Source organism: Cannabis sativa, chromosome 3, assembly GCF_029168945.1.
Source record: "Cannabis sativa cultivar Pink pepper isolate KNU-18-1 chromosome 3, ASM2916894v1, whole genome shotgun sequence".
Lineage (NCBI taxonomy): Eukaryota > Viridiplantae > Streptophyta > Magnoliopsida > Rosales > Cannabaceae > Cannabis > Cannabis sativa.
In genome coordinates this window covers 2,039,440-2,095,723 of record NC_083603.1, presented here as the reverse complement: position 1 = coordinate 2,095,723, position 56,284 = coordinate 2,039,440, and the positions used below count along the sequence as shown (strand labels likewise).

Genomic DNA, 56,284 nt, shown 5'->3' with positions numbered 1-56,284 from the left:
AGATTCGAAAAAATTTAACACGCTGAAAACATAATTTAAACATGTGAAATAAATTATTTGGATATCTTATTTTTTATTGTTCTGAATTTTTTAAAATTTTACTAAACGTCTTAATCAATAATTATATAACGCACATGATCATAATAAAAAAATTATACTAAAATATTCTTCCAATCAAAATTGATAGAATTTTTGTATAATATGTAATATTAATTTTGAAGACCAATTAATATGATTCCATACAAAGAGAGTGTACGTTAAAATTTTCACATGCTCTCTTTATTATAATGCTATATAGTTCATGCGTGTGTACTTCTATTTCGTACCACTTCTTCTACGTGTCACTCTTTCTCAAATTAATATATATAATAATTATTTTTATATAACTTCTTTTTCTTGATATTTTTATATATACAATTAATTAATAATAATGAAGAAAAACTTTGTAGTAGTGCTCTACCTATTATATATATATGTATATTATGAATATTTTATAAGGGTTCAAAAGTGATTGGGAGAGGAAGCTATAACTTTAGCTATATGCTCATAAATATTATTATTATTATAAATAAAACCATTAATATATAATTAAGTGTTTGTTGGTAAGATTTTATGTGTGTATAGTACTATATATATCATCCTCTTCTAATCGATATCTCTAAATCTGTGTAAGTAATAAGTTGGTAGAATAAAGAGAACTAAGCTCATCTCCACTTTTCATTCACCGGAGGATCATAATATATATATCCACAACTATATAACCTGGTATGTTTCTATAAATATATATATATATATATATATATGAAAGTTTTTTTTGGTATATAATTAACTTTTTTATATTTAGATGTATTTGTATAGTATATATGTTTATATATACGTAGCACATGATCAAATGCATGCATGCATGCATATTATATTATATATATATATAATAGGTATATATCGAGGAAATATTTTTAATTATTAAGCTATATATATACAGAGTCTAGCTCCTAATAATAAGTTTTGATAATTAATGATATTCATAAACTACTAATTATATTAATTAATAATAAAATAATTAACTTAATTATTATATATTTGCATATGGTATATGTTAATTGCGTATAATTAACTATGTACAATTTGAGTATATATTTATCTAACATTAATTATTTTATTTTATGTATACATATATATATATATAGTTGAATATCGTAATTGATATGAACATTTCTTATCATTACGTTAATTATAATTAGTATTATAACTTAATTACCTGAATATTCATGTATGTAAATATGTAAATGATGAAAAATATTTTGTGGTGCATGATTGATCAGATTCAAATAAAGCTTTAATTTGTTATTAGTCCAAAGTGATTTAAATTACACTAAATTATGTCTTTAATTTTATTTTTTTTATTTTTAATTTTTTGTGGTGAGTGATGACAACATTTCCACTAACAAAATAATAAGTGCATGGAGTAGTACCATACTATACGGTCTTAATTATGATTAAATTTATAATAAATATTTCCAATTAACCTTATTAACAAAACATAATTATATTACAACAATTTTGTCTCATCCGTACATCCATGTACAACCACTCCTTTAAATATATATATATATTTATATATTTATATATTATACATGCAATTTAAGTTTTAATATCAATAAATACAATCCAAAAATAAACCTACCTATTCCACACACGTAATCTCTCTTTTTGTCTTGTATATACTTTATAGTATGTGTACATATATATATAAGTAATTAATTGTGCTTTAATTTTTATTTCAGTGCATTCCATCTCATCATATTATTTTTCAATCAAAATTTATATAATAAAAAAATATAATATATATAGAGTAATTTGTGGTATAAATAGTGAAGTTTAATTTTTAAATTATATAATTTTAGAATTTTTATAGATACCTATTAAGTATTAAGTAAATTGCTACGTGATAATTCTTAACTGATTTAAGTCATTAAATTATTATTTTTTTTAAAAAAAATTAATTTAAATATACCAATAAGAAATTGGCACGTGAATAATGAGTTAACATATTTAATGGTAAGGTACCTACAGAGTTTAAAAATATAACTTATATTATTACCGTTAAAAATTAAATTTAAGTACGTATTTATTTGTAATTGAAAATTTAACTTAATTATCTATGCTGCAAATTAAAACTTAATTAAAGTTATTCCACCTACCTATTTATATGTATTATCTCTAATTAAAATTAATTAAAGTTATTAACAAATATAATTATTAATTAATAAGAACTCATTACTAAGTTTGTTTTTGTTTTTATTATTGCGTGAATGATCTCGAATTTAATTAAATATAACAAAACTTAAACATTAGTTTTATTTTTCAATTACTCTATTATCAGAATGTAGTGTAGAAATATTTATATTATATATATTATTAATTATTTCAATTTAAAAAAAGTCAGAAATATTATTTATAATATAGGCTATATAGGTGGTGTAAAAAGTAGTACCTGGGAAAGGTTAATCTCTATATATATAATTAGTTTATTAATAATTCAATCTTAACATTTGTATAATTAATTAATTTTAAGGACTACTTGATTTTTACCCTACCCTAGCTACTATATATTATAATGTATATAATAAACTTATATATATATCATACATATAATTATCCAAAAAAAAACAAAAAACTCATGTACCAAGTAGATCTTTTAATTAATTTTTGTTTGGTTATTCGCGGATCAATAATTATAATCATGTATAATTTTAATCACCTAAAACAAATTATATTGAACTTCACTCATAATGATGAACATGTCATTATTTTTGTAAACTTCCACTAATGTTTATATTATGTGTTTATAATTACTTTCTATATATTGATGATATATTAATTAATATTGCATAATTGCATTAGTTATATAGTTTATAGCAACCAAATCTTGATGAAGACACACAAACTTATAAGAACCTTGTTTTTAGACCGACTCTCAAATTTAATTAATGGGCAATAGGAATAAATTATTTTTGAACCCTTATCTTATAAAATATAATATTTAAAAAAACTAATAAAAATTATATAATTTTAAAAGAGAAAAAAAAATTAAACTCTTAGAGAGTTGATGGGCTTTAATATAAGCCTATCCCGCATGTACCTAAGATTCAGCCTGCTTCTTTTCAAGGAAGCTCTATATATAAAGAGGCCACATAAGCTAAATGGGATTATTTCACGATACACAAAAACAATAAAAAAAATTATAAAAATACAGTTTCATAAAATTTTAAATATTTTTATAATTTATTTACAGAAAATACGGTATTTTATGTTATATTCTTGTTAATTTTTTGTTATCTGTATGTTATTTTTCATTGTTGTTTTGATGTTCTTTAGATATTATTTTCATGTTACTTTTATATAGTTTTCTTGTTGTTTTCGTGTTGTTTCTATGAAAAACTGTAAAAATATATATAAAAAAAAATCTTTAAACGTAAAACTATAATTCTTTTTTTTAAAAAAATAATGTTTTATGTAATTATCTCAAATTAAATTCTATATATATAAATATTTATATATATATATACATATACAATATAAAAATGTAAATGAAGTTATCAGGGGATTGAGGAACCAAGGGAGGTTCATGCAATATCTAACTTCTATGACATATATATAAATATATATAACTATTAATAATATAATGTATATATGTGTTTGGCCAGACCATGATTACTAATAGGTTTTTGTAACCATGCATAAAAATTTAAGCATGATCATAAATAATACAGCCATTTGTTGCCAAATCTCTTATGATGACTTATATATCATTACTACACTCATCACATTTATATTATATATTAAACACTGATTTTATTCCTACTTTGACCAACTTCTCACACATATATATATTAGGACTTAAAAGTCTTATTCTAGATAATTTTATAAGATGTAATTCAACCATATAAAAGTGGCCACTTTAAAAAAAAAAAAAAAAAAAATTATAGTTAAAATTAAATACACATTATTGTATGTGATGATCTCTAACATTGTGTAGTTAAATGTGCTAAATTTAAAATATATATATAAATAGTGTTGCATCAAATTTAACAAATCAATAAATATAAATTTTTTGTATCACATATTGATCGCTTTAATACAAATTTTGTGATTATAATAATGTTATTAATTATTTTTAAATATTTAAATTATTAATGATCGTTAATAATACTGTACTTTTTATATTAATTAATTTACATCTTAAAATATTATTGTGCATTATACCAAATATTTTCAATTTTATAAAATAAATCAGCATTTCAAGGCATGATATTGGTAATAGTTTCCAAGTACGAAGTTTCATCATCATTGATCTCTAATGGGTCGGCCATTTTTTGTTTAGTTAATTAAATAACATAACTGAGGAAGGTTTTACTCTCACAAACAAAACCTTCACAATTAATATTATTAATAATAAATAATATTTGAACATGGTGATGAAAAATAATAACATTATACATATAGTATATATACTTTATATATCTCTGGTTCTGTTATTACTAATATTATTTTTATATACTATATATATAGTACTACTCTCTTTGCAGTCTTACTAATAAGCTTCACATAATTATGGCTGAGAATAATGGAGATAATAACAATTCCCATACCATACCAAAAAAGATTACTACTTCTACTAAGTGGAATTTTAATTTGCCTATTGGTGTTTTCTTCAAAGATGCAAGGTAATTAATAATAATGCAAATAATTACTCAAAGTTTCAATCTTTATCAATTAAAGTTTCAATCTTTATTATATCTCTTAATCAAAGTTTCAATCTTTATGTTTAATTAGGCATGTTTTCAAGTGGGATTCACTTGGAAAAGAAATACTAGGGATGGCTTTGCCTGCAGCCTTAGCTGTAGCAGCCGATCCCATTGCATCTCTAATCGACACAGCCTTCATTGGCCATATCGGTAAGAGATGTCTACTATAACTAGTTATTTCGATTTTCTACTAACAGAATAATCTATTCATATCGGTCTAAACAGGATAGGACTTAATTAGTATTTTTCGTGTTTTATTAGGACCGGTGGAGCTGGCTGCAGCCGGTGTATCGATCGCCTTGTTTAATCAAGCTTCGAGGATTACCATTTTTCCATTGGTTAGCATAACAACCTCATTTGTTGCTGAGGAAGATACTGTTGCAAACATGAAATTGAAAGCTGCTAATCATGTTAATGATGACATGGAAAAAGGTGTTCCAACCAAACTAGAACAACATAAAGAAAATGATGATGATGATGATGATGATGATTCAGAAACAGAGAATAATAATAATGATAATAATGGTATAGAATATAGTATTGCTCTTTCTTTTTTCTAGTTTTGAATTAACTGTTATGGTAGTTAAGTTAGTTGTATGAAATTGCAGTTGTGTCAAAGTTGGACAAAATTACCAAAGTAAAAAAAGGGAAAAGACAGATTGCTTCAGCATCAACAGCTCTGATATTTGGGATAATATTAGGACTTGTTCAAGCAATTTTTCTTATGTTTGGAGCAAGAACACTATTGGGTGTAATGGGAGTCAAACATGTAAGTGTCTGTGTGTGTATTAATTTTTTTTTTTCCCTTAATAAAAATCCAATCTTTAAGCACAAATTAGTTACTGTCTTTTTGATTAATTTTATGTAGGATTCTCCTATGTTAGGACCAGCAGAGAAGTACTTAGTAACAAGATCATTTGGTGCACCAGCTGTTCTTTTGACTTTGGCTATGCAGGGTATCTTTAGAGGGTTTAAGGATACAACTACTCCATTATATGTCATATGTATATATCTCTTTTGACCTTTTTTTCTTCTTATTCTGGTTTTTTAGTTAATATACTAAGATGGGTTACTAAAAAGTTATGATTTTTATTTCATTTTGATGATGTTGACAGTGTTGGGATATTCATTGAATGTTGCACTTGATCCACTTCTTATCTTTGTTTGTCATTTGGGAATTAGAGGTGCAGCCATTGCTCATGTTCTTTCTCAGTAAGTCAAAGTCATCTTTCTTGAATTCATTTTCTCATTTGTTCCTAAAAATATCATCATATCAAAAAATGTTAATTATTGGGCCCTTAAGGATATGTTGAGTTTTTTTGGGCTTCTGGACGGAGTGGGCCCTAGATACATGCCTAGCCGTTATCATATAATGATTTTTGAATGATCATATTTTTTAGGTACTTGATGGCTTTGGTACTATTCTTGATTTTGATGAGAAAAGTTAACCTTTTACCTCCAAGTCTTAAGGATTTGCAATTCGGTCGGTTTCTTAAAAATGGTAACCGAAAAACGCCTTTTTCCCCATCCCTAATGAACAATCATCACCTTGAATTGCCCTTGATTATTAGTACTCACTCAAATTTGGTTGGAATGTATAAACAATAGGTGGTTTCTTGTTAGCAAGAGTAATAGCTGTGACATTTTGTGTCACCTTAGCTGCATCTTTGGCTGCAAGGCTTGGCGCGACACCTATGGCTGCATTCCAAACTTGCTTACAAGTTTGGTTGACATCTTCTCTTCTTGCCGATGGTTTGGCCGTCTCCATTCAGGTAAACATTACTTTTTTGATACATGGAGTTCTAACTCAAAACCAATTGACATCAAACGAAATAGTCTGTAGTCTTATAAATGTATAAGTTTTCCAACTTTGATCAAATTGTAGTTTGATAGGAGGCCTAATTGAAGGTCTCACCATTTCTTTAACTACTTAAACAAACACTTTTTATATTCGATGTAACACTCTTATATGTCACTTCAAGATGGTGACTCGAAATCTCAAATTGCTTTTAAAACATATTCAGCTCAAAACTAATACACTTAAAACATTTTTTTTTAATTTTATATTAGTACTACTAATTATATCACACATTTTTTGTTTTCAACATCTTTTCACTACTATTCTTTATATTCTATAGGCCATTCTAGCTTGTGCATTTGCGGAAAAAGACTACCAGAAAGCCACAGCAGCAGCGAACCGTGTACTGCAGGTACTACTACTACTCAAACTCGGTTTTATTAGAGTAAGGCGAGTGGGGCTGTAACCCATTTGGCACGAAATTTTCTTCCAAAAAAAATTTAACATTTGCCCAATACCCAAAATGAGTTAGTTAACACAATTATTATGATGATGATGATGATATTAAAAGAGTTGTTTGTTATTGCAGATGAGTTTTGTTCTAGGTGTGGGACTCACATTCCTTGTTGGAATTGGTTTGTACTTTGGAGCAGGAATTTTCACTAGAGATGTTAATGTTTTGCACCTCATAAGAATTGGACTTCCGGTATATACATATATATATATATACACATATACATACAAATATATATATGTTGAAGTTGAATCTAATACAAAATATTTTGGTAATGAAAAGTGTCATTTTGTAATTTTGTGTTGTATGTATACAGTTTGTTGCAGCCACTCAGCCCCTAAATTCATTGTCATTTGTGTTTGATGGTGTCAACTTTGGTGCCTCTGACTTTGCATACTCTGCATATTCCTTGGTAATTCCATCTCCAAATTTAGCCTATAATTTTTATAATTGTGTTCCAATATATTTTGTTAGATTAATTTACAAAAAAAAATTAACAAGATTATTTAATAATAAGATGCTGAATAAATTAATATAAATAATATTAATTAGTGATAAAATAGTATATATTTGGTAGACATTTTGCATGGACATTTGAGTAGTAAAATTTATAATATTGAACTATTTTTATATGAGTAATAAGAGGAATTATTTTATATATTATTTTTTAATTTTTTTTTCACAAATTTATGGTTTGGGTTGTTCTGGTAATTGCTCCGGTAATTTTTACGTAGGTTGTTATGTGGATTTTGGTTACGATTTAAGTTGCTATGTTAATTGCTATGTGCGTTTCTATGTAGATTTTTGTAAAAATATAAAAAAAAAAAAAAAAAAAATTGAAGTATAAAAATAAAAAACAATTCCAAGTAATTATATGTGCACACACAAATTAAAACAAACTTGACATATACTTTTATACTATTATTAGCTAATAAATTTATACTATTATTAGCTAATAAATTTTAAAGATTTTGGACATTTTTCATAGTAGAATAAGAATTGTACTAAGAGCTAATGAAATAGTTCTATTTATTTTGATTAGGCATTGGTGGCAGTAGCAAGTATTACAGCCTTATTTACTTTGTCAAAAAGCCATGGTTTTGTTGGAATTTGGATTGCCCTAACCATCTACATGGGACTACGAATGTTCGCCGGAATTTGGAGGTACGTACCTAAGAGTGTGTTCCACATCGGATGACAAAAAAGTCGACATAAAAATATTATAAGATTATGAGTTACTTCACTTATGAGTGAAAAATAATAGAATTTCGTTACTTTTGCAGGATGGGAACTGGGACTGGACCTTGGCGTTTTCTTAGAGTACCATTTGCAGCATAAATATATAGCTTTACATGTAACTATAATTATCTAAATATTATCCATTTGTGTCACACTCAATATTGGAGACTTTTGTTATCTTGTATGAGTTTTGTGTAGTTTATTTTTACCATTTTTGTTTTGAGTTTTGTGTAGTTCATGTTTGTAATGTAATTTTCTTCATATATCTTTCTTCTTGAGGGAAATGTTTTGAGGAGTTACTATATATATAATATAAGTATCTATATATATATATGTATATTTTCTTGTTTATGTGTATCTTAATTCTTAGTAATAAAAATCAATGAAAAAGAAAGGCACATTGAAATGTTGATTGTATCTGTATCGCATTCTTATCTAATCTATTATATATTATTCGTTAAATTTTACCATTTGATCCGATCCAATTAATTTTGGATTAGATCGGTTCTATCCACTAGATATATTTTATGTATATATTGTATTGATTCAGAATTATTTAATATTTTGAATTGGATCAGATTTATTCAATATTTTTGATTTAATATTTATTAAATTAGATCCATCCAATCAGTAAACTTTTAATCTTAATTTTCATATATATATATATTAACTATATTAACATAAAATTTAATTATTCTCTCAAACTAAATGAAAATACAAACATTCGTCCCAATTGAATATTCAAAAATAACATCTAATCCAATTCGATTTTATTAGATATCCAATATTTGATGGTCAGTTGTAATTTAATCAATCGGTTATAATTAAATTGAATCGTCTTATATACACCCATTTGGAACAACCATCTTATAAAAATTGTGAAATTCCGTATTTTAATATTCCTAGTTTAATTATTTAATTAAATGATTAATTAAATGCGGAATAATGAAACTGGTACCGAAAACAGTTTTTCCCTAGTTACAGAATACAACTCTGTAACTCCAGAGAAACTTAGAAAAATAAACAGTGCATAAAAGTTAAAACACATAAGATTTTTGTACGTGGTTTCAATAATCCTTTCAGATTGTTACTAGTCCACGTGACCACGCCCAGAGATAAGATTCATTAGATCGGTATCAAAAATATAAAGTAATTAACTTATGCATAAATAGACTCCCTCTTATTGTATGCCGCAAGCTTGATGTATTCCACCTACTAACCGAATCTTGATAAAACTCCAAGAGCTCGAAATCCCTTCGATCACCTTGAAGAGTGCTTGAATCCTCCCGATTCAAGACTTAAAGACTATCTCCCAAAAGCCTATACAACCATCTCCCACAGGTTGTGTGCTTGTATCATCCCGATGCAAGACTTCAAAAGTAATCTCCCGAAAACTTGTAAAAACCCTTCTCTCGAAGGTGTGCTTGTATCCTCCCGATGCAAGACTTCAAAAGCAATCTCTCGAAAGCTTGTAAATACCTTCTCCCGAAGGTTGCACTGATGTTCTTCTTAGATATAGACCTAAATACAGACTCAAGACAATACAACTGCAAATAAACAGAGTACGAGTCGAACAGCTCTTCTCCACATAACAAAGACACTCTTTCCTTAAGATATGAAAGTGAATGAAAGAGATACAAAACTTAGCTGCTATAAGGTGTATTTATAATCAATATACACCTTATTGACAGCTTACACACGGTCTGAACAAGACCCCAGCCCACTAGAAACTTCCCTAAAATAATTCTTCAATCAGTCCAGAAATTTCTGTTTCTGTACCTATAGAATCGTGGGCAGTAACTACAACTTTCCTTTTATAGAAAAGGAAAGTTTAGCTCCAGTTTTCTCTTCAAGAAATTTGATCTAAGAAAATGGGAAACTCACAGAAGATCAAAATATACAGCTGGTTAGATAAGAATAAATGTGTAATCAAAACTTACTAGACAATTTTCCTTCCAAGTTTAGATACACACAAATAAGGAAACCAAACCCAAATATACAATAAATAATAAAATATTTTAGTCAATTAAATATGCCAAAAATGAAATTAACAAAATTAGATTGTAATTGTTTCTAGTGTGGCATTACACAATGTAAACAAAAAAAAAAATTAAAACGATAAGATGCATGAACGAAATAGTAAATTAAAAGTTTAAAAAAGATTATTATAGTAAATTAAAGTGTGATATTTTTGTGAATGATTATCAGATAATAAAATAGTAATATAGATTTTTTTCTAAAATATATATATATACCTTTTTAGTTTTAAATTATATTAAAATATATTTTTATCTCTTCAATTTAAATAAAATAAAATATCTCTGAATATGACATGAGAAGATGCGATATTTAGTTAAAAAAAAAAATCAACTTTAATTTTAAGATCGATAGTTTTATTTATTTACTATCTTTTTTTTCGTGAGATTTTTATTAGTAAATTTGAATAATAAGCCATTTAAAAAAAGATATTAAGTGAGTTATTAATTTAAACGTACATATTCCTATTATAATTAGAAGAGGCAACATCCACAAAATCTATATAAATAAATCTCAAATCTCTCATCTTTCATAAATAACTCTTTATAAAATTTTGAATTGAGTCAAGAACTTATTAGTTGCTTCTCATATCAATAAAGAATTTCAACAATATTAACAACAATGTCGATCGAAGAACAGGCATGTAGCTACGCTATTATGGCACTTCATGACGACGGAATCCCTATCACTGCTGAGAAGATTGCGACCTTAGTGAAAGCCGCCAACGTGAAAGTTGAATCTTATTGGTTTGGCTTATTTGCTAAGCTTGCGGAAAAACGCAACATTGATGACCTCATTATGAGTGTTGGTGTTGGTGGTGGCACTGGTGTTCCTGTCACAACTAATAATGTCGATAGTACATCGAATGTTGTTGCTCCCGCTCTTGCTAAGGATAATAAGAAGGAAGAAGAAATAAAGGAAGAGAGTGATGATGAAATTTGTTTTAGTTTGTTTGATGATTAGGAGCTTCATAGTGTTATGGAGTACTTAATTATTTTTAGTTTTTTTTGGGTTATTAGTGTTTTTTTTTTGTTTTCATATCATTGATTTTTTATTAGTTGGTGTTGAGGGAATTGTTTAGTTTTTTTTTGTTGATTTAAACATCTTTTATTAGTTTATGAAGATTTTCACATCAACTTTTTTTATTAGTTTATGAAGATTTGCACATCAACTTTAGTATATGAATTTTTTGTAGTTAATTTTGGTTAGTGGTACTTATAGTTATATGAATAAATCATAATTAGATATTGTTTGAGATAAACTAAAATTTATTATTTTTGTTGACCAAATTTTATAACTTATAAGTATTTGTGGCAAATTACTATTGGTTGTGTTAAGTACTATTTTGTGATTGAAGCCATATTTGGAGTGAAACACCTTAGAGCACTCACAACAAGTGAGGTATAATAGCTAAAAGGTAAAATAAAATAGCTAAGAGTTTAAAATTGAGCTCCATCAAATGCTTTAAACTCTTAGCTATTATACATATTTTCAAACTCCAAGAAACTCTTCTCTACATATAACTCAATGAATAGTGAAGAGGTAAACATATTTTATATTTTTTCTTTCTATTTTATGTTTATTTAATTAATTTTTTATTATTTTTTTTATTCATTTGTGTATTGTGTTTTTATTTTTATTAATAAAATATATGTGAAGATATAATATTTAAATGATATAGAAAAAAATATAAAGAAGCTGATGTATGGTGTAATGTAAATGTGTGAAGTAAAATAGAAAAAGTGAAGTTTTAGTGAGGTATTTTAAAGAATAGAATAGAGAAGCTGTTGAGAGTGCTCTTATAGTTTTTAATTTGTTAATCTCTTAAAACAATATTTGAGTAAAACTTTTTATATTTTTGATTTTGTGACAACCCTAATCAAAATTTTGTGGGGATGGTATTCAGTTACAATTTAGTAATGCTTTAATATTTGGATTCAATTTGAAACAAACATTACAAAAAAAAAATGGCTCATCAAAATCCAAGAACTTATGACAAATATAGCACTAATTTTAAATAACAAAGCATGACTAGTACTTTAAAACTTGTTACTTTTTTTTATTTTTTATTAGGGTTATAAAAGAATAAAATAATAAATAAAACTTCAAATTTTTAATTAATTCACAACAAGCTCAGTTGAAGTGTAAAATTTAACAATATCATAATCAAAATTAATGCATATCAATGTTAATGTGCGAAAATATATAATACTATATTTAAAATTTACCATACTTTATTTGTTTCTCAACTTGCGACCTGTGGATATGTTTCACGCTCCCCTCCGATTGATTGGATCAAACTTAATTATGATGACAAAGTGGTGCTGAAGCATATGTGTATTACTATTGTGGCTAGGTATCATCAAGGTTCGGTGTGTTGGGTGACAACATCAAGATGGGAGATTGATAACTATGTGAGTCACTGTCAAAGCAATTTTTCTACTTATGTGGGATGTATTTTATCTAATATGAATTAATTGTGTAATTTTATGGCACATAATATGACTAAATGAACTTTCACCCACAATAAGTTCAGTTGTTTGGATGTTGCGAAAATACTGCCTAACTTATTTCGTAATGACCATAAATTCCAACTTTGCTTTATTTATAAACACACCTTTATCTCCAAAAAAAAAAAAATGTCATATTCTTACCTGCTGACTAATGTTATTTTCTTATGTAATGTCATTAATATTAGTATTGTTGTTTGCAACAAAACGTTGTTGTTTGCATTATTTAAAGTGGAGAGAAAGTGTAGTAATATATGATGTGACCAATCTAGCCAACACACTAACTAGTTCAAAGACTTGGAAAGTTACTATACTTGTCTTTATTTGGTAAAATAGTTAAATCATACATTACTATTATATTAACTATCATCATGATTTTACCCTTTAATACTCGTGCAAAGTAAAGGGCTCTCTAGGCCAGTTTCAACTTGCAATTCTTATCAACAAATAGCAAAATGATATAACTCTGCAATAAGATTTGGTAATTAAATAAATATTATATTTGATGTGATTTTATTATAAAAACAAAGCAAAATCTTAAACCTTTTATGTAACAAAAATTTGGAAAGCATAAAAGTTCACAAATCAAAATTTGAAAATAGTCAAACTTTGATGGGTAAAATTGTTGATTATTTAACATGTCTAACATAAATTTCATAAATTAAAAATATTTAACATCCCTAATAATTTGGAAGAAATAATCTTTTTTCATTTTTATTAGTGACAAAATACCTATTTATTCTTTAGACCCCATTAAAAATAATCTCAATCTCAATTCTCAAGAGTCAAGAAGACTATTATTACAATAATATATTTAAGTGCAGTAAATCAAGGGATATGGAATCACATCATATGATAGTGACCTGTATTGAACATTAAATTACCAATATGACATTATTAATTATTATATTAAAATATTAATGATGGATGCTTTAAGACAAACAACCATTAAAACACTTTAAAAGGAAGTAACCTAAATGGTCAAGTTCAAGGTCTACTCCACCGACCTATCAAAGATTGATAGGCCCCACAAACTGGACATATCATATATATATTCATATAAATATATATATCATATCATATCATATGAATAATTAAAGTCTCTCATTTCACTCACTCACCCACCCACCCACCAACTTTATGGGATGAGTGGTTAGCACTTGGCACCACAAAACATGCACATTCATTCCCATTTTATTTTTTTTAATAATAAAGATTGGGAAAGAATCCAATCCATGTATGATAATTAATTATACAGATAAGATAGCACAACAACCTATTCATATAAATCATAATAATAATAATAATGGTATTGATATTAATAAGAAGAATAACTTTGAACTTGGAAATGAATCTAAAAATGGGGGGTTTTAGTTTTTCAAATATTTCTTTAAGTCTTTTCTAAAAGAAATATAAACTACTTCCCCCCACTGATTCATTTTCTTGTTTTTTTTTTGTTCAGTCAAAATTATATAGAGTAATTAATAATACAATATTCCAAAAAAACATTAGAGCAAAAGAACAAAAAAAAAAGAGGGTCTTTAGAATACAAAGCTCTTGTTCCATGGACAATGGAACCTCTTTGAAGATGAAATTTAAAGACAAAAAAATATATAAATAATTCTAGAAACAGAGTAATGGAAGAATACCTAACCCAACTGGTTCCTTTTAATACTAGCCAGAGTGAGAGAGTGAGTGAGAGAGAGAGCCTTCTTCCTTTTTTCCAATCTCTGCTACAAAGAATATATGGTAAGAAATGAATAATCTTGTGAAACTTTTTGAGCCATCCTAGTAGACCTTCTCCTTCGAAATTTTTACCTATAGTTTAGTTACCTTTTTTTTCGATATTACCTGTTTGTTGTCTGTCTTTCCCTCCACAACAAAATGACCCCCGAGAATGGAAAAAATGAAACATACATATATACCATCTGAATCTATATCCACTGAGTAAAATGATTTTTTTGTTCACTTTTGCTAGACTAAGAACTGATGATCAATCAATCAAGCTAGCTGCATCTGTTCAACCCAAGCTCCTAAAACAGAGTGATCGATGGACTCGATTTTGGATTTGGAATTCAGACCCTCACCGGATGCTGGGGCACCATTTGTAACTGAAGGTGCCGCCTTATCTTTCATCATCTCAGGTGGTGATTCCTTGACAAGAGACTGGACCCACGACAGGTCTGGCTCCTCCCCATTGTTGTTTCCGAATTCGAGTGAAGAAGATCTTTTCATTCGATTGTGGTCTTCTCCGTTGTTGACAGACCAATCCAACTTTCCGTTGGGAGAACCCCATTTAGACCAATTTACAGGGGAACCGACAACTGATGAAGTGTGGTTCGATCCAAGTTCCCTTGAGCTGAGGCTGCGCAGTTGCTGCTGGTGCTGCTGTTGCTCACGCTGCGAAAAGGCAGAGAGGCGTGCACTCATTGGTGAGATTGGCTCAACACTCCTAGGAGACATCCTTCCAGGAGATTGAACACCAAATGAAGCCTGTAAAAGAGGGTGGTCCACTGTTTTGGGTGACATAACAGCAGTGTTAATTGGTGATAGCATGCACTGCTGCTGATGTTGAAACTGGTTTAGCAACGCTGATTTACGAGTAGGGGAAAATGTGGAAGCTGTCATATGGTCAGAGTATCGAGGTGATGAAGAGATCTCAGCAGAAAAGAGCTCTTCGAGGTTGGAAGGTGTTAATGTTTTTGACCGACAAGAACGATTGACTGAAGCAGAACTCATCCTAGGCTGAGAAAAACAGTTCATGTCATTAAAAAGCTGCTGTTGGGCATCGAGTTCAAGCAACATGTTCAAATCCTCAGGTGGTATGTCACGAGCACTGAGTGAAGATCTCAGTCGGCTTGATTGAAGGTTACTTCCAGGGAGATGAAGCGTTGGGACATTAGGCTGCGGCCAAGCCATTGAGGAATGGGACATACCATTTGCTGAAGGTGACATGGGCTGCGTAAAGGGAGAGGGAGACATGCCAGAGACTGATGATGGAGAGCCGGGAAAGAGACTCAACGCAGCAGCCATGTCCATAACACTAGGTCCATTTGGACCAGATGCTGATGCACGTGGCGAAGGGACTCCAGATCCAGTGGAGACATACAAAGGTCGAAGCTCTTCAGTTCTGTGGGCAAAAAAGCATACCCTTCTATTGCAGCTGGTACCATCCTTACAGAGACGGGTACGGTACTGAGCTGGGTGCAGCCAGCACTCAAACACGCCATGAGCATACTCACACAAGTCCCCACGCCTACAAGCTCCTTTCCTGAATTCAGGACAGGGAACACAGCTGTAGTGGAACTTCCTCGGATCTCTCCTTCGAGCATTTTCTCCTGGATGAACAAAAGGGCATTCAGTCCAATCATGTGAATACGCTCGTGAACATGGTCGAACCTTAAAAGAGAACATGCGAAATTCGTCCGTTGCATAAATGCTGTTCTTGATGTCGGGGATGGAAGGATCGATTGGATACTCCTTTTTCTCAAGTGTAGAGATATGAGGCAGATCAGACATCTTGGAAATCACAGGAGATGAAACTGAGTGAGGAGAGCGCACTTCATTGTCAGGAGAAGAAGAAAGTGTTGATGAATCTGACTTCGAGCAATTAATGGACAGATGCATAGGGTGTTCACCAACACCAGAGCCACCAAAAGCATCTTTTGACAATAGCTCCTCAAATATAGCTTTCATGCCTTGCAGCTTTGGATGAATGACAATCACATCAACAGGGCGATGACCATTGACGTCCATCAAGTTTGGATCAGCACCAGCAGATAAAAGCAGCTTGACAACATCGAGAGCATTAACAGATCCACCAGAAGCAGCACAATGAAGAGCAGTACTTTTGTGCACACCACAAGATAGATTTACATCAACCTCAGGACACGAGAGCACAAGCTTCAGCACATCAACACTACCATAAGTGGCAGCAACCATTAATGGAGTTCTATACTCAGAAACAATGTGCTTGGCACCTTTACGGCGGCTATACCAGACTCCAACATCGTTAATTGAAGAAGAATCCTGCTCAATTGAGCGCTTAAAGCCGTCAACATCATTATCAGATGCAAGTTCCAGTAAATTACTTAGAGAATCTTCAGTTTTAACAATAAGACCATTCATTTCTTTGGTGTTAGACGCAGTTTCGGCAGTAGATGAAGAAGATGAAGATTTTGAACTCTCTGGACCACTACACATACTTCAGTTAGCGAAATTTTTGTTTCAAGATGCTGAAAAATCCAAAAGAAAACAAAAACAAGGAAAGATTATTATATATTAAACGAAAAGTGCATACCAAAAGTAGAACACATGAAGACAAATGAGGCAACTACTAGAACCATTGGTCCCAGAAAACTATAACAAAGTAACTAATAATACCAGATGGAGGGAAAAGCATACCAAAAATCACAGAACAAATTTAGAGAATGAGCACGAGTACAAATCAAAAGCTTTTTGAGTTCCAGCAACAGATAAAACCAAGTCACAAAACGAACATAAAAGGAAGCAAGTCCAACCCAAGAGTGCAAACACACTACATAAATATATATAGATATAGATATATTGTTATCTTACTGAAAAAATTCAATCTTTCAACTCCCTTAATTTAGAAAATCCTAGTTATAGAAAACTAATAGAAAGGGGAGACTAATCAACAAGAACAAACAAGCAAGACGGCAACATATAAAGAATCATGACAAAATCAAATATACCGTATAAAGCACAACCTGACCTCAAACTAAATTCTCAAAACCCAATAAAGTGAAGAACACAGAGACACACACAACAAAAAAAGGAGTGTAACTTTAACATATGATAGAAACAGGGAATCTACTCACAAGGCCGGCCACAGAACAAATCCAAAGTAATCTAGAATCATCTGAAACGAATATATCACCATTTGTTTATCTGAAGTTTTTGACACATAAGTTTATTCTTATTCTCAACAAACAAAAAAGTCATCTTCTTCCATGATATTACAAATCAAAGAACCAAATCATAATAAACAAAAACACATAAAGCATAATGTGAAATCAATAACGATAAAATCAAATCTCATAATAATAATAATAAAAAACCACTTCAACAGTAAAAATTTGTTCATTAACATCAAAACACTTGAAGCTCAAAATCAAAATCCTCAACAGCTTACAAGAGTATTCAAGTCAACCTAATGAGAAAAAAGCAAGACTTCGTTTATTAGGGCACAAAAACTTCAAAATAAGCAATGAATAAAACATATATAAACAAAAACACTCACCGATTCTCAGTCTGAACCGAAGATCGAAAGCAGACCTAAAAAAAAACGAAGTAAACAAAGAATCAATCAGTAAAAAAAATATATCATCATCGATCCAAAAACTCAAAGATTGACCATTTTTCCATACATAAGAAACAAAATCTAAAGCTTTTCCATTACCATCGATGAGACCGAGGAATCACATAAAGATGGTGAGAAAGAGAGAGAGAGTTTCAGAGGAGAGAGAGAAGAGAGAGAAAGAGAGTAACGTTTTTGAGAAATGAAATTCAAATGAAATGAAAATGAACAGAGAAAAAGAGAAGAAAATATATTTGTTTTAATTAATTAATTAATTAATTTTAGAAAAAATAGAAATATAAATTAAATTAAATAAAAAAAAGCATCGAAATGCACACCAAATGAAATTCAAATTAAGTCCAAATTCAAGTCAAATTATTTTTTTATTTTTTATTTTTTATTTTGGGTTTCAGTTCCGCCAATGGGATTTATTGGGATTTTTAGGAAAATATTTTTTGTAGTCAAAAATTAATTTAGTAATTGTAAGAAGAAGAAGAGACCTATTATGGTTGAAAATGAAATATCAAAATGAAAAATAATTAATTGAAATTTAAGGAAATGTTTACTTCATACAATTATTTTAAGATAAAGAAATTGAAGGGCACAATGGAAGTTTTGTAGTATAACTCTAGTTTTATTTTGATATTGAGAAAAAAATAGTCTATTTTTTATGATTATACATATTATAATTATTTAGGATTACTTGTAATTTTTTTAAAATTCTGAATAGTTTACAAGACTGAAAATAAAGTTCAAACAATTATTTATTATGCGTATAAGAAAAATAATCGTGTATACAATAAAATATCTAAATCTTATTTTTTGCTTTGTAAATATAAGATATTCAATTTTTAAAAAAAAATTACAGGTGGTCGAGATATCAAATCAGATAAAAAATTTACTAAAACACTCATTTAAAGAGGTGTACTATAAACTGTATTGTTATTCGTGTAATTAAATATTCATTTTCATAAATTTTAATTTAATAATTATTATAAAAAAAATTATTAATCTGTGAATGTGGCACCTTATAGTAATAGTGTTTCACATCAATAATATTTTATAGCAATACTCCTATTATAATGAAGTAAATTAAATACCAAATCTTCTTGTCCATAAACATTAAATCACAATTCAATGTAAGATTATAAATTTGTGTCCAAAAATAAGAGGTTAATATTACTTACTTTATTAATAAGCTTGTATATAAGGAAAGAAACACTATAATTATCTTCAATCTTTTACTACAATTAACACTAATTTAGTAAGTTTTTTGCTTACTATTTATACAAAAAACAACAATTAAAAGCTATTAAACCACAAGTATATTACACTAAACTAACTCCACCTAATTATTAAACTTTTTTTTTCCTTAAAAAAATCAAAACAAAACATTTCAAGATGTTTTACCTTTTTTCCACATATTAACTTAAAACTTTCAATAAGTCATATATCACACATCATTTACCAAACTATTAATATAAGAAAAATGTAAACAAATTTACCAAACTATTAATAAAATAAGCTCCTTTATTTATGTGACCATAAATTTATCTTGATTAACAAAACATCATTATAAAAGAAAAGTTACAATTATATAAGAGTTAAAAATTCCATACTATTTGGAGATAATTCCTTAACAAAATAGAATTCTTTGTAATCTAACTTACAAAGATCAAACAATCATATAATCACAATTATGTTAATCATGGTTGGTTATATTTTACAAAATTAAGTATGTAACTATTTTCAATAACAAAATTAATCATTGTTAGTATTTTTAAAAAATTTAAGTAAATACTAAAGATTATTATTGCGAGCAAAGCTTATTAAATTAAAATTAAAAAATTACAAAATAAAACTATACAAAAAGACCACACTATATACCAATTAGATGAATATATACATATATTATATATAGTCATACTTTGAATGATAATCATCCAATTTGGATAAAAAGATGAACTTTTTTTTGTGAAGCTTAGTTTGCTAATGATGTTTAACTCCATGCCCCACAACAACACATGTTTAATTAAATTATAATAGCCCTACTACCATAATTGCCTCTTGCATGCTTTAACAATTTTATAAACTTTGACTAAAAAATTAATAAACATGCAAAAACAATAAACCTACCCTACCATCCTCTAATGTATGATTAATATTTGGTAATAAAATACTATGGCAAAAAAAAAATAATAACACTTATGAATAGTCCAAAAATGATAGGTGACCTTTCATAAAATTGAACATTAACTAACCTTATTAGAAGCTAAGCTAAGAATTGAGTATTGAAAAATTTATAACACAAAAACCAAATTCAAGTGGATTGTTGTGCTTTGTTTGAGGTACAAGTCATATGGGTGTGTACCCTTTATCAAACATCCCATTGTTAAGGACAATGACCTTCAATTTTATTTTATTTTTTTTGTCAAATTCACATTTAAATTCACATTCAATTGGTTCCTCTAATATAATTCTACTGCAAAAATAGTACAATATTAAGGTCTTTATGTTTAGAGGGGACCCCACTTTTTGATGTTGACTACTAAACCCTTCTTCATTACCCTACACTTGTCAAACCATGCATCTCTCTTCTTTTTAAAAAAATTATGATAAAAAATTTATTATTATAATCTTTTGCCAAAATATATGACAGTTCAAAAAACAAATTGAGTGTTTGGTATGTTTTATAATCTTTTGAATAATCTTGCTAAAAATACCTTGAAATTTTTTTAATATGCATGATAAATTATATATCAGAAATTTTATTTTCGGTATTATAAATTATTTAAAATTTTTAAAAAATAATATTATAACTATAACATGAATAACACTATGAAAAAATAAAAAAAATATATATATATATTAGTCATGTGAATTTTAATATAAAAGTTCACTAAGAACTAAAAGAGAAAATAAATTAAATGAAAATTATGATGTGATAGATTTTTATGTGGTGTTGTTTTGTTTCTAAAAGTTTCTACTAGTTAATTATATTTTCTCTCTTTTTCTATACTTTGGTGCATTTTTTTTTTTTAATTTTTCATTTGTCGTTTCTTGATAATGTGAAATCAAAATCATATCTTGTTCTAAGTGATGTTGACTACTCAAAGAACATTTTGGATAGAAGATTACATAGCAAAAAGTCCAAACCCATATGTTTATGGGCCCTTCCATATGGGCCTATTTCATAACTACTTTTTGGCCCATCAATGGTACAAAATAAATGTATCTCACCATGTGATTCTATTAAATTGTTTAACTACCCCTTTTATTTTGGGAAATTTACACAGATTACTGTGTTTCCCAATTTCTTTCTTTTATACTGTTACACTCTCAAATTAACTTTCATACTGTTTTTTTTTTCCTTTTTTTTTTCGAAATTAACTTTTTTTTTTTCTTTCGGCAGTGTACTGCCAACAATTTTATGTTATTGTTTTGTTTTTTTTTTTGATTGATTGGGACATGGGCTAAGTTATTTATTTAATTTTTTATTTTAATGGATGTACAAATTATTATTTATTATTTTTAATATTTAATAATTATTATTTTTTGAGATAATTTAATAATTATTATTTTGATGAAAAGGTTGATGGGATGTGTCATAAAAGTGACATGTTTTACTTTTTCTTTTATTTAAATAAATTTAAAAATCACACCCCATGTCTCACTCTTTTTCTTTTATTTAAATAGATTTAAAAATCCCACTCTCATTTCTCACGATTCATCTTCTTCTTCATCTTTATCTTCTAGCTTTTCACATAAATCTCACCCCCATGTTCTAATATTCATCTTCTTCTTCAAGTTTTTTTTTTTCTTCATCTTTACCGTTGTTTTAGTATTGTTCTACTGTTGTTTTTCATGATTTTTATTTTTTTTTTCATGTTCAATTCTTCTTCTTCATCTTCTTTTCTTTTCTTTTTATTTTTTTTAATTTTTTGAAGTTCTTAGTTATGTTTTTTTTTTTTTGAAAATTTAAGAGTTAGTGTGGTTTTTTTTTGTTCTAATTTTCTAGAACTTTCTTGCAAATATAGTGCATTTAGTATTGAGGATGTGCACAACATAGTTAATTTTTGATCATTTTTTTTCTTTTATTGTTTTATTTGTTTTAGTATTGTTTTAGTATTGTTTTACTGTTGTTTTTCATGATTTATTTATTTGATGCCGATTTCACTGCTCTTGCTCCATCTCGCTGGAATTAATAGGTATTTTTTGGGTGTTCTCGTGTTGTTGTAATAGTTCTGTATGTGAGTGTGGAAGATGGAGGCTATAAATACATTTCTTCTTCGTTTTCTTTGGCTATTTTTGTGGTTTTTTTCTTTTGGTTCTCCTATAAATATATTTGACGAGCTCACTCACAAGAGAGTTTTGAGGTGTGTGTTTCTTTTATATTTTTCTAAGTAGTTATATTTGCTTCATTTGTTTTTGTGTTGTTTCAGTGTTGTTTCAGTAGTTTTTTTTATTATAATTTTCTAGGAATAGACTTGCAAATATAGTTGATTTTGCATCTGGTGTTGAGGTTGTGCAGCAGATTGTTTGTTTTTTTTAATCATTTTTTTCTTTTGTTTTGTTTGATTGTTTTAGTGTTGTTTTACCGTTGTTTTTCTATGATTATTTATTGACGTCGATTTTACTGCTTTTGTTCAATCTTGTTGGAATTAATGGTTATTTTCCAATTGTCTTGGTGTTGTTGTGGTGGTTATGTCTGTGATTGTCAAAGATGGAGGCCTCATACTTTTGTTTTGGTATTGACAGTATAAAAGAAAAAAAAAAGGGAGGACAGTATAAATGTTAATTCTGCCGTGTGGCAGTAAAATTGAAAAGTATTACCCCAAATCCAGTATTTTTGTTTATTTTTTACCCTCAAATACTTCTCAAAGACTTGTTCACACTTCACACTTTCTAATCCTATTTATTTTGGCATCCAACCAAGTTCATATTTTAGTCTGATTTTTTCTAGATAAAATTAAAAAAAAAAAAATACCAAAACAGTCAAAAAGAAAATTATAAAAATACAGTTTGTATAGAATTTTTAACATTTTTTTTGTGATTTTTTAAATTTTATTTACATAAAATATAGTTTTTTGGTGTATGTATATTGTACTTTTGATATTTTGTTGTTGATTTTTTATTATTTCTATATTATTTTTTAAATTGTTTTGATGTTATTTTGTTATTATTCGGGTATTATTTTTTTTTGTATTTTTATAGAAACCTGTAAAAATATAAAAAAAATATATATTGAAAGTAAAAGTGTAAGAAATTTATAAGAATTGGTGTTTTATGTAATTATTCTTTTTTTATATATATAGTACATTTTGATTTTTTTTTTTTAACTTTTTGATAAAATCAAAGACTGAATATTTTGACCGAGTTTGACATGGACTCAGCCAACCTGCCCGGACTCGACTCAAGCGGGTCAGGTCCAACCCAGTCAGCTCTTTCAAGCGCGTTCAGTCATGCTTACTCCTAACCCGCAGGTTCAGGTTGGACCCATACCCGCCAATAAACCCAACCGATTTTTTTTTTCTATTTTAAATTTAATATATGAAATAAAATAAATAATGTATTTTTTTTATTTAAGATTTTATTAAAAATTATATGTATATGTATAACAACAAAAGTAAATATTAAAATATAAGGTCAATTAGGAATTTTTCCTCCCGAACTTTGACATGTACTAAATTATGCTCCCTGAACTTTTAAGGTCGTTAAAAATTCTCCCTGAACTATTAAAATTGTTAAATTTAAGGACTTTTGTCTAATCGTAGTAAAAATATTCTATTATGGATGAAAGTTCAGGGGGTATGATTTAGTACATATCAAAGTTTGAGGGGCATGATTTGGTAGATATCAAAGTTTGGGGAGCATGATTTAGTACATAAACAATCACTGAAACAATAAAATTAAATGAAATTAGACAAAAATCCTTAAATCTAACAATCTCAATAGTTCGGGAAAAATTTTTAACGGCCAAAAAAATTCAAGGGCATGATTTGGTACATGTCAAAGTTCGGGAGAAAATAATCCTAATTAGCCAAATATAAATATGATTTTTTTTATATATATATTTAAAGTAAAATAATATAATTGTTTTTAGTGTATTTTTATGTTGTTCTTTTATTATTTTGTTGTTGATTTTTTATTATTTGTATATTATTTTTTAGGCTAATTAGTAATTTTTCCCCCCGAATTTTGACATGTACTAAATCGTGTCCCCTGAACTTTTTTGGCCGTTAAAAATTCCCCTCGAACTATTGAGATTGTTAAATTTAAGGACTTTTATCTAATTTTAGTAAAAAAATTATACCATGGATGAAAGTTCATGGGGCGTGATTTAGTACATATCAAAGTTTGAGGGGCGTGATTTGATAGATATCAAAGTTTGGGGAGCATGGTTTAGTACATAAACAATCACTGAACAGTAAAATTGAATGAAATTAGACAAAAGTCCTTAAACTTAACAATCTCAATAGTTCGAGGGGAATTTCTAACGGCCAAAAAAGTTCAGGGGGCACGATTTAGTACATGTCAAAGTTCGGGGGGGAAAATTGCTAATTAGCCTATTTTTTATGTTATTTTGTTATTATTTTGGTGCTATTTTCTTGTTACTTTTATGTAGTTTTCTTGTATTTTTATAGAATATGAAATGTATGCATAAACTATGGAGTATGCACTTTGAATTTTAGTCTCAATAAATTTTTTCGCTTTTAGTTTTCATTTATGATTTTCATGAACAATGAACATAAATTTGACAAATAATTTATTTAATTTTGAATTATTGGATTTAAAATGTTTTTCTTTTTTTCAAAAGAATTTGGGTGGAAAAAATAAACGTTGAGTCAACCCGTTGACTCGCCCTATCCAAATCCGCGAGCTCAAAATCCACAAACCCAAATCCTTTAAACGAGCATGCTAGGCTTTTATTTTTTAGACCCGAAACCCAATTAACTTGTCCGATGTTCAATCCTACCAAACACATCATTTATCCAATTACCAAAACCTTGATTTATAAAGTACATTTAATAAATGAGAATCATAAAATCTAATAAAATCATAAAAATGTGATTTTTTTTTTTATTTTCTCTAAAATTAAGTTGTTGATAAATTTGCTTGACACCCTCAAGCCAAACATAAAAGCTATCAAAAAATCAAGAAAGCATTAAAGTATGACATCTCATCCATAAACACTTTTGCTTTTTTGGGTCATGTAAAAATGTGTATATTATATATCTCTCTTAAAATTGTGTTAGGATTAATATGACTAATGTCAAATAACAACTAGGTGTGTGATTTTTTTTATTTGTTTTATTTTTACAAGTGTCAAAATTGTTTGTAACAACTTAGGTTTTCTTCTCATGGGGCTATCAACCCCTCAATTGTGTAAGAAAGAGACTTAGCCCAATCAGCTTTGTAGAGCAAAGTTTGCAGAGTATCCATAACATTGTAGCCAGGATCAAGTTTACATTGCCAACCCTACACCAACAAAATCGAAAACACGTTATGTGAATTTTCAAAGCCGAAAGAACACTGAACACTGAACACATAATGGCAGCACCACTAGTAGCGTTTGGTTGGGATGAATGAAAATATAAAAATGAGAATAAGGATAAGAATGGAATCAAATTTAAAATGTATTTCTTTTTATCTGGTCATTCCTTCTATTTCAAAATTGAATAGCCATTCCACCAAAATGATGAAAAAGTTATTCTATTCAAATATTTTAAAATGTAACCAACAAAGGAATAGAATAGAAATTGTTTCCTTTCCTTTTCATTCCATTCCATTTCATTATCTCCAATCAAATGTCACCTAAGTTTCAGTTTCCATACTAAGCCTGCAGTTACTTGTTTTTCATGCCAAGTGAAGGAGAAGAAGAAAAAGCAAAGAATTTTACCTCAAGAACCAATGTTGTTACCATAACGGTACAGACATTGCCATCGATGTTGACTCTATGACGCCTAACTTTTTCAAGCAATTGTTGTATGCACTCAACAGGATGTACATGCTCACCTTCTGGTGTACCCCAAAATGTGAATGATTCCTCCACATCCTGGAAGACACAACAAAGTTAGATTGAAAAAAAGAAAAGATCAAATCTTTATGCATTGTAATCCCAAAACCTGTTAAAGAAACAAGTAGAAGAGTTTTGCCTTAATGAATGCCTTTGGATTTGGGCACTTTTGTTGTTTAGATAGCCTCAATGTGCTCTCAGCAGCTGTGCGACCATCCCGACGAGCAACGGCTTTGAAAAATTCTAGTAAATTTACTCTGTCACTTCCAGATAGTTCAGCAGTCATGCCTACATCGAGGAATACGACATGAGGTTTAGATTTCAAAAGCCGTTTTCGAGGAGAATCGCTCTGACCTACCCGAACAAGGATATTTCCCGGATGCATATCTGCATGTATAAAGTTGTCCACCTAAAAAAAAGATATTATTGAAATTCAGAACTTTGTACTGCAAATTTTAAAGGTACGAAAGCTCATGACTGAAATAAAGATAATTTCAAAATATGGTATAAAAAGTAATCCACTCAAACAAAGAATTGCAAGAAACAAGCCTCTCCTTTAAAATTTCCTTTTAACAATACAAAATAAAGGTGATCAAATTATAAACACATGATTTCTTGGATGTCATAGTAAGATGTATGGCTATAAAAGAAGTGACTTGATTTTATATGTGGTATTAAGTTTCCACACATTATCAGTTACTAATGTGGAATTCTCTATTATTTTTTATTTTTTATTCTAACACTATCAAACAACAATAAATGCTATTACACATAATTTTCAAAATATATTCATGAACTGTGTTAGGAAGAGATGTCTATATTGCATTATCAACTAATTAGCACTACAATTTTTAGGGAAATTTGCAAAACTAACAATGTGAAATACTAAAATTTGTAAAATAACCTCACTTAATTAACTCTATGCGACTATGATAGTCGCACAGTATAAATCTATGATCGTACATTATAATTTATGGTCGTTTATGCGACTATACAATATTTTGCTCATAATTTTTTGTAAAGTTATTTTTTTAATAAAAAATTTCAAAAAGGCTATTTTTACAAAAGACTCTAATATTTATCATCTTAGTTATTCGGGCTACAGTTATTTATTTATGTGTATCATCAACTGAAAACTAGTAATGCATGTAAAGGAACAAAGTTGCAGCCACTACTTAAAAATTAAGGAAATAACCAACTATAGAAGTGATATTTTCATAGAATGGTCATGTGTAAGAAATGTTACCAGGAGCATCTTTAGGAGTGCATTTGTGCCAATGTGAGCAAGTGCTGATTTGATTCGAGTATGGCCTTCGAGTTCATCAACATAGTGTGAAACACACTCCCCTTGCTCAAAAGTTTCCACCAGAACAGCAGGGTGCACAAGCGGATAGACAGGCTTAGGGAATGAAACATCCTTCCATTGGCGGAAATTGTATATAAATCGGCTCAAGTGAGCAGCTTCTCTCGCGAGATCAACTTGGGACATCATGAAAACCGCAAACTGCTGTACACTTTCATCCAGTCTTAACCATTTCAATGTAGGAATGAAATTAGAAGCTTTTGCTACAAAATTTATTATCATAAAATCTCTCTTAATTAAGTCACCAACACCAGGATGCCTGACTTTCACAGCAACCGTCATTGGCTTAACCTTTTGACCAGGGTAACGAAACCTCAAAGAAGCTCGATGCACCTGAGCAATACTTCCAGATGCCACGGGCGTCTCTTCAAAATTCTCAAATATTTCAGATAATTTGCGGCCAAATGCTCTTTCAATACTTTTCTTTGTATACTCAAAACTATGTTCAGGCGCTTTTGTATGAAGCTCAGAAAGCTGGTTGCATAAATCCCGAGGGAAAAGATCAGGCCGTGTAGCAGCCCATTGACCCCATTTGATGAATGCTGGCCCTGCTTTCTCCAAGGTACGATGAACCACCAGAAGCCAAGTTTTCCTGAACTGAACTCCAAAACTATCCGCAAAAGGTGCCATCATTACACTAGGTGTGAACAAAATCGATAAATAGAGAGCTCTTATAAACAACATTACTCCTTCTAAAATTGACCAAAGTAATGAGGTTATGTAAGCATGCCCATCTTGTGCATACATATAAAAAGAATTCTTTGATGTGTGGTGGTGGTGGTGTTCTACTTCCATGAATGATCTCTCTGCCCATGCTACCTGTCCACAAGTGAAGGCGAAAATACCAGGAACAATGGGATGAGACCGAGTTATCGCTAAGCTGATAGCTTGAGCAATCCTATTTATGGAGGAAATAGTAGTAGCATTATTGGAATAACAGTTTTGAGAAAGCCTTTTCCATGCAATTTGGGCTGAAAACACTGAGAAATTCCTGGAAAAACTAGTCTTGGTGCTGTTATACAGTGGCAATGAAGCATGAACTCTATCAGAACATCTGTATTGTGAGTACAATTTGTATCTGGGAATATTTAGCCCTATGGAAGTTGTCCCATTGTTCCCTGAATTTGTATAAACTCTCTTGATATATTGAGAAGTCAAAAATCTGCATTATGATAATTCAAAACAATCAATTAATCTCACTCTGGTGACATTACTCTAACATCAACCAACAGAGAAAGAAAAAAACATTATCTAATCGTTGAGGTAGAATCATGCTTCCACATCAATGTGATCATAATTTGATACTTCAATTACTCACATGATCTAAAATTAAAGAAAACTAAGATTTCTGATATGAATTGGTATATATCCCTAGCATTGAAGAATGAAGTCATGCACAAAAAATTGGATTAACTAAGCTGTTTATACCTAAATCAAAAATCTGAATTTTTATAATCAAAACAATCAATTAAACACATTACTCAAACAACAACCAACAAAAAGAGAAAGAAAAAAGCACGATCTAATCCTTGAGGTATAATTATACTTTTATGAAGCTCAACATCAATTTGTGATCATAATTTGATAATCCATTTACTTATATGAGAGAAAATTAAACAGCAAAACATTAAAGGCATGAGAAAACTAAAGATTTCTGATATGAAGTCATGCACAAAAATTGGATCGACTAAGCTGTTTATACTGAAATCGATGACTTGATATAATCTTTCTAAATCACAATTCAATTTTGTGAAAAATAAAAACATAATATAAAAACGGACCTTGCCATGGTTTTCGAATGGTTGTAATTAGCATTTTATTCTCATGAATGAAATCAGCTTGTGTAAACAGTAGTTGTAAATCATGGATCCCGGCGCTGTGTGAGATTTCTAGGGTTTAAGGGGAGAGAGTTTGGGGAAGACGAGGTTTTGATTCAGAATCTTTAGCCTCAGATTCCGTTTCTTTCCCGAATGGGTCTCCTTATGCCACGTGTCTATATTCTTCAAGTCAAAAACTCAAAATCATTATCATTTTTTTTTTTAAGAATAACCACTTTATTATTATTATTATTATTATTTTGATAAATATTATTATTAAAATTTTAATGCACCTTATGATACATTGATGCACATTTTAACTATTTTAGTATTAAAAAAAAATTAGTTCAATTTTTTTTATATTTATTTACGTTATAATTATTTAAGATATTTTATAAAATTTTGAAAAATTCGAAATAATTTATAATATCGAAAGCAATATTTAAATAGTCTATTTCACACACGTATAAAATAAAATAAAATAGTTGCGTGTGTAACACATTTTTTGAATCTAATTTTTAGCGTGTTAAATTTTTCCGAATTTCTTAAAATTTTGTAAGACGTCTTACATAATTATAACGTACATGAACATGAGAAAAAATTTGACTAAAAAATTATTTCGAATGCCAAAACAGATAGAAGTGTATCAGTACATCCATTTTAAGAGGTGCATTTCCAATTTTCTTTACACTTTAAAAATTTATAAATACACCCCATTTTAATAATTTGTATGTTATATAAATTCTACAATGCACTCTTTAAAAGGAATGTATTGATGCACCTTATTTGTTTCGGTATCTAAAAGAAAAATTAATCATAATTTTTTTCATAATCATATACATTGTAGTTATTTAATACATTCTATAAAATTTTGAAAATTTCAAAAAATTTAAAATTAATCATGTTAAATTTTATTGTGTTTAATAACTATTAAATGTTTCCGAATAATTAGTTTACAATTTAAACTATACTATTACAAATACATCTGTGATAACTCTATGGTATAGAGTTAATTTTTATGCTTTTAAACTAAAGTATTGTGAGGAGAGTAATGAAAATGTGTTTATTTTGCTTATTTTTAATTAGTTTTAGTGTTATTTTCTATTTAGTAATCTAACCTTTAAGTTTTGTAAATATTGATATTGTTGGGTGTGTTTTTCCAATTAACTGTGCTTATTTTGTTGAAAAAGGAGGAATTAAATTGATAGGTAAAAGAGAAAGAAGCAAGGAAGAAAAGGAGTACAAGCTGGAACTGGGTTGGTTGCTGAAGCAATGCTAAAGCAATGCTGAAGTGAATTCAGCATCCTGGCAGTGACGTGGAAACACGAATTTCACTTATCCACCTCAGCAACTTCGGTCCAATCACTCAAATTGCATCAGCTAGCTGACATGGAAGAAAGGGGTCTCACCCTAGTGGGCCAAAGTGGAAAAGTTTGGGCTTCTATTTTGGGTGAGGAGGTTGGTACCCTAAAAACCCAACATCAAAAAGAAAAGGAAAGAGGAAGTACACGATAGTCATCTTCATCATCTTGTATGTACAGTACGGGGTAGCTGCTATTTTTTCTATGGAGGAGCTTTAATTGCGGGAAGTACAACAAAGAAAAAAGAAGAGGGGACCAAGTCTAGTGTTTGAATTTTCTTTTACCCTTTCTTGATAGTCTTCTTTATTTTTCTCTTTGTTATTGTTGTTTGTACTTAGTATTCAAAACTTCGAGATCAGTAAATTTGGGCAGCAGCCATGGATGAAGTATTTTTAGCTTGGATTTTATCTTCTTATTTGAATATGAGCTAAGCTTTTGAGGCTTGAATGACTATGAACTTCTAAGTTGGGTATGATTAAATTTTAAGCTTACTTTAGTATTTGTTTGCCTTTGTTCATTCAAGTGAGTTTCATTTTAATTGATTGTTGTTTTTTGGCCATGAATAACAATTTGCTAAGCTAGATCTTGTACTGGAAGGGCTAGATCTAGTAGTTCAACTTGAATGAAGCAAGTGAAAACCTAGATTTAGGCTTTTCTTTGTAAGTGGATAGGAATATTTCATTTACCTTGCATAACTTACCAAATGAATGCTTGAATGGTGTCCCGTCTTGGTTTGATATAGGAATATATTGAGCTTAATGGTAGGATTAAAGTTGTGAGTGTTGGAAAATTCTCACAAGCCTAGAGGAATTTGTTGTTATCTCAGCGTAATGCTAAAGTAATGCCGAACCAATGTCGTATCGACCGTAAAAAAACTCGACTAGATGGAATTAGTTATTCAAGCCATTTTTGCCATATTATATTTTTTATCTTGCAAACAATTTTTCTAGCAGCAGTAGTTTTAATTTCAGCAAGTTTAATTTTTGTCAATTTTAATTTTGAATCATTACTCAACCATTTACATATTATTTCTTTTTATTTTAAGTTGTAATTAGTTGATTTTATATCAAGCTTTGTTTGCAATCCCTGTGGAGACGATCTTACTTATCACTTTATTACTTGTGTGACTGCGTATACTTGCGTATATAATTTTCACAACAAGTTTTTGGCGCCGTTGCCGGGGATTGAAACTAAAAATTGTGTATTATCAACTATTTTGCAATTTATTTTCTGGTTTAAGGTTTTAATCCTATTTGGTGCGCTGAATTTTTATTTTTCAGGTGTAAACTAGTGTATGAACGAGCAAGAAGAAGACCTTGAACTTGCTCCTATTGACCCCGAAATTGAACGCACTTTTAGACAAAGGAGGAAGGAACAAAAGGCTAAAAAACGCTGCAATATGGCCGATGGGTTTGAAATTGGGGGTGCTCATAATGAAGCCAATCCTATTGCTTTGGCCGATGATAGAGCCCGAGCAATAAGAGAGTATGCAGCTATGTTCAATGAGCTAAATCCGGTATTGTGAGACCCGAAATCCAAGCACCTCACTTTGAGCTCAAGCCCGTCATGTTTCAAATGCTCCAAACGGTTGGTCAATTTGGTGGGTCGCCAACGGAAGATCCTCACCTCCATATTCGCTCATTTTTGGAGGTGAGTGATTCTTTCAAGCTACAAGGAGTAAGTGAAGAGGCTTTAAGATTGAAGTTGTTCCCATTTTCCTTGAGGGATCGGGCTAGAGCATGGCTTAACACTCTTCCTCCCGATTCGGTGACTAATTGGAATGACTTGGCTGAAAAATTCTTGAGAAAGTACTTTCCTCCAACAAGAAATGCAAAGTTTCGAAGCGAGATCATGTCTTTTCAACAATTGGAAGACGAGACTACTAGTGATGCTTGGGAAAGATTCAAGGAGTTGTTAAGGAAGTGCCCACACCATGGTATTCCTCATTGTATTCAACTTGAGACATTTTACAATGGTCTCAATGTGGCTTCTAGGATGGTGTTGGACGCTTCGGCTAATGGAGCCATTCTTTCCAAGTCTTACAATGAAGCTTTTGAGATTTTGGAAAGGATAGCTAGCAACAACTATCAATGGTCAACTTATAGAGCTCCGACAAGTCGAAAAGTAGCGGGTGTCCTTGAAGTAGATGCTTTGACCGCTCTAACCGCTCAAATGGCCTCAATGACCAACATTTTGAAGAATATGAATATGGGAGGAAGTGTACAACCACTACCGCCATTCAAAGGGCAGAAATCTCTTGTGTGTATTGTGGTGATGGGCATACTTTTGAAAATTGCCCTTCAAATCCAGCTTCGGTTTGCTATGTGGGTAATCAAAACTTCAACCGCAACAACAATCCATACTCAAACTCCTACAATCCGACATGGAAGCATCATCCAAACTTTTCATGGGGAGGTCAAGGGGCAAGTTCAAGTGGAGCACAAACACAAGGAAAGCAATCATTCCCACCGGGTTTTTCTCAACAACCAAGACCTCAACAACCTCACCAACCTCAAGGCTCTCAAACTAGTTCTTTGGAGAGCTTAATGAGAGATTATATGGCCAAGAATGACGCTGTAATTCAAAGCCAAGCAGCATCTCTTCGGAATCTTGAAGTTCAATTGGGGCAATTGGCCAATGATTTGAAGAATAGACCACAAGGCACTTTGCCTAGTGACACCGAAAACCCAAGAAGATATTGCAAAGAACATTGCAAAGCGGTAACCTTGAGAAGTGGAAAAATAATTGAGTCAAATGTAGCCGCAAGAAAAGAAAGAGTCTCTCTTCAATCCAAAAAGAGGGGGAAATGAAGAAAAAACCAAGAACTTCTTTGAAATTCCCCCAGTAGTTACAGCATCCAGTCAGCATTCTACTGCAGAAAAGTCTTTGCAAAAGCCACCGCCACCATTTCCTCAACGGTTCAAGAAACAACAAGACGATGGTCAATTCCGGAGATTTCTTGATGTTCTAAAGCAGCTCCACATCAATATACCTTTAGTGGAAGCTTTGGAGCAAATGCCAACTTATGTGAAGTTTTTGAAGGATATTTTGACAAAGAAAAGGAGGCTTGGCGAGTTTGAAACGGTCGCTTTGACGGAGGGATGTAGTGCTATGTTGAAAAGTAAAATTCCACCCAAATTGAAAGATCCGGGCAGCTTTACAATTCCTATTTCTATAGGGGGTCGAGATGTTGGAAGAGCTCTTTGTGACTTGGGAGCTAGTATTAATCTCATGCCTATGTCTATTTTTAGGAAGTTGGGAATTGGAGAAGCAAGGCCAACCACCGTCACTTTGCAATTAGCGGATCGTTCCATGGCTCATCCGGAAGGGAAAATTGAAGATGTGTTGGTACAAGTGGATAAGTTCATTTTTCCGGCCGATTTCATTATTCTTGACTATGAGGAAGATAGGGAAGTTCCAATCATTTTAGGGAGGCCATTTCTTGCCACGGGAAGAACTTTGATAGATGTTGAAAAGGGAGAGCTTACCATGAGAGCTCAAGATGAGCAAGCCACATTCAAGGTCTTTCATCCTATGCGTGCTCCGGATGCAATAGGAGAATGCTTAGCAATTGGAGATATGGATCCTAACATGGTTGAGGAGTCCAAATTCAAAAATAGTAAGAAGGTGAGAAAGAAGATTCCCCTTAAAGAAATTGCTAAGGATCACGAGCCGCAAGAAAGCAAAGACAAAACATCATTTGACCCTAAAAAACCACCCAAAAAGAAGAGAAAGAAAAAGAAGTTTAGTAGAAAATTTTGGTCTCAAATGTTTGAAGTTGGGCAAAAAGTGATTTTTGCTAACTCTTTAACGAAGGCTACTCATGGACGGCTAGATTCAAGGTGTGATGGATCTTTCTTGGTGGTGAGAGTGTACCCCGATGGGGTGGTAGAACTACGTGATGCACTTTCAAGAAGAAAATTTTTGGTGAAAGGCCAAGGAGTGAAGTTTGGGAGTGGTGTGGTTGATCGAGCAAAGACCTCCATCACATTGGAAGAGGCTTGAGGAAGAAGGGTCTCGGGTTGTCATGGCTTTAGTGAATCACATTTGGGCAACCCAAGAGCGGAGGAACATGATTATATTTAGTTATATATATGCTATGTAATAAGTTTGGGTTGAAAAAAATATATATGTATTTACAATTAAGTTTGGGGTGTGCCACCCCTTGAAAAAAAAAAAGAAAGAAAAAAAAGAAAAAAAGAAAAAGAAAAAAAGAGGAAAAGAAGAAAAAGGAAAAAAATTAGTATATACATACTTATATAATTACAGATATATATATATATAACTTTTAATTTCCTACATTTACTAATGATTTTGCTGTAGTGTGGTGATCTTTATTGCTGGTGCAAAGCAAGGAATGACAGAAAAAAGGGGCTGCTGCAATATGGTGTGAGCAAATTTGTATGTTGAAGCAGGTCCCAAGATAAAGATTGGATCGGCATCGCTTCAAAGATTTTGAAGCAGAGACTCTAGTGGGGAAGAGTTCAAATCTTGAGGGAGTTTTTTTTTTCTCCTTAGTTAAATTGTTATTGCTGGTTGTGTTTGATTGTTTACTTAGTTTACTTTTATTGTCGTCTTTAGTTGTGTGAGTAATAAATATTATGTGGATTAGATGTGTATTAATCATGTTGTTTTGTCATGTTTGTGATGTTATGTTTTAGCTTGCAAATGAGAAAAATACTGCTTGTGTTTTCAGCTTGGTTTAGGGTAGCGCTCGATGATGAAACATATCCATTTTCCTCCATTTGTGGAGTGCCTTGGTTTGTGTGTTGAAAATGCTAATTTTAAGTGTTATTTTTGTCTACATGCTAGCCTACGAGGAATGCTTTCAACAATTGTGTGCTTGTGTTATCCCACCATACTTTGAGTTTTTAGAATAGCCAACGCTTTGAGAGAGTTTAAGCATCTAGAATTAGCTAGTGTAATCCTTGAGGCGAAATCCTAGCGAGCTTTATAACTTAGAAATGATTTAGGCCATCTTTGGACGTTTGAGCCTTTCTAACCTTCCGTATGAATTCAATTTTTCCCTAGTCACCCAAGTTTGAGCCATTTAGCCTATTATTGTTGTGCAACCCAATCCTACATCTAACGCCAATCTTAATTTGCATTTCCACATATGTCCTAACTTAATTACTCACTTGTCAAGAGCCAAGTTTCACATTAAGTTTGGGGTGAGTGCGGTGAGTGTAACTTGTGGCGAGCTAATTCAAGGTTATACTTTTAGCCACATTGGGGACAATGTTGGGTTGTAAGTTTGGGGTGGGGGAATTAGCTCACAAAGTATATGAGTATGAACTTTCAATTAACCTTCTCTTGCTATTTATTATATAAGTATAATATAGTAATAAATGTCTTTCTAATGTATAAAAAAAAAATACATATGCTTGCAACTAAGTTTGGGGTGTTCCACCCATTTTAGTTCAAAAAAAAAAAAGAAGAGAATAAACATAGCAAGAGAAGTCAATTTTAATATCAAGTACTTGTGAGTATTGAATTAGGGAAGAGGGTCAAGAGAAAAAAAAATTTAAGGAAGAGACTCGGTTTTTGACAAGTGAAGTGGTTAGGTGTTGAGCTAGCTTAAATATATCCTATACCATACCATAACCCAAGCCTAACATTCAAGCCTAGTCAAGTCCTTTTGATCTAAGTTGTAAAGCTAAGCTACATTAGTGGAGAGGATTGCACTAATTCAACTTATGGAAGCAAACCTTTAAACTTGAGGATCAAAGGTGGTTGTTATAGAAATTCAAGTTGTTGGTGGGAAGTATTTGCACACTTATTTGATCGAATTACTCTTGATAAGTTTTAAGGACATAAATAGCATGCAAAATTCTGTTGAAACACACAAGTTCGAGGCATATTCACTACTGCCAATTACACTTCCATTTCATCTAATTCTGAGAGCAAATTTCGTCCCTAGACCAAGTGTGAAAGAGCAAGATTTTCTCTGCTGCAAGCATGTTAGTGTCGCTGTCATTTTCTGTTTTTATTGTTTAGTTCTTTTTGTTTTTCATTACTCGAGGACGAGCAATACTCTAAGTTTGGGGTGTGATAACTCTATGGTATAGAGTTAATTTTTATGCTTTTAAACTAAAGTATTGTGAGGAGAGTAATGAAAATGTGTTTATTTTGCTTATTTTTAATTAGTTTTAGTGTTATTTTCTATTTAGTAATCTAACCTTTAAGTTTTGTAAATATTGATATTGTTGGGTGTGTTTTTCCAATTAACTGTGCTTATTTTGTTGAAAAAGGAGGAATTAAATTGATAGGTAAAAGAGAAAGAAGCAAGGAAGAAAAGGAGTACAAGCTGGAACTGGGTTGGTTGCTGAAGCAATGCTAAAGCAATGCTGAAGTGAATTCAGCATCCTGGCAGTGACGTGGAAACACGAATTTCACTTATCCACCTCAGCAACTTCGGTCCAATCACTCAAATTGCATCAGCTAGCTGACATGGAAGAAAGGGGTCTCACCCTAGTGGGCCAAAGTGGAAAAGTTTGGGCTTCTATTTTGGGTGAGGAGGTTGGTACCCTAAAAACCCAACATCAAAAAGAAAAGGAAAGAGGAAGTACACGATAGTCATCTTCATCATCTTGTATGTACAGTACGGGGTAGCTGCTATTTTTTCTATGGAGGAGCTTTAATTGCAGCAGGAAGTACAACAAAGAAAAAAGAAGAGGGGACCAAGTCTAGTGTTTGAATTTTCTTTTACCCTTTCTTGATAGTCTTCTTTATTTTTCTCTTTGTTATTGTTGTTTGTACTTAGTATTCAAAACTTCTTGAGACTGTAAATTTGGGCAGCAGCCATGGATGAAGTATTTTTAGCTTGGATTTTATCTTCTTATTTGAATATGAGCTAAGCTTTTGAGGCTTGAATGACTATGAACTTCTAAGTTGGGTATGATTAAATTTTAAGCTTACTTTAGTATTTGTTTGCCTTTGTTCATTCAAGTGAGTTTCATTTTAATTGATTGTTGTTTTTTGGCCATGAATAACAATTTGCTAAGCTAGATCTTGTACTGGAAGGGCTAGATCTAGTAGTTCAACTTGAATGAAGCAAGTGAAAACCTAGATTTAGGCTTTTCTTTGTAAGTGGATAGGAATATTTCATTTACCTTGCATAACTTACCAAATGAATGCTTGAATGGTGTCCTGCTCGCTGGTTTGATATAGGAATATATTGAGCTTAATGGTAGGATTAAAGTTGTGAGTGTTGGAAAATTCTCACAAGCCTAGAGGAATTTGTTGTTATCTCTGTGCAGAATGCTAAAGTAATGCTGAACCAATGCCGTATCGATCGTAAAAACCTGACTAGAAGGAATTAGTTATTCAAGCCATTTTTGCCATATTATATTTTTTATCTTGCAAACAATTTTTCTAGCAGCAGTAGTTTTAATTTCAGCAAGTTTAATTTTTGTCAATTTTAATTTTGAATCATTACTCAACCATTTACATATTATTTCTTTTTATTTTAAGTTGTAATTAGTTGATTTTATATCAAGCTTTGTTTGCAATCCCTGTGGAGACGATCTTACTTATCACTTTATTACTTGTGTGACTGCGTATACTTGCGTATATAATTTTCACAACAATCTATGAGATATCTATTGTGATTCCAATGATTAATTTTGTTTATCTAAATCATCATTTATTCCCTTTGAGTTTTAGGTGTACTATTTTATGGTAACACAAAAATTATTTAATTCGTATATATATATATACACCCAATTAGTTGCTTTGCTTTCTCGTAGATTACATTGCTATCATCATTGGTTTCAATGTGGGACTTTCAATTTTTCTCTAGTTCATTCCATTCTTCTATCGGTTCCTCTGGTTCCTCTGAATCAAATTCTACAGAGAAAATAATAAAATATTAAGTAAAATTGTGTACAAGTCAATTCAATCTAATAAAAATCGACCAATTTAATTATAACCAACTGTCATGTATTAAATATTTAATTATAATTAAATCAATATTATTTTTAAATACCTAATTAAATTAAATTAGATAATACATAAGATGTATATTAATTTTAATAAATAATTAAAATTTATAATATTATACGTGAATTCTATATATATTTATAAAAATTAACACTAATTTTTTTTTTCTTGACAATACATACTAAACTTAAAATATTAAATAAATTCAATTTAAAATATTAAAAAAAATTTAAATTAAAGCAATAAATATATATAAAACACATTAAATAAATAAAACTGGTCCAATTTAACATATAATAAATATTAAATTAATTAAATAACAAAAATTGAACCGAATGATAAAATTTAAAATCTAATATATAATTAGACTAAATTTAAATAAACCTTAAAACATTAAATATAATCCAATAAACACATATTATTTATTGGGCATTTTACAATTTTGTATACATTATTTTAATTAATTACAAAATATGTGTAAAAAAACTTATTATCATTTTCTCATACACTTTTATATATAATTAAAAACTTTTTTTCAATTTTTATTATAATATATATGGTAATAATTATTGATTAGTATATATATGGTAATATTGGTTATGTTTATTTTTATATTTACAATTATAATAAACATACTAATAATATAAAACATTTTATATATGTGTTTATTGGCTATGTTTATTTTATGTTTACAATTATAATAAACATACTAATAATATAAAATATTTTATATATGTATTTATTTTATTTTCTATTAATTAAACATACTAATTTAATAAACAAAATAATAATATTCACATAAGTTTATTATATCACTCTACGTGTTATGTTTATTTTTTTAGTAATTTTTTAGAAAATAAATAATATATATATATAAAATTGTTTATCTTTATCTTTTTCTTTGTTTATTAATTGTGTCGTATTTATTTTTTTTAATTAAATAATGTTTAGAATTTATAAAATTATGTTTGTTTATTTATTTTTTTATGTAAGAATTATACTTCAATAAAAAATTCGTTCACTAACTTATTAGAAAATAATCAATATATAGAAACAATAGAAAGAAAATATATTTATTTTAGTATAGTATAAATTGACTATATCTATTTTTATGTTTACAATTATAATAAACATACTAATAATATAAAATACTTTGTATATATATATTTATTTTATTTTCTATTTATTGAACATACTACTTTAATAATCAAAATAATAATATTCACATATGTTTATTATATCACTTTACGTGTCATGTTTATTTTTAGTAATTTTAAGTATTGATTTATATTTATATAAAAAAAAAAAAAATTAATATTATTTTATTAAAAAAATCTTATTAAATTATAATAATTCATACTAAAATAAATAATAAACATTTATCTTTTAATAAAAAAATATTTAACTTGTTTATTTTTATAAAATTATTTAATTAATTTTACAAAATTATTTATTTTAAAGTTTAATAAACATATTAAAAATGTATGGTTTCATGTAATAAATTTTCAAAATGTATAAATTTTTTAAAATAATTTTTTTTTACACATTTTTTATAATTATTTTATTTTTATTGTACATTTATGAAAAAAAAAAAAACCTTATTTATTAAGTTCTTTAGGTTAAGAGAACCCCACTTCTACATTTTTACTAGTTTGTTGTTTCAATTCATTTCATAACCATTATAAATTAAATGAAAAGTCTTAAAGAAAAACATGAATTAAAATTTACTAAACCCAAAAGAGAAATATTTTTTTTATGAGAGAGATAAATTTGCATGACACCCTCAAACCCAAAAATTGTTAAAAGTCACAATCAAAGTCCTTTCCTTTCTTGATATCAATGTACAAACTCACCCTAACACGTACAAGGAGACTTAGTTAAAAAACAACAAAATATGCAAATTAAAAAGATAATTAAGAAGAAAAAAAACATATATTAGTCCCATAATAATAATATTAATCATCATCATTGGTGGGTTTCCAAGTCACTATTTTTTGTTCCCCCAACACATTGTTGAACAAGTTGTTTAAGTCCTTTCTTAGTATGAGATTTCTTCTTCTCCTTCATTTTCCTAGCCTTAATTAGTTCCTCCTCCATCTGCAAACACAACTAAATAATTACACAAATAATTAATATTATTCATATATATAATATTTAATTAGCACTACTAATCTTGTATTAATTAATTAATTAATTAGAATATATAATATACCTTAAGGACTCGATCTTCTACACGGTGAAGCCTCTCAATGAGATTTCCTTTAACCTCAGCTTCCAACACCACATGATTGATCGGACGGCAGTGCTTCTCTAAGCTTCTTGGAGAAACATCATCGATGGATGACACGTGTCCTTCACTTGTTAAGGTCCCACTTGATTGAGTGGATTCATATGAGCTTTTTGATGGTGATGAACATGATCTGTTACTTCCTTTATTAATTTCCTCCAACTCTCTCAACTGTAATTAACAACATATAACACACACATCACTATATATATACATATATATAATATATATATATATACAGTTGTACTAATTAATGTTTTGCACTAACAACGTTTGTCCAATCCAAAAGATGTGTTCTTTGTTACCAAAATCCCAACATGCCCACATGTTTCTAAACATCAAAAATTCAGTTACAAATCCCTAGTATAATCCATCATATAGTTACTTATTATTATTTAAGGAAATATGTTAAATTTCCAAAAAAGGAGAAGAAAAAAAAATGTAAATTTGCAAAAATGACAATATAATTTTTTAAGACAAATAAGTATATAACTAACCGAAGTAGGAGTTTTATTTTATTTTTTATTACAATTATATTAATTTGTTGAACAAGTGACCAATAAAGAAAAATCACATGTTAACTAATTAATTTGTCTTCAAAATAAATAACTAAACTATGAAAAATCAAAATATAAATTATCACATGCTAACTAACTAATAATGTCTCTTCAAAATTTTGATTTTAAAAAAATTGTCTTCATATAATAAATAACTAAATTATGAAAAATCACATGTTCACTAATTAATTTGTTTTAAAATAAATAACTATATTATGTAATATAAATAAAATAAATAAAATAAACTCACCATGTTGTCTAAGCGATCAAGTTTTGAGAGAATAGGTTCGCCAGTGAGAGCCACAGTAGTACTCATTGCCCCAATAGATACCAACTTAATTTTCTTTCTCGGGAAACAAACAGAAAATCCTCTCTCTTTTTCTCTTTCAACTAATAATTAAAACTTTTAGCTACTAGTTAGTAACCAATGCTGAGAGAGCTTTTTCTTGAAAGGGAAATATATTTATAGAGAAATGAAAATAATATTATTTGTATACCAATCCATTTCAATGATTAAGATCATATCAAGATTGACACGTGTCAGTTTTGTAGAGTGAAAGCGTGTACAGATGTGACACGTGGATGATTATGTAACGGAGAGGGTTATGAGTTATGATCATGTAGTGACACGTCATAAGGTAACATGCAGAGAGATGGGGAGTTGTTACCACGTGTGAGTCGCACGTGATCTGGCCATGCTCGTTGTGTCAGAAGTGATAGTAGTTTAGATTATCTCTACATACATATTAAGGATAGGATAAGTTTCAATCTTCTTTCTTGTTTTTTTTTTGCAAGAAATGTTAAAAATGAGAATAAATAGTGGTATAATTACACAATATTTATAAAATTATAATTTTTTTTTTCAATTTTATCAGTATAAATTATTTTTGAATTTGTTAAAAAAATATTTAAAAGTAATTTTTATTTAGATTTAATAATTTAGAATCTTGACCTTATATGTAATTTGTTTAAGAAAATAACTGAGTTTTTTGTAGGGTTATTTAAAAAAGTGGTTTTTTTATGAAGAAATCACTTTTTTTAGTGATTTTTCTGATAATTTTTTTGACAAAAATACCAACGACTTTTCATGAGTGTGCTGTCGGTATTAGAAAAATCGCCGAAGTAGCTATCGATATCGAAAAAGTCGTCGAAGTTGCTGATGGTGCTAAAAAATTTGTCAGAATTGGCATTGTCGTCAGAAAAATCACCAAAAAACTAGTTTTTTAATGTTTCTTCATCAAGAAACTAGTTTCTAGAAACATCAAGAAACTAGTTTCTAGGTGATTTTTCTGGCGACTATGCCAATTCTGACGATTTTTTCGAAATTTGCTATGAGTGCCGTAAAAATTGCTGGAGTAGCTGCCGGTGTCAGACAAGTCGTCGGCAGCAACTCCAACGACTTTTCCAGTACCGACAGTTACTCCAGTAATTTTTTTAGCACCGCAGTAAACTCTGATGACTTTTCTAGCATTAGTGACAAATAAATATACTTAAACAAATAAAAACATTAAATATGAGATTTAAAAACCTAATTTACATACATATGGCATATTAAATACCATAAAAATACTTAAAAATAAAATAAAAAAAAATACCATGCAGCTAGATAATGGGCCTTACTCGCGCAATACTTGTAACTTTGACACTTTTCAATATATTCTTTTGTAAATACCATTTGTGGGTCAAATATATGTGAAAACTCTTTTAATAAGCCTAAATCCACTACAAAAAATGTCACTTTTGCCAGCACATTTTTATGCTGGCAAAAGTTAGTATTGCGCTGGTAAAATAGAATTTATTTGTGATGTGTTGGGAAAAGGGAATTGACAAATCAATGTTGGTATTAGAACTTTTGCCAGCATAAAATAAAAAACGCTGACAAAAATGACTTTTCCCAACACGTAAATGTGTTGGTAAAAGTTAGATTTTAGCCACTGCAAATATACACTGGTAAAACTTTGACCTCTTTGCCAGCGCAGTTTGCGAAATGCGCTGGTAGAAGTTACTTTTACCAGCGCAGTAGCAAACTGTGCTGGTAAAAGTGACATTTCTTGTAGTGATCAATCTGACCTAAAGTGCATGATTGCCTATAAATAATCATTGTATCACCAAAAAAAAATTGAAACTTAGGATTTCAAAGAGCAAAAACTCTACAAATTTATAAACTCCATTGTTACCAAAAGCTAAAAAGCTCAATATATATATAGTAATTTGTGGACTAAGACTTATTAACAGTCCAAATCATATAAAAAATACATGTCTCTAATCTTTCATTTCTTTTTAATCTAGCTCTAAATCTCAATAATATTTAGTTTCTAAAAAATTTAATCATATAGGATAACCATTGAAAGATATCATGCTATCCATGATAACCTTGGCATGTAGTGGAAAAACCAACCACTCTCCACCAAGTGAGTGATGTTGTAACGCTAGGGTTGTATATACAGGTTCTGATTTTTGATGTGGCACGAAACTTGTACGAGGTTGGGAGGTACGAGCACGAGTTGACCCAAATTAATTAAATGTAAGTTTGGGTATGACACCGTGCAATATTACAATTGTACGATCTAATACAAAAAATATGAGTTTAAGTATGACCCAACACAATAATTCTAATAGACATGATTACACTTAAGCTCGAAGATTATATGAATATTTAAGTTCTAATCATTATAATTATTTTTTTATATAATCATATATAATTATTATTGAAAAATTGTAATTAAAACTATGAAAATATTTAACTCATTGCTATAATAAAAGTATGAAAATGCATGTGCAACACGAATTTGAGTACGCGCGCAGAAGATAATTGACTGACTTATTCAATAAAAAAAAGACCAATCAGTCTAATTAAAAGTACGAATTCGAGCACAACATAAAATATCGGAATTATGGATTGTATCAGGTCGAATCTGCCCTATATTAGTTCAACATGATAGAACTCATATTTATTTATGACCCAGAATAATACAAACTATAACTTTACAATTTTTTTAAATACAGACAGAACTAACACGACACACATATATTTACAGCTCTGTTTAGTACTGTAAAGGAGGATAGTCTGTTATTCTGTTAGAGTTTGTTACTAGTCTGTTATACAGTTGGTTAGATTAGTTCCAACTGTATCTTGATTGCTTTATCTTGTATATAAAGATCTGTAACACTCTCTATTGGAAAGTAGCTATTCTTTCAGCTCAATCTTTTTTTCTCTTTCTTCTTCTTTCTTCTTCTCTGTTTCATCTTCTTCTCTTCTCTTCATGTCAAGATACAACACCAGATCTAACAAGTACTAATGTGCTGAAATATGTTAATTTGACACTAAATTGAGCTGTGTATTTTCTTATGTTAGTAGAACCTGTAATTTCGCGGCCCATAACGTGGCCAAGTGGGCTTTCCCCACAAGACATTTGGTGTTATTCCGGTTTCCTCTATACCGGGTGACATGTTATGTAATGACCGCGAGGTCTAACTCTTCCTCTTATTAATATATTTTGCTTCACTTTTCTTCAAAAAAAAAAAAAAAAGACACTAAATTGAGCTGAGCTCTCAAATTTGTGTGTTTTGCTTATCCTAGTCAGCAGCATAGCCAAAATGGAATCATCATCATCATCATCATCATCATCATCATCATCATCATCATCATCATCATCATTGATTCAATGATCAATATTCACATGGGTAAGCCACTAAGGCTAGCTTAGTGGTGAGAGAGGGGTGGGAAAAAGGGAGAGGTCATGGGTTCGAACCTAGGACCTTAAAACTATTAAGCTATTAACGAATTGTAAAATACCATTACGCTACACTCAAAAAAAAAATATTCACATGGGTAAATTTGTCATTTTAACCATCTCCATAAATATAAAATAAAATAATAAAAAAAAAAGGTTCCTTTCTTGAGATAGAGATTCTATTCCATTGTATCATGTATAAAACATTTCTTGTGGATTTTGTTTTGGAATATATATAATGAATGCACTGTCGTGAAGGTGTTTGTTTGTGTATATTCTTTGTTTGTTCCATCATCATCATCATAACCTTTCATGACTACAAAAATATACATATATAAATTGGAAGCTGGGGTGGGATAATTATTGATCAAAACATTAATTCTGTTTGTTTCTTGGGAAAATAACAAACATAAAAATGGAGTACAACTGCCTTTTGTTGCTTCAGCAAATTATGGTTGTTTTATTGAGTGGGGTGTTTTTTTGGAGACTTACCAAATATATGTGGAGCTTCACAAAGATGGAGAAAGAACCAATTACAGTACTTGTTACTGGTGCTGCAGGCATGTTCATTGTTCAATTCAAACCTATATATATATATATATTATATATTTTACATGAATTTAATTTTCTAATATATTATGATTTCTCTTATGTTTTTGTTTATTTTTTCACAATTATGATCAATAGTATTGGCCATACATTCATGCATATTTAGATGTAGCATTCATTATTAATTAGGGTTGTTTATATGAGTTTGATCCATTTCTTTTTTTTAGTGTAGCGTAATGGTTTTTACAATCATATATTAGCTTAAAGGTCCTGGGTTCGAACCCATGACCTCTCCCTTTTTCCCATTCCTCCCTCACCACTAAGCTAGCCTTAGTGGCTTTGAGTTTGATCCATTTCGATTTTACTTTTTATTGCGCTTTTTTAAAAAATTAAAACTAAACAAACTATTTAAATGCTCAAACATTTAAGAACAAATTGGTATATAGTTTTTATTTATAAAATTATATTTCAAACTTCTAAAATTACAAAAATATACTTTAATGTTCAGCAAAAATAAGAAAACAATTTAAAAACAATCGAAAATTAATCTAATAATAACTATAAAAATAATCATAGTTCGTATGTCGTAATTATTATTATTATTTTGTAGTATACATAAGAGAATTGAAAAATCTAGTTTAATTTGAACCACTAGCGAGAATTCTAAAACTGTAAGCAAAAATCATAAACAATTTTTTTTGACTAAACTATATATCATATATATATAGATTAGTTGGAGTTTGAAACTACGTAAAAATGCAACATAAAAATAACATCGAAATTAAACATATCGTTGTTGATTTACAATTTTGAAACTTTGATCAACAGGACAGATCGGGTATGCTATAGTTCCAATGATAGCAAGGGGAGCCATGCTTGGTCCTGATCAGCCTGTGATCTTGCACTTGCTTGATATTTCTCTTGAAGCTTTGAAAGGTGTTAAAATGGAGTTAATTGATGCTGCTTTTCCCCTACTTAAGGGTAATGCTTTTATGTTCTGTTCGGTTAAGTTTCTACTAAAATTTTGACTTTTTATTTATTTCTGTTTGGATAATTATTATAAAACTTACACTAAATGGGGTTTTTGTTTACTTTTGTTATTCGTTTTTCATAGGTGTTGTTGCGACTACTGATGTTGTTGAAGCTTGTAACGATGTTGATATTGCTATTATGATCGGAGGAATCCCGCGAAAAGAAGGTATGGAAAGAAAAGACGTTATATCTAAAAACGTATCGATTTACAAGGCTCAAGCTTCAGCATTAGAAGAACATGCTGCTCCAGATTGCAAGGTTCTAATAAAACTCTTTGATTACATTTTGAATCTTATATTTTATAAAAGTTACTGATTGAATCATCTGTTTGTTAAATAACAAATTAGGCCGCGTATTATTTAAATTAGTACAAAATAGTATTCTGAATTATTTTTTCATCGAAATAAAATTTAATAATAACATGATCTAGATGTATTAAGGTAACCAGTTACATCATATTATTTTTTTTCCTATATTTTTAACATTTTTAGATTAAAAAAAAAATTGAAAGAAGAAAAAACCATATTTTTCGTAAATTGTTTGCCATAAAAACCATAATAACAAAAATTCTCGAAATTATTTTGTGTTTTCATCTTTCGAAATTTCATTTCAAGATCATAGAAAACCATATCACTTGCCATTATTATTTTAATCTAATGTTGTTTCATACCATACACTAAACAGGTTTTAGTAATAGCAAATCCAGCAAACACTAATGCCCTAATCTTGAAAGAGTTTGCTCCTTCAATCCCAGAAAAGAATATTACTTGTCTCACAAGATTAGATCATAACAGAGCATTAGGTCAAATCTCAGAGAAATTACATGTTCATGTTAGTGATGTGAAGAATGTTATTATATGGGGCAATCATTCTTCAACTCAATATCCTGATCCCAATCATGCCATTGTCAACACTTGTAGTGGAGAAAAACATGTCAAAGAACTTGTACATGATGATCATTGGTAGGGCTCAAATTATCTATCTTAACAAAATTATTCTATACAAAGTTTTCTTTCACTAAAATGACTTGTTTTTGTGTTTTGTAGGTTGCAAACGGATTTCATCGACACCGTGCAGCAGCGAGGTGCGGCAATTATAAAGGCTAGGAAGCAATCGAGTGCGCTGTCTGCTGCGAGTTCTGCTTGTGATCATATACGTGATTGGGTTCTGGGAACTCCTAAGGTTTGTGTTACATAATTAGCTAGGTGTATATTCATTTGATACTCTGTGTTTTTAATAATACTTAACTGGGATCTTATATTTTGAAATCGTATGTATTTAGTATTCTGAACTCAAATTAAAATCGATAAAATTTTATCTATAATTAAGAACAATTTGGTCAAATTGATTAGATTTGATTTTAGAATATCAAGTAAGTACCTTTTCAAAATCAAAGGATATTAAACTTGTTTTCGGAAAAAACATAGGGTACCAAATAAGTATATTAAGACTAATTAGGATTTTTACCTCTCGAATTTCGACATATACCAAATCATGTCTCATGAATGTTTAAGGTCATTAAAAATTTCTTTTGAATTATTGAGATTGTTTGATTTAAGGACTTTAGTCAAATTTTAGTGCGGAAAGTCTAACATAAATCAAAGTTCTAGGCACAATTTGGTACATGTCAAAGTTTGAAGGCATAATTTGGTAGATATCAAAGTCTAGGGAGCATAATTTAATACATAGACAATCACTGAATCGCCAACTCATACTAGATCTAGTTGCATTTTATTGTAATCGGAGTTATCCCTCAATAAATTTGACTTTCATTTTTTTTTGTTTCTGAAGTAACCCTCATCAACTAGTACTATATACGATGTAAAGCGAATTCGAATATCTAAAAACTTTCTTTTCATTTTATATTGAAAAGGCAAAAATTCAGTTAAAATTTGATTCGTTAACTATTGATTGTGAATTCATAAACGATTCGTGAATTTGAATCTAAAATTGGGTGGGTCTTTTGTCGAAATGGAATGACCTTACTCTTTCTTTTTCTTTCTTTAATCTTTAAAGGTTGAAAATGAAACATAGACAATCACTGAATTAGTAAAATTGAATGAAATTAGATAAAACGTCTTTAAATTTAATAATCTCGATAGTTTAGGAAAATTTTTAACAACAAAAAAAGTTCAAAAAATATAATTTGGTACATGTCAAAGCAAAATTTTTAATTAACTTATATTCTTTACATTTGCTTTTTTTATGGAAACTTGTAAATTCTTGTAATAATAATGAGTAATGAGTTGTTTGTTGGATTTGGTTGAATTTAATATATTTTAGGGCACATGGGTTTCAATGGGAGTGTATTCTGATGGCTCTTATGGGGTCCAACCTGGTCTTATTTACTCATTTCCTGTTACATGTCATAAAGGAGAATGGTCTATTGCCCAAGGTATATAGCTAATTTTTTTGTTTTCAATTCAAGTCTTTTTGGTAAAAGTAAATTTTAATTTTGGGAAATTTACTATATTGAATTTGGTTTCATTAAATGTTGTAGGGCTGAAGATTGATGAGTTTTCTCGAGAAAAAATGGATGAAACTGCAAAAGAACTTGTTGAGGAGAAATCATTAGCTTATTCATATCTCAATTGATGTCATTCATTTGTTTTTATCCATAGAAAATAAGAGAATAGCCAAAATCATTTGGTCCTCAATATCTCTAATCTTTATATATTACACATCTATTTCTATTAATTATATATAAAAAAAAAATATATTATAAATAAACAAAGTATTTAATTATTAATAAAATAAATAAGTATTTGGTAGAAGATTAATGTATACACAAGAATTATAGCACCAATTGTTTGCCATGTTTTCATAAGTACCAAATGCTATATTAAAATTTTTTTTAGGTGTAACAATTATCACCCAAAAAGTTTAATTAGAGACATAAATTCCACTAATTCTAAAAAAAAATTGACTAATTTGTTTTCAGAGAACTTTGATTTATATTAAATTATGCCTTTAAATTTTTTAAACTGTTACAAATTATTCCTAAACTATTAAAATTATTGGATAAAATAAATTGTCTAACTACTGAAAGTTTGACGTGAATGAAAGTTCAATAAACTTAATTTAATACTTGATAGAATTTGGAGAGAATGATTTAATAAATATTAAAATTCAGAAAGTACGATTTAATACTTAAACAATTACGAAATTAATCAAATTGAACGAAATTAGACACATTCTTACATTCAATAATTTTGAAGACAAAATTTGATACAGGAAGCAAAAATTTTAATTAGTCAAAAGAAATTATGCTAATTGCTGAAACAAAATATTGCCCCAAATAATCTTGGGAAAAAACATAAAGAAGCCAAATACAAAATTTATAAATTATGTAGCTCAATTCAGTCAAAAATCTCAAAATACAAAAGAAAAATGTTCATACAACAAAATATAATCTTTAAACTTTAACAACTATTTTATCTGCACATAATTTATGATTAACATGGAGTACAAACCAGTTCAGTTCAGTAAAGACAAAAAAACATCATATTACATCTCCAAAAAAAAAATGAAATTGCAAAACAAATTTGCATATATTATGGGATTTATAGCTTTCTTTTGTTGTTGTTCTTTTTTTTTTCCCTTAGAACAATAAATAATCTAAAAAATAATAAAGATTGAATTTTTTTCATCTCTAGCAGTTGATTCCACACAACTCAACATCTGGGCCGGTAACTCGGGTTGTAAACGGGTCAACCCGAACCCACAATAAGGAGAAGATTGAAGCAAGTAGAACAGACCAAACCACAACAATGGTGGGAGTTCTGTTCTGTCTTCCCATGAGACCTTTAAGGAAAGGATAGAGATGAACAATCACCCAGAAAGCGAAAAACAACTTTCCGAACAAGGGTCCCCACGATTGGTAACCGCTGTTAATAGCGTACGAGATTCCCGCCACAACTCCCACCAAGTTGATGATGAGGAGCGTGGTTGGCGGGATGAGCAGAGTTGTCCATTTGAACAAGTAAAGCTCTGCGAAATCCCCGTCTTCGTCTGATGCCTTTGAGGTGACAGTGAAGTTTGTGTCGATTCCAGCTAGTACTTTGAGCAAACCTTGGACCACGGCGAAGAGATGGGCTGACACACCACCGATGACCCAAAATTGCTCGTTTCTCCACCACTCGTCGATCCCTACACCGCTCCATCTCATCTCGAGGATACCCGTTGCGAAAATGGAAAGAAAGAGGGAAATAAACCATATACTTGCAAGGTTACTAATCTGCATTTCGGAAACAATAGGGTTTGAGATTTCGAGCTTTTATCCAATTACCAAAACCCTATAAACCCCCCAAATTACTTGCATACGAGCAATGTGGGACAAAACACGCACAAGTTTCAATTATTACGAATTCGTGGATAAGTCGAGTGAACGAACCTGAGGAATGATGAACTTGTTTGTGAGAAGACAGACGGCGGGCAATGTACAATACGCGAGAAGTGGAATGGAAGTGATTGGATAAATGGTGGTGTTGACATAGGCGAACCGTTCGAGCCATTTGAGCCGACCACTGTAACCGTACCAAATAGGACAATGCCGACTGAGAAGAATTTCGACTGAACCTAAAGCCCATCGAAGCACTTGGTTCAAACGATCGGAAAGATTGATAGGTGCAGACCCTTTAAAGGCTGCAAGCTTAGGCATGCAGTAAATCGACCTCCAACCACGAGCGTGCATCTTGAATCCCGTGAGAATATCTTCTGTGACAGAACCGTAGATCCATCCAATCTGTTCGAGCACAAGATTGTGTTAAAAAAATAAGAAATTTCGAAAATGTCTGCAAAAGCATTTAAGATCAGAAAATGGCACAAACCTCATTTCCCCAATCTGTTTTATCTTCGTATCCACAACTGATGACATGAATAGCCTCTTTAAGAAGAGTTTCGGGAGTAGCAGACTGAGGTACACCGCCGTTCTCCATTAGTGTTGAGGCAACAAAAACAGCAGACTGACCGAATCGTTTCTCGAGGCTCATTTGTGACATAAGCAACGATTTCTCATCATCAAATCCAGCACCTGAATTGAATTGTGAAAGAGAAAATGAGACCGATTTGCAAAGATATGGTTAGAGAAAAACAGTAAATCGAAATTAATTGTGTACCTTCCACGCCCTCTTCTATATCTTCGAGATTGAAAATTGGCACGGTAGGATCAGCATTCTTGCTAGATTTTTTCTTATCAGAACCCTTTTTACTTGATTTCGAACGCTTCTTTCTCGAACCACAGCATAGTGAAGCCATGACGCCAGTCTTCTTATGCTTGGGCTTAACGGGTGGTTCATAACCGTACAAGGCTGTTCGGTTGAAAACACATCCCGTACCCACATAAACGGGCCCTTGAATTCCATCCAAACCTCGCAAGTTAATCTGAAATAAACCAACAAAGTGAGAATTAAAACACAAACCGAAAATAAAGAGTAAAACAATAAACAAAAAACCAACTTACATCGAAGAAGACAGTGTTTCGATTGGCATATCTATCGTTCCTATCAATACCATCGAATCTCTGTGGGAATTGAACGTAACAAACGTTCTTTCCTAAGTTGGGATCCATTAAGAAACACATGGCTTCTCTCAAGGCTTTGCTGTTGTTAATGTAATGATCACAATCAAGATTCAACAAGAAGGGTCCATTGGTAAGCACTGCTGAAACTCGAACCTACAAAGAGTAATAAAATCGAACATTTTGTGTAAGAAAACTTGCAAAAAAGAAATAAATTGCTTTAGCATTTGAATTTTTCGATACTTACAAGTGCATTCATAGCACCGGCCTTCTTGTGATGTTGAAATCCAGGACGCTTTTCACGAGAAACATATACCAATCGAGGTAGCTCGTTGCCATCAGAATCAAGTCCTCCGCTTTGTCCCAAGAAAACCTGAAACAAACAAACAAACCGAATAAGCAATTTTACATAACAAGGCTTTCGTAGCTCCCGAGGTTTTCCAAATTTACGAATGAAAATCTTACTTGGATCATTCCCGGGTGATCTCTAGTGTTATTTCCAGGCCATGGAGTACCGTCTTGCATAATCCACCCTTCTTCTGGAACTTTCTGTGCCTTTGCAACAAGTCCATTGACTCGGACTTTGAACTCTTCATATTCTCTCTTCATAGCTCTACGCTCTTTAACAAAAGACGGTTGGACCTTGTCTTTCAAGTAATCGATTTTCTGAGTGAAGTACCATTCTGGTGCACGAGGCTCGATACTATATTTCTTGCAGAAAGGAACCCATCTCCTTGCGAATTCAGCAGTTTCGGACAGAGATTCAAACGAAAGCATAGCTGCACCATCATCAGAAACATAGCAGGAAACCTTGTCAACAGGGTAGTCAACAGCGAGAATGGATAACACAGTGTTGGCTGTGACAAGTGGCGGCTCTTTCAATGGGTCGACAGTACTGACAAAGATGTCAACTGCAGCTAACTGTGACGTTTCACCTTCTCGGTCATACCTGAAATACAAATAATTAGATTTCAATTTCTCTAGACAGATAATCTTCGAATCTAAAATGACAAAGGTACTCGATTTAAGTCTTTTACCTTAAAGCAAGCCTGTCGAGATAAGTTTCTCGGTTTACAGGAAGCCACTTGGGAAACTGATCGAGAATCCAAGAGACAGCAAACCAAATCTCACAAATGACAGAGATTAACCACAGAGCATATGCATTTGGCACGGGATTTGTAAGCCGGTAATGCAAGAAAATGCATAAAATAACAAGCCGAAGAACAATAACCATCCTATAAGGATTTATCCTCGATGAAGGAATAGAAACCTTCCTCGAAAGAGGCTGCCTGGCTTCATCATTTCTGAAAAAATAATATAAAAAACCGAATCAACAAGTGAAAGAGAAAATTTAAGTAGTTTTACTAAATCAAGTGAAGAGTATAAACTCTTACAGTAAAGTATCATCGACGAGTACATCAGTGCTAGCATCGATATCACCACCTCCTCTTTCGGAGTTAGCTTGGCCGGTGCTCATTGGAACAACATTCTTCTCTTGCTTCATCTTCCAACCATCTACTCTCTCTTTCCATGCCACATTCCCTATACCAGGTGAACCGAACTCCCTCACGGGATCCACAACTCTAATGTTTGCTGCAAGAATCAATCAAAATCTCAATAAAATGTTTTGTTATGTTTTTTTCTTAAATTTCATTATTTCAAACATACGTGATTGATTAACATCGGATGAATAGGAATGGTGACGCTTCCCACCAGCTTGTCCAGGAGATGCCATAGAAAGCCGCTCAGGAGAAGCAGCTGACAATTCCCCCGAAACCTAAACACAAAACGTTTCAAAAAACATTAGGCTTTTCATTCCAAAAACCGAAACTACACATTGTAGATTAGATAGACTCACCTCATGACCATTGGTGAGCAATGGTATGTGATTGTGAGAAACCTCTTTATCATAATTAGGAGCCGTAACATCCTCTCCCCGCCCATACGTCATTTGCCAGCTCAACATTCGCTCTGCAATCTTCTGCTGCTCACTCTGGTTTTCCGAAGGGTAATTGAAATCACTCCCACCATCATCAACATCAACATCCTCTTCTTTATCCCCGAGTATAGCCGGACTCCCTAAACAAACATTCGACCAAAAAACAAAGTCAGATTCCAACACATTCACTTCATTAACATCAAATTCATATCTCAATTCAACTAAAAATCAAACCTTTGTGCCTCCTATATCTGGTTTTGCATTGAGGACAAGATTGATTCCCGTCTTTTCGCTCATACTCATAGCACGGTCTGCATACCGGAAAATCGCATACATCACAAGCAACAAAGGGCTTACCATCCACAGTCTTTCCAACACCATCACCACATATCAGACAGACCAAACCACCAAGATTCTTCATGGCATTTCCCTGAGTTAAACCAAATCCAATAACAAAAGGACAATCATGAATTTGCCTAAATCTAAAACATCATCAAAGTTTTAAGTTTCTAGTATTTTGACTATGTAACATATCATAGTTTCTAATCAAACTAATAAAAACATGAAAGTACAATGTTACTACTTACCCCAGTTTCTCCTTCTGATTCCATTGCCACCAAGCTCAAATGGGTCAAATTGGTAGCTCAAATTGACTTAATCAGATCTATGCATACCTCCAAATACTCTTCACTTTCAAAACCCAGATCTGTAACTGAAAAAGAAGATACATATAAACATCAAAAATCTTATCTTTACAGTTGGAATTAGGTACACTAAAACACTCATATATTGTACTGAAATTAAGTATGAATAAAGATTGAAACTTTACCTTAAGAAAAACAAAAAACTGAGCTTTGTAATTAGACCCAATTGAGCTCCAAAGCCAAATTGATCAAAATCACAACCAGATCTCAAATCTGATTATCTGAAACAAACCCAGATGCTCAAATCTCACAGATCAACAAAATAAGTGGTCACAAAGAGAGACTACTGCTATGCTATGCTATGCTAAGCACAGCTCTTTCTCTCTCTCTCTCTCTCTCTCTCTCTCTCTCTAAAAACGCTTCTCTCTTTGTATAGCTGTAGATATATAGAAAAGGAAAATATTATAAAATAGAAAAAAGAGAAAAATAGCTTCAAGGGGACGAAAGAGACAGAGTAACTACGGTCTCAAACTCTCTCTCTCTTCACTACTCCACCGACAGTCTGAGTTTTTAGAGAGAGAAAGTGAGAAAGAAAACGTACAAGAAAATTTTTGAGCTTTCCTTTTTTTTTTTACTTACTGTTTCTTAATTCAATAATAATCAAAACCCAGAATTTACTTTGCTTATTTTAGTTGAAAAAATAGAAAAAGTTTTGATTTTTATTTAACATTAAAATCGGTGAAGTGTAAGATAAAGACAAGGGAGAGTTAGAGTCGGAGATTAGATGGAAACAACTGGACAAGACAGCGTCTTTGGTGCGGTCTTATAGCGTTTGTTTGGTCTTTTGGTGTACTTTTTTTATCCCTTAGATTTTGACCATTTTATGCCACCTCATCACACCAAAAAAATTTAAAAAAAAAAAAAAAGGGTCTTTAGACACCAAAATAATTTGTAAAGATTTAATTTTTATTTCTTAGAAATAGAGGAAATAATGGTCTAAAATTGTTCAATTTGTGTGAGAGGAAATAGGAACTTTATTTGACATTTATTACAAATGTCAACAAGAAGTAAAAGGTAATATTTTTTTTAGGAAGTAAAAAATTTGTGTTTCTTGAGCAAGAAAAAACTTACTTTTTTCTTTTTATTTATTAGAAAACAAAGAAAAAAAAAATTATGAACACATTTTTCTTTTGTCATCCTCATTCAAACATAAATAAGTAATTCATATTAAACATAAATAAGACATTTTTCTTTTGTCATGCAATCTAATTTTTTTTTCTCATATGATTCAATTCAATT

At 30.5% G+C, this 56,284-nt stretch overlaps 7 protein-coding genes and 1 non-coding gene across 9 annotated transcripts; 3 read left to right on the top strand and 5 right to left on the bottom strand.

Annotated features, from left to right (window-relative positions):
- The first annotated feature begins 501 nt into the window (after positions 1–501).
- LOC115708894 (protein DETOXIFICATION 43) lies at positions 502–8,643 on the top strand. The gene is made up of 14 exons (XM_030636917.2): positions 502–765; positions 4,573–4,727; positions 4,837–4,958; positions 5,070–5,333; positions 5,417–5,577; positions 5,677–5,812; positions 5,924–6,020; positions 6,209–6,309; positions 6,417–6,580; positions 6,947–7,018; positions 7,196–7,312; positions 7,437–7,532; positions 8,163–8,284; positions 8,404–8,643. Exons 2-14 carry the CDS (start codon positions 4,615–4,617, stop codon positions 8,456–8,458), a joined length of 1,620 nt encoding a protein of 539 aa, XP_030492777.2. The 5' UTR covers positions 502–765; positions 4,573–4,614; the 3' UTR covers positions 8,459–8,643.
- A 2,329-nt stretch (positions 8,644–10,972) lies between these two features.
- On the top strand, positions 10,973–11,387 carry LOC115709521 (large ribosomal subunit protein P1-like). The gene has a single exon (XM_030637640.2). The coding sequence runs from the start codon at positions 11,018–11,020 to the stop codon at positions 11,357–11,359; it is 342 nt and encodes a 113-aa protein (XP_030493500.2). The 5' UTR covers positions 10,973–11,017; the 3' UTR covers positions 11,360–11,387.
- Positions 11,388–14,197: 2,810 nt separating this feature from the next.
- Positions 14,198–18,486, bottom strand: LOC115711704 (zinc finger CCCH domain-containing protein 30). Its single transcript, XM_030640090.2, has 3 exons — positions 18,329–18,486; positions 18,170–18,204; positions 14,198–17,141 (listed from the first exon to the last, which is right to left on the bottom strand). Exon 3 carries the CDS (start codon positions 17,107–17,109, stop codon positions 14,908–14,910), a length of 2,202 nt encoding a protein of 733 aa, XP_030495950.2. The 5' UTR covers positions 17,110–17,141; positions 18,170–18,204; positions 18,329–18,486; the 3' UTR covers positions 14,198–14,907.
- A 6,792-nt stretch (positions 18,487–25,278) lies between these two features.
- Positions 25,279–29,598, bottom strand: LOC115711456 (uncharacterized). The gene is made up of 5 exons (XM_030639799.2): positions 29,388–29,598; positions 27,490–28,768; positions 26,383–26,652; positions 26,127–26,282; positions 25,279–25,705 (listed from the first exon to the last, which is right to left on the bottom strand). Exons 1-5 carry the CDS (start codon positions 29,393–29,395, stop codon positions 25,586–25,588), a joined length of 1,833 nt encoding a protein of 610 aa, XP_030495659.2. The 5' UTR covers positions 29,396–29,598; the 3' UTR covers positions 25,279–25,585.
- Positions 29,599–32,617: 3,019 nt separating this feature from the next.
- Positions 32,618–32,724, bottom strand: LOC133036395 (small nucleolar RNA R71). Its single transcript, XR_009687054.1, has one exon. It is a non-coding gene; the product is annotated as a small nucleolar RNA R71 (small nucleolar RNA).
- Positions 32,725–40,521: 7,797 nt separating this feature from the next.
- LOC115709061 (uncharacterized) lies at positions 40,522–42,017 on the bottom strand. 2 transcript variants are annotated; one of them, XM_030637093.2, is made up of 3 exons: positions 41,820–42,017; positions 40,938–41,183; positions 40,522–40,822 (listed from the first exon to the last, which is right to left on the bottom strand). In XM_030637093.2, the coding sequence occupies exons 1-3, from the start codon at positions 41,883–41,885 to the stop codon at positions 40,691–40,693; spliced, it is 444 nt and encodes a 147-aa protein (XP_030492953.2). In that variant the 5' UTR covers positions 41,886–42,017; the 3' UTR covers positions 40,522–40,690. The 2 variants fall into 2 exon arrangements, with proteins under 2 accessions (XP_030492953.2, XP_030492952.2); XM_030637092.2 differs by having other exon boundaries at positions 40,522–40,834; positions 41,820–42,016.
- A 3,453-nt stretch (positions 42,018–45,470) lies between these two features.
- LOC115708841 (malate dehydrogenase, cytoplasmic) lies at positions 45,471–49,541 on the top strand. The gene is made up of 7 exons (XM_030636859.2): positions 45,471–45,863; positions 46,681–46,833; positions 46,967–47,142; positions 47,569–47,846; positions 47,931–48,066; positions 49,168–49,279; positions 49,385–49,541. The coding sequence occupies exons 1-7, from the start codon at positions 45,719–45,721 to the stop codon at positions 49,477–49,479; spliced, it is 1,095 nt and encodes a 364-aa protein (XP_030492719.2). The 5' UTR covers positions 45,471–45,718; the 3' UTR covers positions 49,480–49,541.
- A 752-nt stretch (positions 49,542–50,293) lies between these two features.
- Positions 50,294–55,766, bottom strand: LOC115709435 (cellulose synthase A catalytic subunit 3 [UDP-forming]). Its single transcript, XM_030637543.2, has 14 exons — positions 55,171–55,766; positions 54,929–55,053; positions 54,576–54,771; positions 54,261–54,481; positions 54,071–54,179; positions 53,797–53,995; positions 53,440–53,706; positions 52,868–53,351; positions 52,650–52,775; positions 52,346–52,558; positions 52,002–52,266; positions 51,714–51,916; positions 51,278–51,628; positions 50,294–51,121 (listed from the first exon to the last, which is right to left on the bottom strand). The coding sequence occupies exons 2-14, from the start codon at positions 54,950–54,952 to the stop codon at positions 50,537–50,539; spliced, it is 3,243 nt and encodes a 1,080-aa protein (XP_030493403.1). The 5' UTR covers positions 54,953–55,053; positions 55,171–55,766; the 3' UTR covers positions 50,294–50,536.
- Positions 55,767–56,284: the final 518 nt, after the last annotated feature.

What these genes read in the sequence shown, in the direction of transcription:
- LOC115709061 (XM_030637092.2), bottom strand. Translation starts at nt 41,885, where the DNA reads ATGAGTACTACTGTGGCTCTCACTGGCGAACCTATTCTCTCAAAACTT. An exon ending in TTGATCGCTTAGACAACATG is followed by an intron (nt 41,184 to 41,819) that starts GTGAGTTTATTT and finishes TGTTAATTACAG; the next exon opens with TTGAGAGAGTTGGAGGAAAT. An exon ending in TAGAAGATCGAGTCCTTAAG is followed by an intron (nt 40,835 to 40,937) that starts GTATATTATATA and finishes GTAATTATTTAG; the next exon opens with TTGTGTTTGCAGATGGAGGA.
- LOC115711704 (XM_030640090.2), bottom strand. Translation starts at nt 17,109, where the DNA reads ATGTGTAGTGGTCCAGAGAGTTCAAAATCTTCATCTTCTTCATCTACT.
- LOC115709521 (XM_030637640.2), top strand. Translation starts at nt 11,018, where the DNA reads ATGTCGATCGAAGAACAGGCATGTAGCTACGCTATTATGGCACTTCAT.
- LOC115709435 (XM_030637543.2), bottom strand. Translation starts at nt 54,952, where the DNA reads ATGGAATCAGAAGGAGAAACTGGG. An exon ending in AATCAGAAGGAGAAACTGGG is followed by an intron (nt 54,772 to 54,928) that starts GTAAGTAGTAAC and finishes GGTTTAACTCAG; the next exon opens with GGAAATGCCATGAAGAATCT. An exon ending in TATAGAAGAGGGCGTGGAAG is followed by an intron (nt 51,917 to 52,001) that starts GTACACAATTAA and finishes AATTCAATTCAG; the next exon opens with GTGCTGGATTTGATGATGAG.
- LOC115708894 (XM_030636917.2), top strand. Translation starts at nt 4,615, where the DNA reads ATGGCTGAGAATAATGGAGATAATAACAATTCCCATACCATACCAAAA. An exon ending in TAATAATAATGATAATAATG is followed by an intron (nt 5,334 to 5,416) that starts GTATAGAATATA and finishes ATGAAATTGCAG; the next exon opens with TTGTGTCAAAGTTGGACAAA. An exon ending in CGGTCGGTTTCTTAAAAATG is followed by an intron (nt 6,310 to 6,416) that starts GTAACCGAAAAA and finishes TATAAACAATAG; the next exon opens with GTGGTTTCTTGTTAGCAAGA.
- LOC115711456 (XM_030639799.2), bottom strand. An exon ending in ATCCAAAGGCATTCATTAAG is followed by an intron (nt 26,283 to 26,382) that starts GCAAAACTCTTC and finishes TGTGTCTTCCAG; the next exon opens with GATGTGGAGGAATCATTCAC. An exon ending in TAACAACATTGGTTCTTGAG is followed by an intron (nt 25,706 to 26,126) that starts GTAAAATTCTTT and finishes TTGTTGGTGTAG; the next exon opens with GGTTGGCAATGTAAACTTGA.
- LOC115708841 (XM_030636859.2), top strand. Translation starts at nt 45,719, where the DNA reads ATGGAGTACAACTGCCTTTTGTTGCTTCAGCAAATTATGGTTGTTTTA. An exon ending in ACTTGTTACTGGTGCTGCAG is followed by an intron (nt 45,864 to 46,680) that starts GCATGTTCATTG and finishes TTTGATCAACAG; the next exon opens with GACAGATCGGGTATGCTATA. An exon ending in CTTGTACATGATGATCATTG is followed by an intron (nt 47,847 to 47,930) that starts GTAGGGCTCAAA and finishes TGTGTTTTGTAG; the next exon opens with GTTGCAAACGGATTTCATCG.